The sequence below is a fragment of the Lactuca saligna genome, chromosome 8, assembly GCF_052625555.1.
Source record: "Lactuca saligna cultivar CGN05327 chromosome 8, ASM5262555v1, whole genome shotgun sequence".
NCBI lineage: Eukaryota > Viridiplantae > Streptophyta > Magnoliopsida > Asterales > Asteraceae > Lactuca > Lactuca saligna.
This window is the reverse complement of record NC_136424.1, coordinates 90,725,480-90,797,568: the sequence shown is the minus strand read 5'-3', so window position 1 is coordinate 90,797,568 and position 72,089 is coordinate 90,725,480. Positions and strand designations below refer to the sequence as shown.

General features: G+C 39.0%; 3 protein-coding genes, 1 non-coding gene and 1 pseudogene across 10 annotated transcripts in view; 2 read left to right on the top strand and 3 right to left on the bottom strand.

Moving 5' to 3' along the window:
- Positions 1-40,769: 40,769 nt before the first annotated feature.
- Positions 40,770-43,388, bottom strand: LOC145010901 (heat shock cognate 70 kDa protein 2-like). Its single transcript, XM_078969471.1, has 2 exons — positions 43,068-43,388; positions 40,770-42,634 (listed from the first exon to the last, which is right to left on the bottom strand). Exons 1-2 carry the CDS (start codon positions 43,279-43,281, stop codon positions 40,902-40,904), a joined length of 1,947 nt encoding a protein of 648 aa, XP_078825597.1. The 5' UTR covers positions 43,282-43,388; the 3' UTR covers positions 40,770-40,901.
- Positions 43,389-44,450: 1,062 nt separating this feature from the next.
- On the bottom strand, positions 44,451-48,835 carry LOC145011614 (small ribosomal subunit protein uS7m pseudogene; annotated as a pseudogene). Its single transcript, XR_013664183.1, has 2 exons — positions 48,762-48,835; positions 44,451-45,106 (listed from the first exon to the last, which is right to left on the bottom strand). The product of XR_013664183.1 is annotated as a small ribosomal subunit protein uS7m pseudogene (transcript).
- Positions 48,836-54,999: 6,164 nt separating this feature from the next.
- Positions 55,000-57,871, top strand: LOC145011844 (SEC14 cytosolic factor family protein / phosphoglyceride transfer family protein). Of its 5 annotated transcripts, none has more exons than XM_078970590.1 (7): positions 55,000-55,183; positions 55,336-55,422; positions 55,805-56,204; positions 56,282-56,535; positions 56,613-56,866; positions 56,954-57,171; positions 57,322-57,871. In XM_078970590.1, exons 3-7 carry the CDS (start codon positions 55,869-55,871, stop codon positions 57,673-57,675), a joined length of 1,416 nt encoding a protein of 471 aa, XP_078826716.1. In that variant the 5' UTR covers positions 55,000-55,183; positions 55,336-55,422; positions 55,805-55,868; the 3' UTR covers positions 57,676-57,871. The 5 variants fall into 5 exon arrangements, with proteins under 5 accessions (XP_078826716.1, XP_078826715.1, XP_078826714.1 ...); XM_078970589.1 differs by having other exon boundaries at positions 55,802-56,204; XM_078970588.1 differs by having other exon boundaries at positions 55,324-55,422.
- Positions 57,872-58,378: 507 nt separating this feature from the next.
- On the bottom strand, positions 58,379-58,450 carry TRNAH-GUG (transfer RNA histidin (anticodon GUG)). Its single transcript has one exon. It is a non-coding gene; the product is annotated as a tRNA-His (tRNA).
- A 12,877-nt stretch (positions 58,451-71,327) lies between these two features.
- LOC145009275 (UDP-glucuronic acid decarboxylase 5) overlaps positions 71,328-72,089 on the top strand; it is a 3,204-nt gene continuing 2,442 nt past the window's right edge. The window contains exons 1-2 of one of the 2 annotated variants that reach the window (XM_078967977.1): positions 71,328-71,544; positions 71,786-71,844. The gene's annotated coding sequence lies outside the window, so the exon portion shown is untranslated. The remainder of the gene's footprint in view (positions 71,545-71,785; positions 71,845-72,089) is intronic. The other variant, XM_078967978.1, reaches the window with a different exon arrangement.

Below are 72,089 nucleotides of genomic sequence, written 5' to 3'. Positions count from 1 at the left end.
CAGGTATTCTTCTGTTGGCCTTGCATCTTGATTAAGTTAATGATTTAGGGTTTTCATGGTAGGCGAGTACGCTGGGCGTACAAGGTGTACGCTGCACGTACTCGCGCGCCTCATTTGGACGCGTTCCCCCTCAGGTACGCGAGGCGTACCCAAGGTTACGCCCGGCGTAACTCATTCAGACCCAAACCCTAATTTCCTTTGTTGAGGCTATAATAGGAATGTGTGGCTGGACTTCTCAGCCACCACCCCTCAGAGTGAAACCCTAAATAGTGTGTGCCATCGTCCTTAAGCCTTTATGTGTGCATTCTAAGCTTGGTAGTGCCATTTTAAGGTTGCAAAGGAGAAGAAGAGCTTGTTGGAGAGGCTAGAAGTGGTGCTCAAGTGTAGATCTGAGCTTTGCAAGGGTTAAAGCTTCAATTTCAGGTAAAAAGTTCGGATCTTGACACTTGGTTCTTGTTGTATGCTTTAGATGTCATTTTCTAGGGTTTAAGTCCCAAAGGTGGAGACTTTTGTGCAAATGGCCTCCATAAGCTTAGATGCTTCATGTTTCTGATCTATTGGAGTTGTCGACTAATAAAAATGGCATCTTGGACGTAGGTATTGCACCATGCATGAGATCTAGGTCCTTGAGTTTGAATAAAAGGTTGTTATGTGATGTTGGAGCCTTTACAACCATGCCAAGTGTGACAACCCCAAATCTATTCCCGTTGCAAATCCCATTTTCACTAACGGAATACGTTAACGTACGTTATTTTATGTAATATTTGGAATCGTTAATATCCGAATATCTAATTATATGCATGTCCTAATATCATTATAAGTAATATAACTCATACGTGTTAATCTAGTTTAAGCTAATAAAGTTGTATTACCGTTACAACCACTTCTCCCGGGTAAAAAGTTTTAACCCCGTTAAACTTTAGCATCGAGCAGCCGTGTATCGAGTACAATACCCGAGACATATAAAAACACTTGAACACTTCAATTGGACTCTTTTACCACTATTACACCTCTCTCTCACTACTTTCTCTCTCTAGACCCGAAATCGACTCCAAATCCGCGAATTTACGACTTCCAAACGTAAGGATTCATCCCCTAACTTAATCTAATCATACTTTACTGCTTTTAGAGTCCAAAATCATGAGAATCAAGGACCATAAAGGAGTTTACGGCCTAAGAAGCTCCTTAGGCCGCAAACCCCCAAAATCATACCAAAAGCCTTGTTTTTCCTTCTTTTAAGCTTATAGACTAGTTAAGGCATAAACCTAGGGGACTTTGGACACTAAAACACAAGGAATTAGAGCCTAAAAAGGAGTTTACGGCCCAAGCATGTGCTTAGGCCGTAAACACCTCAAACACCCCAAAAACACTTGTTTAAAGCCCCAAAAACTCATCTAGGGTGTTTGGCAATTTAGACTTGACAACAAGGAAGGCTTAAATGCATCAAACAACATCATTTGATGGCAAAAAGAGGAGTTTACGGCCAAGGCTAAGCTTGGGCCGTAAACACCCATATTTTTATGTCAAACAAGTCCCAAAACCCCTCGAATGCATGTAAGGATTTTAGCTAAGGCCTTTGGAAGTGTGTTGTACCATTAAACTTCACATTTGAGCACAAAATGAAGAGTTTACGACCAAGGATATTCTTGGGCCGTAAACTCCCCAAAAATGTATGCCAAATTGTCCCAAACTCACTATAGGACCTTCTAGGATTTATCTAAGGTGTATGAGACTTTGTTGTACCAATAAAACATACATCTTGTAAGGGTTTACAAGAGTTTACAGCCCAAGAACAAGTCTTGGCTGTAAACTCCCCAAAAATGTCACAAATTATGATGTTTAATCCCTTAAAATGGTCCAAGACACATACCACTAAATCAAGGAAGTGAAATAAGACCTTAAACATACACTTTGGAGTGCCACAAGAGTTTACGGCCAAACCTAGGGGGTTTACGGTTGTAAACTCCCAAAGGATGGCTTTTGGGCCATAAAATCCAAGGGAGTGAGCTCGTGGACCCTCCCGTAAATCATTCATGACTTTGTACCACTCCCGGGAACCCGTTCTAAGCCTTAAAACCCCGAAAACGATGCTAGAATGTCCAAATACCATAATGAAAGGCATAAGATGATTAACTTCTTGTAAAATACATATTTCATAGGACATTAGGGACCTAGGAGGTGCTCAAGAGGTTATTGGGTACCAAACACTCAATCGACACTTTTACCCGATTTACCCGATTCACCCGATTTCCGCGATTTCAGGTGAGTTCATACCCCTTAATGAACCTTTCAAATGTTTTATATGTTTAGGGGGGAGATACAAGTTGAATATACATGTTTATGAAAAGTTATACAAGACCATTTTTCAGATTTCAGAGTTAATCACATGTGATTCACAATCTGTAGTTCAAATCACATGTGATTTATCACTATGCTTTATAAATAAATCAATTGTTTTCAAAACTATCTTGGATTAACAAACAAGTTTTAAATGTTCCTTTCGTACAATACTTTTGTTAGATAAAACTCTTTATAAGAATGTAATCATACTAATATATTTATATAAGTAAGATTTGAAAGACTTAGGACCGATAGCTCGCCTTACTTCCTGTTTCTTGTTTGATTGTGGACTTAGGGTAGTAGTTATCCATCCGACTGTCATTGATTTCTTAATTATATATCTAGTATATTAGTACAGATTATGAGTACTCCTTAATTCATTAATTACCTGAATCACTACTTGACTAGAACCACATACACTAAATTAACTATAATGGGTATAGTTAAGGACTCTATCTCTAGTTTCCACTATTACTCTACACTACTATAATTCTCTATACTATGAAGCAATACACTAATAAGAGAATACAATACAAGTTATACGAAAGATTACTACACTATAATACAAGAGAATGCACTGATCATGAGATAACTCACTAATCCACTACGGGATACTCTATACGCTATTCACTATGCCCGAAGTTTTCCGTCAGGAAGACGACACTATATGTATAGATCTATATGGGGCAGACGCTATTACATCCCGACTGATAACTTCAGTCCGAGCCGCTCAGGCCCAGGGATGCTGTTACTCTACTACACTATGCATGACTGGGAAGGTCATGGGGATTCGCTATTACTCACACTATTGGGAATAGACTAAGAAAGACACTATAACCGCACTAAAATACTAAAAGAAAGATGAAATAATATCCCGAAGTAAATAAGTATCTAATACTAAAGGATGCTGCACCACTATTATATACTCTAAGAATAACTTACTATACTACATTACATAATGATGAGCCACTATTACACTTCTATAATAAATGACATTCATAGATAGAAACAACATATTTCTTAAAGATTTTCGCTTACTATACAGTTCTGGAAAATATGGGATTTTCTAGGTTTTACCACTATTTATGATTCCAAACTTCAGCTTTCATACTAATGACTCTAATACTTTTATACAAGTACTTACACTAAAAACTCTTATGAACTCACCAGCTTTATGCTGATATTCTTTTCAAAATAACTTGTATCTTCAGGTCAAAGATAGACAGGTACAGCAGCAAATTTTTGGAGAAGATGGAGGATACAAGACCCATCTCTTATTTTGTTTACTTTTGGTGTTTGTCAAACATTACAAAACACACTTGTAAATACACTTACTATATAAATTAAATGGTTGTATGTTTCTTGCTTTTACTATTATACAATTGTGATGATACTATACACTACGTCATCCACCCCGAAACGTATTCCGCCGTTATCGGTTTTGTGGTGTGACAGATTGGTATCAGAGCATTGTTTATAGTGAATCAAGTATATCAACCTATAAAAGATATACGAACTATAAACACTTCGGGACTAAAACACTCTGACCAAGAATATATACTGTTAAGTATCTAAAAGATTTAACTAAGTATATATACACACATCACTATAAAACACAGAAGTCAGTATCATCCTAGAATAAAACAAAAGTATTAAGATTGTTGGATAGCACGATTGGGTTTAGAGACATATAGTCACATTTAGGGGGATGTAGCCTGATCAACTACGTTTTCCTGGGAGTGACTAGCATGTGCCTAAGTTTGGTGGTGGTATTGCAACAAGTCTAAAACTTACCAACACTACCACAATAACGATTAACATTAGAATACTATAGGAGTATTCTGTACCTCTAAAAACATACATCTGTGAGAACTAAAAAGGGTCGTTACTGATGGAGCAATAGTCGCTAAATGGATACTTTCCGGTTACATGTGACTAGGGCGTTATAGACTTAGAATCTGTGATCTTTGCTTTACTTCCTGTTCCTTGTTTGGTTGTGGATTTAGAATTAGGGTCACTTATTCGACGGACTATCCTACCCCAATCACATGTAATTAGTATGCATTATGCAAGTATTGGTCCAACTCGTGACGACCGTCTTATAAGTAATTTAGGTTAGTACGCCTATTAACCTTCTTTTCCCCTTTTCTCGCATAGATACCATGGCTGGCTTCCACCCTCCAGGCGACCCGTACTACCCAAACCAGGGTAATGGGGGATGGCTCAGTGAAGAGTCGGACGATGATCACCCAATCCCCTTGGATGACCACCGAGCAGAAGGCTTTCCGGATAACTCCGACTCCGAGCCAGAAGTTAATAACCTACCCCCTGGAGTCCCAAACCCCAACCCCCGTCCGACATTTCAGGGCCCCACTCCTACGTGGGCCATATCCTTGCACGGAGGAGCGAAGAGCAGGGTCAGCCCACGCCATACAATGGAGACCGAAGTTTCTACAACATAAACGAAGGTGGATCAGCAGATCAGGTTCTGCCCATCATGATCCGAAGGATTTCCAGGAATGTCGAGCAAGGTCAAGCTGCAATAGGTCGAGTTGTGGAAGTGGATGCCAACTCAAATCTCAACACAGTTCGCATCCGCCAACTCGAAGAAGCCATGGACATGACAAGGAGGACTAACGAGGCTCTGCAGCACCAGCTGGCTGCATCCCGAGCTGAAGTTAGAGAACTCCGTGCACGCCAAAGGACTCATGATCGACACCTTCAAGAAGTTATGCGTCAGCTAGCAGAACTGAGGATTCACCCGACAAGTAACCGTCGCCAGTAGAAGACGTCTAGTTACCTCTATCTTTTGTTTAATGGATTAACCTATCCACTCTATGTTCCGTAGATCTATTATCTGTAAACATTCCTAACTTGAAAGTACTCTAGTCAAACCTCTCAACTGCCAAACCTTTTCTCTATGGTATGATGTAAGACCTATTGCTAGGTCAAATTTTCATGAACTTGTGTTGCATCATGGATACCAATATATTGGCAGTTGATTTCTCTATTGCTATAACTCTCATCTTGATCTTGGATTATGTCGATTTAGTCCACGAAACACTCTATTTATATTCGCAATAGGCCCTTACTATTGCTATCATTTCTATACTTCTTCCAGTAAAGGATACCTCCTCGAAAGCGTCCCGCCAGAGGAAGACCTGCAACTCAAACCCCTACTCCACCACCCCCTCCTCCACAGATCGATCCGGTGTTATTTCAAACAGCGGTAACTGCGGCCGTGACAGCAGCCATGGCCCAAATGAATTCTGGGGATGCGAGCGGTGGTAACTCCAAGTTCGGTGAAGTCCATCATCGAGTGCAGGGATGTACTTATAAGGATTTCATGAACTGTAAACCCACCTTCTTCGATGGTACTGGAGGAATTCTGACATTATCTCGATGGTTCGAAAGAACCGAAGCTGTGTTCGAGATGTGCTCTTGTCCCGAGGAGAGCAAAATCAAGTTCGCTACCGCTACCCTTACCAACAGGGCCTTGACATGGTGGAATGGCCATGTTAGTTCACTTTCCTTGGTCACAGCCAATGCTATAGGCTGGGACACTATGAAGGACCTCATGAGAGGAGAGTACTGCCCTAGGGGTGAAATTCAGAAACTTGAGGAAGAACTCTGGAACCTCAAGATGAAGGGGACCGATATAACAGCTTATACGGCCAGGTTTTGCGACTTGGTAGCTATGTGCCCCAATATGATCCCTACAGAGAACAAGAAGATTGAGCGGTACATCTGGGGTTTAGTGCCCCCGTATCAAGGAAACGTTCTAGCTTCACGCCCTACAACTTTTGATAGCGCCAAGGAATTGGCCCAGAGTCTGATCAACCACGAAATCTCCTCCACTCCGGCGACAGCAACCACAACAACCACTGCACCGCCCGCTTCATCTGACAGAAAGAGGAAGCGATGGGATAAGATGAAAGGCAAGAAAACTCAAACCTCCTCAAAGGACCAACAAATTGTGGCGGTCCATGCTGCCACCACCCCGACTACTCCAGCTGCTCCAGCCCCGCCAAAAGCTTACAGTGGAAACTTGCCCAGGTGTCCCAAGTGCCCTTTCCACCACAACGGCCCCTGCCGTGAACTGCAGTGTTCCAACTGCGGTCGAAAAGGCCATACTGTCCGATTTTGTAAGGCCCCTCCCAAACCTATCATGCAGGTTCCTGGTACGGGAGTGACCCCAACTTGTTATGGCTGTGGAGAGGCGGGTCATTTTAAGAGAAACTGTCCAAAGACCACAAATGCTGGAGGAACTGGAAGGCTACTCGCTATCGGTCACAATGAAGCGGTAGCAGATCCCACAGTAGTCACGGGTACGTTTCCTCTCAACAACTCCTATGCCTGTGTCTTATTTGATAGTGGTGCAGAAAGAAGCTTCGTAAATCATAACTTTAAACACTTACTCAAACAAACCCCTCAACCACTAAAAGAAACATTCGTCGTAGAAATGGCTAATGGGAAAACAGAAAGCTCTAGCGAAATCTACATAGGGTGCACTCTCATGTTAGACGATCACTCATTCCCAATCGATCTTATGCCAGTCTCAATCAAAAATTTCGATTTCATTGTTGGTATGGACTGGTTAAGTCTCCATTGCGCCGATATCCTATGTTCCGACAAAGCCATTCGTCTGAACCTTCCAAATCACGAAACCCTCTTGATATATGGAGATAAGCCGAGTACGAGCCTTCGTATCATCTCTAGTGTTCAGGCTCAGAAATACTTACGCAAGGAGTATCGCGCCTTTCTTGCCCATGTCGTTGACACTAACCAGAAATCGAAAGATTCAAAAGACATTCCAGTAGTATGCGATTTCCCTAATGTCTTTCCGGAGGAACTTCCCGGCCTACCTCCCAAACGTCAGATTGAGTTCAGAATCGACCTAATTCCAGGAGCTACCCCCGTAGCTAAGTCGCCCTACCGTTTAGCGCCCGCCGAAATGCAAGAACTATCCGGTCAACTCAACGAACTGCTCAGCAAGGGCTTTATAAGACCGAGTTTCTCACCTTGGGGAGCTCCGGTCTTGTTCGTGAAAAAGAAAGACGGATCGTTTCGGATGTACATCGATTATAAAGAACTCAATAAACTCACGGTTAAAAATCGATATCCCCTCCCTCGTATCGACGATCTGCTTGATCAACTACAAGGAGCAAGTTACTTCTCCAAGATTGACCTTAGATCTGGGTATCATCAGTTACGGGTACTCGAGGAAGATGTTCCGAAGACAGCTTTCCGAACCCGCTAAGGACACTTTGAGTTCGTAGTGATGCCCTTTGGACTGACCAACGCCCCCGCAGTATTCATGGACTTGATGAATAGAGTGTGTCGTCCCTACCTGGATCAGTTCGTCATCGTCTTCATTGACGATATCCTCGTTTACTCTCGGAACGAGGAAGAACACAAGGATCACCTACGACAAGTCTTGGAAACGTTGCGATCCGAAAAGTTATATGCAAAGTTCTCTAAGTGCGAATTCTGGATCCGAAGAGTCGAATTCTTAGGTCACGTGGTTAGTGAAGAAGGAATTCATGTGGATCCCTCCAAGATTAAAGCTATTGAGAACTGGTCAGCACCGAAGACGCCTACGGAAATTCGTCAATTTCTAGGCCTCGCTGGCTACTACCGTAGATTCATTCAAAACTTTTCTCGGATTGCGAAACCTCTCACTATGCTGACACAGAAAGGAGTACCGTTCGACTGGGAGGAAAGACAGGAGAAGGCATTCCAAACCCTGAAGCGAGCCCTATGCACCGCACCAGTATTATCCCTTCCCGAAGGGACAGAAGATTTTGTTGTATACTGTGATGCATCCAATCAGGGGCTCAGTTGCGTCTTGATGCAACGGGGTAAGGTTATCGCATATGCCTCGAGACAGCTAAAGACCCATGAGGCGAACTACACTACGCACGACCTCGAATTAGGAGCGGTTGTTTTTGCACTAAAAATCTGGAGACACTACTTATATGGGACGAAGAGTGTGGTATACACTGATCATAAAAACCTCCAACACATAATGAACCAAAAAGAACTCAACATGAGGCAGCGTCGATGGGTCGAACTACTTAACGATTACGACTGTGAAATTAGATATCACCCGGGAAAAGCCAATGTAGTAGCAGATGCACTGAGCAGGAAGGAGTATACTGGTCGAAAGACCAATTCGTTGACGATGACTATTCATTCGCATCTCTCCATGCAGATCAAAGAGGCTCAGCTGGAAGCCTTAAAGCCCGAGAACGTGTTGGGAGAATCTCTACGTGGAATGGATAAAAACTTGGTAGTAAAGGATGACGGAGCCTACTACTTCATGGACCGGATCTGGACTCCACGCCATGGAGGTTTTAGAGATTTGGTTATGAGGGAAGCGCATAACACTCGCTACTCCATCCACCCAGGTTCAGATAAGATGTATCTGGATCTCAAAAAGCTATACTGGTGGCCAAACATGAAAGCGGAGATCGCCACATTTGTGAGTAAGTGCCTCACTTGCGCGAAAGTCAAGGTTGAATATCAGAAGCCATCAGGACTTCTCCAACAACCTGAGATACCAGAATAGAAGTGGGAGCGGATCACAATGGACTTTATAACCAAAATTCCCAAGACAACGGGTGGATTAGATACTATTTGGGTCATTGTTGATAGGTTGACTAAGTCCGCACATTTCCTACCCATCAAGGAAACGGACAAGATGGAGAAACTCACTAGAACATACATTAAAGAAATAGTACGACTACATGGCGTCCCTATCTCTATTATCTCAGACAGAGATAGTAGATTCACCTCTAGGTTCTGGCGATCGTTGCAAGAAGCACTAGGGACGAGGCTGGACATGAGTACAGCCTACCATCAGCAGACCGACGGACAGAGTGAGAGGACAATTCAAACCTTAGAGGATATGCTGCGAGCTTGTGTAATTGACTTTGGTAAGTCATGGGACACACACTTACCCCTTGTGGAATTTTCTTATAATAATAGTTATCATACGAGCATCAAGGCAGCCCCATTCGAAGCCCTCTACGGCCGCAAGTGTAGATCCCCTCTATGCTGGGCTGAGGTGGGTGACACTCAACTAGCTAAAGGAAGAGTTCCTGATAGCTCTCTCACTGGTCCGGAGATCATTCGAGAAACGCCGAGAAGATTTTACAGATACGCGAACGACTTAAAGCCGCTAGGGATCAACAGAAAAGCTACGCCGATAAACGAAGAAAACCCTTGGAATTCCAGGTGGGAGATCGAGTCATGTTGAAGGTCTCGCCCTGGAAGGGCACAATACGCTTTGGAAAGTGTGGAAAGTTGAACCCAAGGTACATAGGGCCTTTTGAGATTCTCGCTAAAATCGGCCCCGTAGCTTATAAACTCAACCTACCTCACGAACTAAGCAACATACACCCTACCTTTCACGTCTCTAACTTGAAGAAATGCCTGTCAGACGAGACACTCGTAATTCCCCTTGACGAGATTGAGGTCAATGAGAGCCTCAACTTCGTGGAAGAACCTGTTGAGATTATGGATCGAGAAGTAAAACGAACGAAGCAAAGCCGTATCCCAATTGTGAAAGTTCGGTGGAACGCCAAGCGAGGACCGGAATTCACTTGGGAACGCGAAGACCAAATGAAACTCAAATACCCCCATCTCTTCACATAGTTGTGCTATAACTTATATGTATGAATTCTAAAATTTCGGGACGAAATTCCCCTAACAGGGGGATGATGTGACAACCCCAAATCTATTCCCGTTGCAAATCCCATTTTCACTAACGGAATACGTTAACGTACGTTATTTTATGTAATATTTGGAATCGTTAATATCCGAATATCTAATTATATGCATGTCCTAATATCATTATAAGTAATATAACTCATACGTGTTAATCTAGTTTAAGCTAATAGAGTTGTATTACCGTTACAACCACTTCACCCGGGTAAAAAGTTTTAACCCCGTTAAACTTTAGCATCGAGCAGCCGTGTATCGAGTACAATACCCGAGACATATAAAAACACTTGAACACTTCAATTGGACTCTTTTACCACTATTACACCTCTATCTCACTACTTTCTCTCTCTAGACCCGAAATCGACTCCAAATCCGCGAATTTCTGACTTCCAAACGTAAGGATTCATCCCCTAACTTAATCTAATCATACTTTACTGCTTTTAGAGTCCAAAATCATGAGAATCAAGGACCATAAAGGAGTTTACGGCCTAAGAAGCTCCTTAGGCCGCAAACCCCCAAAATCATACCAAAAGCCTTGTTTTTCCTTCTTTTAAGCTTATAGACTAGTTAAGGCATAAACCTAGGGGACTTTGGACACTAAAACACAAGGAATTAGAGCCTAAAAAGGAGTTTACGGCCCAAGCATGTGCTTAGGCCGTAAACACCTCAAACACCCCAAAAACACTTGTTTAAAGCCCCAAAAACTCATCTAGGGTGTTTGGCAATTTAGACTTGACAACAAGGAAGGCTTAAATGCATCAAACAACATCATTTGATGGCAAAAAGAGGAGTTTACGGCCAAGGCTAAGCTTGGGCCGTAAACACCCATATTTTTATGTCAAACAAGTCCCAAAACCCCTCGAATGCATGTAAGGATTTTAGCTAAGGCCTTTGGAAGTGTGTTGTACCATTAAACTTCACATTTGAGCACAAAATGAAGAGTTTACGACCAAGGATATTCTTGGGCCGTAAACTCCCCAAAAATGTATGCCAAATTGTCCCAAACTCACTATAGGACCTTCTAGGATTTATCTAAGGTGTATGAGACTTTGTTGTACCAATAAAACATACATCTTGTAAGGGTTTACAAGAGTTTACAGCCCAAGAACAAGTCTTGGCTGTAAACTCCCCAAAAATGTCACAAATTATGATGTTTAATCCCTTAAAATGGTCCAAGACACATACCACTAAATCAAGGAAGTGAAATAAGACCTTAAACATACACTTTGGAGTGCCACAAGAGTTTACGGCCAAACCTAGGGGGTTTACGGTTGTAAACTCCCAAAGGATGGCTTTTGGGCCATAAAATCCAAGGGAGTGAGCTCGTGGACCCTCCCGTAAATCATTCATGACTTTGTACCACTCCCGGGAACCCGTTCTAAGCCTTAAAACCCCGAAAACGATGCTAGAATGTCCAAATACCATAATGAAAGGCATAAGATGATTAACTTCTTGTAAAATACATATTTCATAGGACATTAGGGACCTAGGAGGTGCTCAAGAGGTTATTGGGTACCAAACACTCAATCGACACTTTTACCCGATTTACCCGATTCACCCGATTTCCGCGATTTCAGGTGAGTTCATACCCCTTAATGAACCTTTCAAATGTTTTATATGTTTAGGGGGGAGATACAAGTTGAATATACATGTTTATGAAAAGTTATACAAGACCATTTTTCAGATTTCAGAGTTAATCACATGTGATTCACAATCTGTAGTTCAAATCACATGTGATTTATCACTATGCTTTATAAATAAATCAATTGTTTTCAAAACTATCTTGGATTAACAAACAAGTTTTAAATGTTCCTTTCGTACAATACTTTTGTTAGATAAAACTCTTTATAAGAATGTAATCATACTAATATATTTATATAAGTAAGATTTGAAAGACTTAGGACCGATAGCTCGCCTTACTTCCTGTTTCTTGTTTGATTGTGGACTTAGGGTAGTAGTTATCCATCCGACTGTCATTGATTTCTTAATTATATATCTAGTATATTAGTACAGATTATGAGTACTCCTTAATTCATTAATTACCTGAATCACTACTTGACTAGAACCACATACACTAAATTAACTATAATGGGTATAGTTAAGGACTCTATCTCTAGTTTCCACTATTACTCTACACTACTATAATTCTCTATACTATGAAGCAATACACTAATAAGAGAATACAATACAAGTTATACGAAAGATTACTACACTATAATACAAGAGAATGCACTGATCATGAGATAACTCACTAATCCACTACGGGATACTCTATACGCTATTCACTATGCCCGAAGTTTTCCGTCAGGAAGACGACACTATATGTATAGATCTATATGGGGCAGACGCTATTACATCCCGACTGATAACTTCAGTCCGAGCCGCTCAGGCCCAGGGATGCTGTTACTCTACTACACTATGCATGACTGGGAAGGTCATGGGGATTCGCTATTACTCACACTATTGGGAATAGACTAAGAAAGACACTATAACCGCACTAAAATACTAAAAGAAAGATGAAATAATATCCCGAAGTAAATAAGTATCTAATACTAAAGGATGTTTCACCACTATTATATACTCTAAGAATAACTTACTATACTACATTACATAATGATGAGCCACTATTACACTTCTATAATAAATGACATTCATAGATAGAAACAACATATTTCTTAAAGATTTTCGCTTACTATACAGTTCTGGAAAATATGGGATTTTCTAGGTTTTACCACTATTTATGATTCCAAACTTCAGCTTTCATACTAATGACTCTAATACTTTTATACAAGTACTCACACTAAAAACTCTTATGAACTCACCAGCTTTATGCTGATATTCTTTTCAAAATAACTTGTATCTTCAGGTCAAAGATAGACAGGTACAGCAACAAATTTTGGAGAAGATGGAGGATACAAGACCCATCTCTTATTTTGTTTACTTTTGGTGTTTGTCAAACATTACAAAACACACTTGTAAATACACTTACTATATAAATGAAATGGTTGTATGTTTCTTGCTTTTACTATTATACAATTGTGATGATACTGTACACTACGTCATCCACCCCGAAACGTATTCCGCCGTTATCGGTTTTGGGGTGTGACACCAAGGCTTAAAGGTCTCGAATTTATGGTTTTAGACACACTAAAGGAGTCGGATCTAGAAGTTGGAATAATGACTTAACCGATTAAGACCAGAAATGGAGGGTGGCTGATTCTGGTGGTTACGTAGGGCGTAACTTCCAGTACGCGCCGCGTATTGGGTGGAGACCCCGATCCAGGGGGAGTTGGCGATGTATGCCCCGCGTACATCTAGCAGTACGCCCCGCGTACTCTCATGCTTAACTTTTGTTGACTTTTAGGGTTTTGTCAACATGAGGACTTTAGGTCAAGGAAGGGTAAAATGATCTTTTACCCTTTTAGGAAGGATGATAAGGGGTAAAGTTTTAGTAGTGGAAGTCTTTGTGTATTAAATGATATTTTTATGCTTAGGCGAGGTTGAGCCGTCGTTGGATTCAGTGATAGCGAGGACACGAGATCTTAGACTTTCCACGAGGTGAGTCTTCTCACTATATTGTACCCGGAAGGGTTTGACTGTGTGACCGCAAGGTCGAATATTATATGAGATATATGCATTATGTGTGATAAGTTAATCGTTATATGTGCCATGTATGATATGCTTGATATGGGCCGGAAGGCGTTGTAATATGGACCGTAAGGTTGACGTGGGTAGGACCGGAAGGTTTACCCAGTCGGGACAGAAGTCCCCTGAGACACATGGACAGGAAGGTCAGGGCCTGGAAAGGCATATGTGCGTAGGTTGTATTTTGGGGAACTCACTAAGAAATTATGCTTACAGTTGTTGTGTTATGTGTTTCAGGTACTAGCGAGGACTGTGGGAAGGCGCCGGCGTGATCGTACACATTATCGGGGAAAACTATTTTTATGATCTTTGTGATGTATTCGGTTGTGACAATATTGTTTACGTTTGAATTTGAAATATTAATCAATGTTTTTATGTTTGCAAAAATGAAAATTTGGTTTTAAAATTTACGTCGTTACAAGTTGGTATCAGAGCCTTGGTTTGAGGGATTCGGGTACACCTTCGGGCGTAACTGAACTCAAACCGGGGATTTGAGAAAATTTTAATTAATAAATCAATAAAATTTGATAAGTGATTTTTGAAACAACCAAAGAAGAAGAAGTGTGTACGGTCAGCCAGCGCCCGAACGGTAAAATCCCCAAAATACTCTTACAATATGAGTTATGAGATATGATATGATATGATACGCATGCTAGTAGACTAGGTATTCATATTAGGACTAGAGTGGCCTGATTTGTGATGCCTTAGTCTAGGGAAACCTGCTTCTATGAGGTGATTTGAGAGCGAGTGGGTAGCCAATGCATGGCAAGAATAAAGTACTCAGGATCCAGAGTTTGGGGAGGACGACTTGGGGTGAATGCCGATGCGGTGTAGTTGGTAGTATTGGGCCCGTGCTACTGAAGACACCGGGTCAGTGGGCAACCCAAGTAAGAATCCCTGGGTATCGGAGACTGAGTAGGGCTGCGTTATTAAGTGCGATTATGCTCGATAGAGTCTGATATTTTTATGTTGTATTTCAAAGACATCATGGTTGGACCACGCCACAGACCTGGTACGAGTAGTGTGACTGACGAGGAGCTTCGTCAGATGATTCATGAAAAGGTGGCTGCAACGATCCGGGCTGAGATTCCGGAGATGTTTGGGTCTATTAAGACCACACTGATGGAGACATTTGATGAGCGGTACGCCGCGTTGACTGAGGCCGCAGCCGCTGCAGCTACCGTAGCTGTGGCCGCTGCCAGACCACAGGGAGGTGACTCGTTGCTGTTCCAGGAGTTCAGCAACACGAAGCCACCTGAGTTTGACGGGACGTAGGATCCGATCGTTGCGATGAGATGGATTGCTGATATCGAGGGATGCTTCTACACTTGTTCATATCCGGAGCATCTGAGGGTACGGTTCGCCTTGAACCAGCTCCGCCTGGGAGCAAAGGATTGGTGGAAGTTCGTGACGGAGAACTTCACTCTAGCAGAGGTTTCAGTTGTGACTTGGAAGAGGTTTACTACTATGTTCAGAGACGAGTACGTTCCCCCGGTGGAGAGGGAACGGTTGGTTCAGGAGTTCTTAACCCTCAAGCAGGGTAATGATTCTGTCACGGTGATCACGCGGAAGTTTCATGAGAGGGCAATGTTCTGCCCCGAGCAGGTGTCCACGGAGCAGGCTCGGATGAGTCGGTATTTGGGTGTGCTGAGGAGGGATATCTGGGAGTTCGTATCGCACTCATCATATCAGACTTTTGCTGAGCTTCAGGTGAATGCCAGGAAGCGTGAGATCGAGTTGGTGTCACACCCCAAAACCAAGAACGACGGAAACGTTCTGGGGCGGAGGACGTCGTGTAAAGTATCATAACACAGTAAATGTAAATAAGAAAACAACATCATCCATTGCATTAAATGTATAATTTTAATACAAGCGTGTTCTGTACAGTGTAGACACCAAAAATAATGTATATCGAAATAATAAGATGAGTCTTGAATGCGCTCCATCTTCTCAAAAGCTTGCATCCGTACCTGTCTACTGATGACCTGAGAATACAAGTTATTTTGAAAGAGTTTATCAGCATTAAGCTGGTGAGTTCATAAGTATTTTAGTGTCGGTATTTGTCATCCAAAAGTGTTTGAACATGTAACAAGTATAAGTTTGTAAAATGTATGTAAAAGTTTGTAATTGTTTGCAAAAGTTTGAATCTCTCAGAAAAACCTATATTTTCTATTAAAGTAACCTTCTACCAAGGCTTAACTGTTTTATATGCTCGTTTGATGTAAAAGTGTGTAATTTCCCAAGTGTAACTATCATTTAACAAAATATAGTTTGTACATTAACGTTTAAGTGAGGTTATCACTAAAATATGTACTGGGTAAATCATTGTAGTACTGTAGTTTTGTATTATAAGAACTACTGCTGTACTAACTACCTTAAACCGGATTTATATTAAGGCATTATGTGATAAATTGCACCATACTATAGACTAGTAACAACGACAACGTATAGTCGAAAATAAGGTATGACGTTTGGCACCCGTAGACCTGTCGGTCTCGCTGTAGCTAGCAGCGAGGTGTAGGATAGTCAATCCAGTATAGATCTATACGCAAACTCACGCTCTCCCTTCAAGAGACTCTGGCTACAACCTGGGGTCATGACAATTAAGGCGTGCTCCCATACAGTGGATCACAATGTTTAACGTATCCGTGTATATGTAATATAATGTTACTTGTTCTAGTATCGTTGTATATGTTCTCTTAGTAATAAGTATTGACTCATGAATGAACTGACTCGTTGATCTAGAAATTGTAGTACTATGATCCTGTGTTACCCCGATGGTAACTTACTAATGATGTGCTGATAAGTATGAATATGGAAGTACTTTTATGTCTATATATGTATAGTTGATATATAATTAATATTGAAACGACCTTCGGATGGTTACCCGAAATCCCACCAGACCACATCTCAATGCGCGAAAAGGAAATAGGGTGGATAGCCTTCCTAAGCCCTTTAAACATTTCTTATATATTTATACATATATGGGCATACAATTTATAAGAAGTAAAACTAAGTTTAATAAAAGCATTTGATAAGTAGAAGAGTTTGTAAAACATTTTGAAGTGAAACAGTTTGATAAACAGTTTGAACAGTGATAAAATCATTGGTTTTCTAGTTATTAATCACATGTGATTAAATCAATCACAAGTGATTGATGTAATAACTGTAAGTGTTTAACTTGTATCCCCCCCTATAAAGTATTTAAAACATTTAAAAGCATTTCAAAGGTTGATTAAAGGGGTATGAACTCACATGTGGTGAGTAGATTGGATTGATGTATCGGGTACTATGCTAGGTGGCAAACGGAGACTTGTTCACAAGTATGAGCCTAGTTATCATATAATGAGCATATATATAACTAATTAGCCAAATAATAACTTAACAAAATAAGTTGAGACACTTAGGAACATGTAAACACTTTATATAAGTGTTATAGGTCCTAATGGTTGTATCTAAGTTGATACGGGACAAGGCAAAAGGGGTTTAATGCACCAATGACCTTGTATATGAGTTCACCACCCAAAAAACCCCAACCTTTGGAGTTTACGGCCATGAACCCATGAGTTTACGGCCGTGAACTCCACACTTGGTGGTTTTGGGTGTTTTGAAGTGCTATATTGATCCTAGAATAAGCATAGCCTTGTTGGAATAATCCTTGAAGTAGTTTAAGGCCTTGGAATGCTCCTTTGGGGAGTTTAGGGCCAAAGGACCATATCCCCTAGAGTTTATGGCCGTAAACTCCTATGGGGTGTTGGTTTTAATTCTTTTAAGTCACTTGCACATGTAGGATAGCTTCTATGTTTTTGTCTAAGGCTAAAGGGGGCATTAGGCACACATTTGTGCCTTTACTTGGAGTTTACGGCCCAAGAGATGTTCCTTGGCCGTAAACTCCCTTTAAGGAGTGATTTTGATGTAGTTTACTCCCCATTCAAGTCCTAAGTATTAAAGGGTAATGTCTTAAAGCTTTAAGGGTGTTTAGGGCACTTTTAACCCTTGAAAAAGGGGTTTACGGCCCAAGATCTTTCCTTGGCCGTAAACTCCTAAAACCATATGATTTTGAAGTGTTTTGGTGTCCAAATTAATTACAAGCATTAGAGGGTAAAGGTCCTTAAGCTTTAGGGGTGATTTAGGGCACTTATAGCCCTTAAAAAGGGGTTTACGGCCCAAGATATATCCTTGGCCGTAAAGTCCTATAACTAGGGTTTCTTGATTGATTTCTAGCCTCAAATGTTTATACATTAAGTCCTTAACTAGTTGTCTAACAAGGAATCGGGACTAGGAAGCCTTTAGGCTTCGTTTTGGAGTTTACACCCCAAGAACGTTCTTGGGTTGTAAGCTCCCGGATCTTGTATTTTAGACATGTAAACAATGTTATAAAGCATATAACAAGTATTAAAACACATTTAGGAAAGTTGACTCACAATCCGGGATGAAAACCCGAAGATCCGTCAGAGAGAAATGGCTTTTCTCTAGTTGGAATTGTGAATAATGAATTAATTAAATTCATAAATCTATTTATAGTCCTGAAATATTTTGACAGAAAATATTTTTATTCCGGAAGTTGGACTATAACATTATGAAACTTGGAATGTTCAAGTTTCACAAATACAGGAGCATCCACTCTCCTGATATATCCAGAAACGTAAACCCTAATGTACACAAACTTGTTCGGATAAGTCTGAGAATCACTGAAACTGGACTGGCTTCTATTGAATAGATATTGTTCGTACAAATGGAAATTTCGGGTTGTCACATCATCCCCCCGTTAGAAGGAATTTCGTCCCGAAATTAGAATTGAAGCAATTAAGAAGTTACAAATAACTAAGCGAAAAGATGAGGGTATTTCAGTTTCATCTGATCCTCGCGTTCCCAAGTGAATTCCGGTCCTCACTTGGCATTCCAGCGAACCTTCACGATAGGGATACGACTTTGTTTCATCTGCTTGACCTCACGGTCCATGATCTCTACAGGTTCTTCCACGAAGTTGAGGCTCTCGTTGATCTCGATCTCGTCGAGTGGGATTACGAGAGTCTCGTCGGACAGACACTTTTTCAAGTTAGATACGTGGAATGTAGAATGTACGTTACGTAGTGTGTCGGGTAGATCGAGTTTGTAAGCTACAGGGCCGACTCTTGCGAGAATCTCGAAAGGCCCTATGTACCTAGGATTAAGCTTCCCACGCTTACCGAAGCGTATCAAGCCCTTCCAGGGTGAGACTTTGAGAAGGACTCGGTCTCCCACCTGAAATTCCAACGGTTTTCTTCGTTTATCAGCGTAGCTCTTCTGTCGGTCTCTAGAGGCTTTCAATCGTTCACGGATCTGAACGATCTTCTCTGTCGTTTCCCGAATGATTTTCGGACCGGTGAGAGTACTGTCAGAAGCTTTCCCCCTGGCTAATTGGGTATCACCCACCTCAACCCAACACAGAGGGGATCTGCACTTTCGGCCGTAGAGAGCTTCAAATGGTGTTGCCTTTATGCTCGTGTGATAACTGTTGTTGTAGGAAAATTCGACGAGGGGTAAATGAGTATCCCATGCTTTTCCAAAGTCAATCACACAAGCACGCAACATATCTTCTAAAGTCTGGATTGTCCTCTCACTCTGTCCGTCAGTCTATGGATGGTAGGCTGTGCTCATGTCTAGTCTTGTTCCTAGGGAATGTTGCAGTGATTGCCAGAATCTTGAGGTGAACCTACTATCTCTATCGGAGATAATGGATATAGGCACACCATGTAGTCGTACGATTTCCCTAATGTATGTTCTCGTAAGTTTCTACATCTTGTCGGTTTCTTTGATAGGCAGGAAGTGTGCAGACTTGGTCAATCTATCGACGATGACCCATATGGTATCAAGTCCACCCGTTGTCTTGGGCAACTTGGTTATGAAATCCATAGTGATCCGCTCCCACTTCCATTCTGGAATCTCTGGTACTCGACCTTAACCTTTGCGCAAGTAAGGCATTTACTTACGAAGGTAGCAATCTCTGCTTTCATATTAGGCCACCAGTATAGCTTTTTAAGATCCAGATACATCTTATCTAAACCTGGGTGGACGGAATACCGAGTGTTGTGCTCCTCGGTCATGACCAAGTCTTGGAAACCACCGTGTTTCGGTGTCCAGATCCGGTCCATGAAGTATAAGGTTCTGTCACCCTTGGCTTCTAAATTCTTGTCCATTCCTCTGAGGGATTCACTCGTCACATTTTCAGGCTTCATGGCTTCAAGTTGGGCTGCCTGAATTTGGTTAGACAAGTGTGAATGGATGGTTATTGACAGTGACTTGACTTTGTGACCAGAATATTCCTTCCGACTTAGGGCGTCTGCTACTACGTTGGCTTTACCCGGATGATAACGAATGTCGCATTCGTAATCACTGAGTAGCTCGACCCACCGTCGTTGTCTCATGTTGAGCTCCTTCTGATCGAATATGTGTTGTAAACTCTTATGGTCGGTAAAGATAGTGCTCTTCGTTCCATACAAGAAATGTCTCCAGATCTTCAGAGCAAACACCACTGCTCCCAGTTCAAGATCGTGGGTCATGTAGTTAACTTCGTGTGTCTTCAACTGTCTGGAGGCGTAGGCGATGACCTTACCTCGCTGCATCAGAACACACCCGATCCCTTGGTTCGATGCATCGCAATAGACTACGAAGTCTTCTATCCCTTCAGGGAGAGATAGTATTGGCGTGGTGTACAAGGCTCGCTTGAGCGTTTGGAACGCTCTCTCTTGTTTCTCTTCCCAGTCAAAGGCCACGCCTTTCTGGGTCAGGGTTGTAAGAGGTTTCGCTATTCGGGAGAAGTTCTGAATGAATCTGCGGTAGTAGCCAGCAAGACCTAGAAATTGACGAATTTCTGTCGGCGTCTTGGGTGCTGACCAGTTCTCAATGGCTTTAATTTTGGATGGGTCCACGTGGATTCCCTCTTCGCTTACCACGTGTCGTAAGAATTCGACTCTTCGGATCCAAAATTCACATTTCGAGAACTTCACATAAAGTTTCTCCTTTCGTAGAGTTTCTAGAACTTATCGTAGGTGATCGCCATGCTCTTCCTTACTTCGGGAGTAGATCAGGATGTTTTCAATGAAAACGATGACGAACTGATCCAAGTAAGGTCGGCATACTCTGTTCATCAGGTCCATGAAAACCACGGGCGCATTGGTCAATCCGAATGGCATCACCACAAACTCGTAGTGTCCGTAACGAGTTCGGAAGGCTGTCTTTGGAACATCCTCCTCTAGCACCCGTAACTGGTGATATCCGAATCTCAGATCAATTTTGGAAAAATAGTTCGCCCCTTGCAGTTGGTCAAATAGATCGTCTATGCGAGGCAGAGGGTAATGATTCTTGACCGTCAATTTGTTGAGTTCTCTGTAGTCGATACACATACGGAATGATCCGTCTTTCTTCTTAACGAACAAGACCGGTGCTCCCCAAGGTGAGAAGCTTGGTCTTATGAAGCCCTTGTTGAGCAGTTCGTTAAGTTGACCAGATAATTCCAGCATCTCTGCTGGTGCTAAGCGGTAGGGCGACTTGGCAACTGGGGTAGCTCCTGGGACTAAGTCGATTCTGAACTCGACCTGTCGTTGCGGAGGTAATCCAGGTAGTTCTTCTGGGAAAATGTCGGGGAAGTCGCTCACTACTGGAATGTTCTTTAGTTCTTTCGTTTCGAGGTTCGTGTCGACGACGTGAGCAAGGAATGCATGGTATTCTTTGCGCAGATATTTCTGTGCTTGAATACTTGATATAATGCGAAGACTTGCACCAGGTTTGTTGCCATAGACTATGAGAGTTTCGTTAGACGGAAGGTTTAGTCGGACTGCTTTCTCGAAGCACATGATGTCGGCGCGATGAAGACTCAACCAATCCATGCCGATGATAACGTCGAAGCTTTTTATTGAGACCGGCATGAGGTCGATTGGGAATGAATGGTTATCTAGGGTTAGGATACATCCTAAGTATATGCTACTGGTGTTTTATGTTTTTCCATTAGCCATTTCTACTGTGAATTGTTCTTTAAGTGCGTGTGGTTGTTGTTTAAGCATGCGAGCAAACTTATGGTTCACGAAGCTCCGCTCTGCTCCACTATCGAACAGAATGCATGCATAGGAGTTATCGAGAAGGAACGTACCAGTCACCATTGTCGGGTCATCAACTGCTTCCCCGTGCCCTATAGCTAGTACCCTCCCTGCTCCTCCAGCATTCTTCGCCTTGGGGCAGTCCCTCTTATAGTGGCCTGCTTCGCCACATCCATAGCAGGTCTGGCTCGCGCCAGAGCGGGGGACTTGGGTGATCGGTCTCGCCGGAGATTTACAGAAACGGACTGTGTGTCCTCTCCTGTGGTAGTTAGAGCACTGCATTTCATGGCAGGGGCCATTGTGGTGGTAGTTGCATTTGTTACACTTGGGTAAACTTCCAGCATACTGTCCTATCGGAGCAGTAGTAGCAGCAGCAACAAGGGTTATTGCAGCATGCACCGCCACAATTTGCTGCTTTTTGGAAGCTCGTTTCGTCTTCTTCCTTTCCTCTCAGAGTTTCCGCTTTGTGTCAGCGGTTTTGGAGGGTTCCGAGATGGCTAGCGTTGTTGTTGTTGTAGGGGTTTTGACCCCATGGTCAATGAGTCGTTGTGCCAGTCGTTTGGCACAGTCGAAGGTAGCGGGGTTTGATGATAGGACGTTCCCCTGATACGGAGGCACTAGCCCCCATATGTACCTTTCGATCTTTTTCCCTTCAGTGGGAACCATATTAGGGCAGAGGGCCACCAGTTCGCTGAATCTGGCGGTATAAGCAACAATATTGGTGCCCTTCATGGTCAGGCTTCAAAGCTCCTGCTCTAGTTTCTGGATCTCGCCCCTCGGGCAGTATTCCTCAATCATGAGGTCTTTCATCATTTCCTAGCCTATGTCATTGGCTACGACGAGAGTTAGAGATTTAACGTGGCCGTTCCACCACGTTAGGGCCTTTCCTTCAAAGGTGCATGCGGCATATTTCACTTTGCTCGCAGCAGGGGTTTACGGCCCAAGATCTTTCCTTGGCCGTAAACTCCTAAAACCCTATGATTTTGAAGTGTTTTGGTGTCCAAATTAATTACAAGCATTAGAGGGTAAAGGTCCTTAAGCTTTAGGGGTGATTTAGGGCACTTATAGCCCTTAAAAAGGGGTTTACGGCCCAAGAGATATCATTGGCCGTAAAGTCCTATAACTAGGGTTTCTTGATTGATTTCTAGCCTCAAATGTTTATACATTAAGTCCTTAACTAGTTGTCTAACAAGGAATCGGGACTAGGAAGCCTTTAGGCTTCGTTTTGGAGTTTACACCCCAAAAACGTTCTTGGGCCGTAAGCTCCCGGATCTTGTATTTTAGACATGTAAACAATGTTATAAAGCATATAACAAGTATTAAAACACATTTAGGAAAGTGGACTCACAATCCGGGATGAAAACCCGAAGATCCGTCAGAGAGAAATGGCTTTTCTCTAGTTGGAATTGTGAATAATGAATTAATTAAATTCATAAATCTATTTATAGTCCTGAAATATTTTGACAGAAAATATTTTTATTCCGGAAGTTGGACTATAACATTATGAAACTTGGAATGTTCAAGTTTCACAAATACAGGAGCATCCACTCTCCTGATATATCCAGAAATGTAAACCCTAATGTACACAAACTTGTTCGGACAAGTCTGAGAATCACTGAAACTGGACTGGCTTCTATTGAATAGATATTGTTCGTACAAATGGAAATTTCGGGTTGTCACAGTTGGAGACCCAGGCCAGGGAGGAGGCCGAGTCTCAACGGGTGGATCGACGGCCAGCCCAGTCTCAGCCAGCAGCCAAGCGGACCAAGTCCGCTGATTCGAGATCGGGAGGTCAGAAGGGCCGCACTTGCGGAAAGTGCAGCAAGGGTCACAAGGGGGCATGTCGATCGGGTGCTTGCTACAAGTGTGGCAAGGAGGGGCACATTGCTAGGGATTTCCCTAAGGGATTCATGGTTTGCTTTCATTGCAACCAGACCAGCCATCGGAAGGCCGAGTGCCCCCAACTTCGCCAGGGATCTACGCCTGCTGCCACGGTTACCGAGGCTCGGCCAGTGAAGGCTGAGGCTCCGAAGGCTTGTGGAAGAGCTTTCCAGTTGACTGCGGAGGAGGTCCGCGTGGCGCCTGATGTCGTAGCCGGTATGTATTATTTCATGTATTTACTTTTATGCTAAGATATTATGCTTATATTATGATATGCGTAGGTACTTTTCTTGTGAATTCTGTACCTGCTTTGGTATTATTTGACTCGGGTGCGAGTCGGTCTTTTGTATCGTTGGCTTTTAGCCAGCACATCGGTATTGATCGGGAGGTGATGAGTCGACCCCTGCGAGTTTCTATAGTAGATGAGAAAGCGGTATACGCCACTGATGTGATTCGAGGATGTGTGCTTGAGATTTTTAGGGTCGAGTTCCCTATAGACTTGGTTCCTATAGCTATGGGGGATGTCTGTGTCATCGTGGGCATGGACTGGTTGAGTAAGTTTGGCGCAGTCATTGACTACGAGAGACAGCTGGTGACGATTCGAGACGCTAGTAGGGGAGTGCTTACGGTTTATGGCGAGGGGACCCAGTGTGGGTCGGCATTTTGTTCGGCTGCCAGGGCAAGGCAGAGTTTGCAGCAGGGCTGCAATGGATTCATAGCCTACGTGATGGATACTCGAGTGGCCGCGGGGAGGCCCAATTCGGTTGATGACGTTCCTGTTGTATGCGATTTTCGGATGTGTTTCCCGAAGAGTTACCAGGTGTGCCTCCGAAAAGGCAAGTGGAGTTCCGTATCGATTTGGTTCCGGGAGCGGCGCCCATCGCCAAGGCGCCTTATCGTCTCGCTCCACCGGAAATGCAGGAGTTATCCTTGCAGCTTCAGGAGCTGTTGGGAAAGGGGTTTATTCGACCGAGTAGCTCACCTTGGGGAGCGCCGATTTTGTTCGTCAAGAAAAAGGATGGTTCGCACCGGATGTGTATCGATTACCGGGAGTTGAACAAGTTGACGGTTAAGAACCGGTATCCGTGTAGGATCAACGATCTATTCGATCAGTTGCAGGGGGCATCTTGGTTCTCCAAGATAGACTTGAGGTCGGGTTATCATCAGATGAGGGTTCGGGATGAAGATATCCAGAAGACTGCTTTCAGAACTCGTTATGGATATTATGAGTTTGTCGTGATGCCTTTTGGGCTCACCAATGCCCCGGCTGCGTTCATGGATCTTATGAACCGGGTGTGCCGGCCGATGCTGGATCGGTCGGTGATCGTATTCATTGATGATATTTTGGTGTATTTGAGGTCTAGGGAGCAGCATGAGGAACATTTGAGGGAAATTCTTGGGGTATTGAGATCGGAGAGGCTATATGCCAAATTCTCCAAGTGTGATTTCTGGTTACGAGAGGTCCAGTTCCTCGGGCATCTTGTTAACCAGAAAGGGATATTGGTCGACCTGGCCAAGATTGAGGCGGTGTTGAGGTGGGAGGTGCCAAGATCGCCCACTGAGATCAGGAGTTTTCTGGGTTTGGCTGGATATTATCGAAGGTTTATCAAGGATTTCTCCAAGATTGTCGTGCCACTTACTAAGATGACCCGGAAGGGTGCTGCGTTTTCATGGGGACCGGAGAAGCAGTCATCATTCGAGACGCTTCGTCAGAAATTGTGCGAGGCTCCGGTGCTTGCACTCCCGGAAGGGATGGAGGATTTTGTGGTGTACTGTGATGCATCTATATCGGGTTTGGGGGCGGTGCTTATGCAGAGGGGACATGTGATAGCGTATGCTTTGAGGCAGTTAAAGCCTCATGAGTCGAGATATCCCACCCACGACCTGGAATTGGGGGCTGTGGTGTTTGCCCTCAAGATCTGGCGGCATTATCTTTATGGGGTTCGGTGTACCATCTACACGGACCACAAGAGCCTGAAGTACTTGATGGATCAACCAAATCTGAAATATGCGACAGAGGAGATGGTTGGATGTGGTGAAGGATTACGATTGTGAGATCCTGTACCACCTGGGGAAGGCCAATGTGGTGGCTGATGCGTTGAGCCGTAGGGCGGAAAGCGCCCCAATCCAAGATATTTGTATGAGGTTGACGGTGATGACCCCGATTTTGGATACTATTCGAGGAGCTCAGGCTGAGACTGCGAAACCAGAAAACCAGAAGAAGGAGCGGGTTGTAGGTCAGGTATCAGGATTCGTCACGGATGGTCGAGGGCTTATGACTTTTCAGGGTCGGATTTGGGTACCGTTTGTGGGCGGTGCGCGTGCTATTTTGATGGAGGAAGCGCATCGATCGAAATGCTCGATTCATCCCGGGGCTACGAAAATGTATTTGGATCTAAGGAAGGAGTATTGGTGGCCCTGTATGAAAAGGGATGTTGCATGGTTTGTTGAGAGATGCTTGACTTGTCGGTAGGTTAAGGCCGAGCACCAGCGACCGCACGGTAAATTGCAGCCGCTAGATATTCCCGAATGGAAGTGGGAACAGATTACCATGGCTTTTATCACCAAATTGTCGCGGACTGCGAGGGGAGTCGATGCGATTTGGGTGATCGTGGATAGATTGACGAAGAGCGCTCATTTTCTAGCCATCAGCGAGAGCTCTTCTGCGGAGAAGTTGGCGGAATTATACGTGAGGGAGGTGGTATCGCGGCATGGGGTTCCGATGTCGATTGTTTCAGACCGCGATGTGCATTTTACTTCCAGGTTTTGAAAGAAGTTTCATGAGGAGTTGGGTACGAGACTGCATTTCAGTACCGCATACCACCCGCAGACGGACGGACAAAGCGAGCGAACGATTCAGACGTTTGAGGATATGCTCCGAGCATGTGTTTTGGATTTCGGAGGGAGCTGGGACACCTATCTACCTTTAGCAGAGTTTTCGTATAACAACAGCCATCATTCGAGCATTGGTATGCCACCCTTTGAGCTGTTGTATGAGCGGAGGTGCCGCACCCCCATCTGCTGGGGAAAGGTAGGGCAGCGGGTGATGGGTAGCATGGAGATCGTACTCCAGACGGTCGAGCAGATTCAGCAGGTCAGGCAGAGGTTGTTGACCGCGCAGAGTCGCCAGAAGAGTTATGCGGACAGGCGGCGGTCCGAGCTCGAGTTTCAAGTTGGTGACCTTGTGCTCCTAAAGGTCTCTCCTTGGAAGGGAGTGATACGGTTCAGGAAGAGGGGCAAGTTGGGGCCCCGGTATATTGGACCCTTCAGGGTAATTGCTAGGGTAAGCCGGGTAGCCTACCGGTTGGATCTACCTACTGAGTTGGGGCAGATCCATGATACCTTTCATGTCTCGCAGTTGAGAAAATGTATTGCCGACGAGTCGGCAGTGGTGCCATTGGATGATATTCAGGTGGATGCAGGCCTGAACTATGTGGAGAGACCGGTAGCGATCAGGGATCGGAAAGTTAAGGTTCGGAGGAACAAGGAAGTACCCCTGGTACAAGTGCAGTGGCAACATCGGAAGGGGCCGAGCTGACATGGGAATCCGAGTCTGAGATGCGGGATCAGTATCCGGACTTGTTTTCAGTATGAGACTTCGGGGGCGAAGTCTGATTCTAGTGGGGGAGAATTGTAACAGCCCGAAATCCAGGTATTCTTCTGTTGGCCTTGCATCTTGATTAAGTTAATGATTTAGGGTTTTCATGGTAGGCGAGTACGCTGGGCGTACAAGGTGTACGCTGCGCGTACTCGCGCGCCTCATTTGGACGCGTTCCCCCTCAGGTACGCGAGGCGTACCCAAGGTTACGCCCGGCGTAACTCATTCAGACCCAAACCCTAATTTCCTTCGTTGAGGCTATAAAAGGAATATGTGGCTGGACTTCTCAGCCACCACCCCTCCGAGTGAAACCCTAAATAGTGTGTGCCATCGTCCTTAAGCCTTTGTGTGTGCATTCTAAGCTTGGTAGTGCCATTTTAAGGTTGCAAAGGAGAAGAAGAGCTTGTTGGAGAGGCTAGAAGTGGTGCTCAAGTGTAGATCTGAGCTTTGCAAGGGTTAAAGCTTCAATTCAGGTAAAAAGTTCGGATCTTGACACTTGGTTCTTGTTGTATGCTTTAGATGTCATTTTCTAGGGTTTAAGTCTTAAAGGTGGAGACTTTTGTGCAAATGGCCTCCATAAGCTTAGATGCTTCATGTTTCTGATCTATTGGAGTTGTCGACTCATAAAAATGGTATCTTGGACGTGGGTATTGCACCATGCATGAGATCTAGGTCCTTGAGTTTGAATAAAAGGTTGTTATGTGATGTTGGAGCCTTTACAGCCATGCCAAGGCTTAAAGGTCTCGACTTTATGGGTTTAGACACACTAAAGGAGTCGGATCTGGAAGTTGGAATAATGACTTAACCGATTAAGACCAGAAATGGAGGGTGGCTGATTCTGGTGGTTACGTATGGCGTAACTTCCAGTACGCGTTGCGTACTGGGTGGAGACCCCGATCCAGGGGGGTTGGCGATGTACGCCCCGCGTACATCTAGCAGTACGCCCCGCGTACTCTCATGGTTAACTTTTGTTGACTTTTAGGGTTTTGGTCAACATGAGGACTTTAGGTCAAGGAAGGGTAAAATGATCTTTTACCCTTTCAGGAAGGATGATAAGGGGTAAAGTTTTAGTAGTGGAAGTCTTTGTGTATTAAATGATATTTTTATGCTTAGGCGAGGCTGAGCCATCGTTGGATTCGGTGATAGCGAGGACACGAGATCTTAGACTTTCCACGAGGTGAGTCTTCTCACTATACTGTACCCGGAAGGGTTTGACTGTGTGACCGGAAGGTCGAATATGATATGAGATATATGCATTATGTGTGATAAGTTAATCGTTATATGTGCCATGTATGATATGCTTAATATGGGCCGGAAGGCATTATGTTATGGGCCGAAAGGCGAATATGTTATGGGCTAGAAGGCGTTGTAATATGGACCGTAAGGTTGACGTGGGTAGGACCGGAAGTTTTACCCAGTCGGGACGGAAGTCCCCTGAGACACATTGTAACGCCCGTAGATCCGGGCTAGTCAATTTATAGATAATAGGGGTCGAATATGACTTTTCGACAAAATATTATTTAGAATAAATAATTTGAACCAAGTTGTAGTATATGTCACAAGGTGTCCGTACATATAAAGAACGCCGAAATCCGAGTTATAACGAAGAAGTTATGACTCGTCGAAGTTTCGCGACGGAACCGACACGACACTAGGAAGCGTAAAAAGAGAATTTACGATAGAGCGAGATTTAGCCTTAGTGATCTAAACGAAAGTCGTAGAATATGTTAAACCGAGAAAATCCATAAAAAGAACGCCCAAATCTGACTTCGTATGAAGAAGTTATGATTTTTCTAAGATTTGGCTTAGCAGTGTACAGCCCGAAACTCGAATTTTAGTTCGAGCGGTCTTTGGCTTATGCGACCTAAATGAGAGTTGAAGATCTCATTAATAGGAACTCAACAGTAAAAATACAAACGAAAACGGAGTCCGTATGAAGGAGTTACGGATTCTTCGCGGTCATTTAACAATCTAAACGCCTCGTACTGTTAAATTTAAGATCGGTCGAGAATTAGCCGACGGAGTCAAAATGAAAGTTGTAGATATTATTTTTACCTACGCGTGGATATAAAGAACGTCAAAACCGGAGGTCGTATGTGAAAGTTACGGATTTTAGAAGTGGGAAGTGTGTTGTGCGAAAATGGGTGATGTGGCACAATCTTGGCCATTGCTTTCTCCCCAAGTCTTGCTACTAGATGGTGACATGTGGCACCAAGTTCAGCCATTTTCATCCTATAAATACCACCTCTCCCACCCTCATTTTCTTCACACCTTTTCCATTCTTTCTTCTCTTTACTCTCTCTCTAGAACCTCGCTCTAGCCCCGAAATCCCCCGAAAAGCCTAGGGAACCTCCCTAGCACGAGGCGGAAGCCCCGGAGTGCTCGACGGCTCCGAAAAGAAGAGCTTTTCGGCTCGGAAACGCTGCTCCAAGCAAATCTTGGTTTTCTATAAAACCCGCTGTAAGTGAGCTACGCCTACGCTATTTTTAATATAGTTTTTATTTAATTATATTAACGTTATTAAGAACATATAATAAATACTTGGGCTATTATTATGGGTTATATAAGTATTTTTTTAATGCTTATATAATAGTAATAATAGCTAGACTATTAATTAGTCTCGGCGAATAATAGACTAAAATCTATTGGTGATAATACTAGGTTTCGTCGAAGGAAATTATTTTAAAGTAAACGAAGCGTTGTCCGAGTACCGAGTCACCACCTTCTCAGGTGAGTGCATGGTCTCTTTCATCTTACACATAGATATGAAGTATTTATTATATAATTTACGTGTTGTGAGTGCATAGTCCCTTTCATCTTACACATAGATATGAAGTATTTTAATATAAATTACGTGCTATGTGTACATATTGTCTAAATATTTGCTGTCTGTGCTGAGTGAAAGATTTTTATACATGTTTTAAATGATTTAAAATGTATACGTATTTTATATCTACAAAACGTGTTGGGAAAAACATGGGTAGATGAAATAGTTGTTTTGTGATAACACGATGGGAGACATCAGTGTTGTCGGTGATACAGTCATCTAGTGGAGTATAGATGACGACTATGGAGGATACTAGACAGTCCAGTGGAACGATAGCAGTTTCGTAACATGTAAGTATTTTTGAACTAGGTGCTCATTAGGTATTTTTGAACTGAGTGTGTTCACTACGTATCTTTGAACTGAGTGTGTTCACTAGGTATTTTGAACTAAGTGTGTTCACTAGTTACTTTTGAACTAAGTGTTTACCAGATGTTTCGGACTACGTGTTCACCAGATATATTCTATAAGCCTTGGTAATGATGGACTTCGTGTCGATTCCTTAAGATGATCCTTAGGACTAAATAAACGAGGAATAGCTGATTCTTAGGGTATATCCTTAAGACTAAAGAAGATAATGGGGATGGGTAATTGGGTTGATTGTTTGATTGTTTAAACATAATAATTATATTATTGTGGGTTGAAAACCCTATGTACTCACCAGGTTTCCCAACCTGACCCACTCAGTTTATTTATATCACAGGTGTTGATACGAAGTCACTTTACACTGACAGATTTAAAGAGATGTAGATCACTAGTGTAAATAAATGTAAGTTCTATTTATGCTTATGTTCCTGTATTGACGATGACATCCCAAACGTTTTAAAATGAATAAAGTACATTTCTTTGGAAATGTTTTAATAACGTATTTATCATGTTTTTCTGGGAACAAATTCCGCAACATTTTTAATAAAAGAAGAACTCTGATTTTTATAAAGCATAAACAAAAATCGGTCTTTTCTGGCCGTGAAAATGGGGATGTCACACACATAGACCGGAAGGTCAGGGCCTGGAAAGGCGTATGTGCGTAGGTTGTATTTTGAGGAACTCACTAAGCAATTATGCTTACAGTTGTTGTGTTATGTGTTTCAGGTACTAGCGAGGACCGTAGGAAGGCGCCGACGTGATCGTACACATTATCGGGGAAAACTATTTTTATGATCTTTGTGATGTATTCGGTTGTGACAATATTGTTTACGTTTGAATTTGAAATATTAATCGATGTTTTGATGTTTGCAAAAATGAAAACTTGGTTTTAAAATTTATGTCTTTACATTTTAATTTCTTTCTAATAATAATTATAAGTTAGTTAATAACGTTAAATAACTATCAAACCTAAAGTGTAATCATATATAAACTAAATTTTCAATATTGAAAGAATATGTATTTACTTCTAATTATAAAGTTATGTTTTTTAACTTTTAACATATTATATTTAAATTATTAGTTTTAATATATTGTTGGATGTAAACCATTATCATTTTAATGATACAATTTTGGAACAATTTGTATAAAATATTTAAAATATTAATTTGAATATAACATTATAGGCTCAACTTAAATATAAATTTTAGTTTAACTTAAACAACCCAAAGCATGTTTTGTAAATAGTTAAAAGTGATTAATTGTAGTGTCTTTCTAATAATGATTATAAGTTAATTAATAAGGTTAAATAAATCTCAAACCTAAAGTGTAATCATAAATATATACTAAATTTTAACTTTAAAATAATATCTTCACTTCTACTCATAGAGTTATGTCTTTAAATTTTAACATATTATACTTAATTTATTAGATTTAATATGTTGTTGTAAGTAAACAATTATCCGTTTAAAGCTACAACTTTTGATCAGTTTTGACAAAATACTTAAATTGTTAATTTAAATATGACATTACAATGTCAACTTAAATAAAAATTTCAGTTCCACTTAAAAAAACAAAGAATATTCTGTAAATAGTTAAAAGTGATAAATGCAAAAACTAAATTGTAATCTTAATTTAACAAAAATATTTCCAAATATATTTTTATAATCGTTAAAATTTTTCAAATAAGTAGCTTAAAATAACTTACAAAAATAATAGTTAAAAGAACTCTATATAAATAATTATATTATTGTCTTTTAAATCAAAAAACAATGTTTGATGTTTTAAATAATTATAATGATATAAATTAAAACATAAATAAATTTTAAAAGATTAATTAACAATAACAACAACTATAAATAACATTAAACCATATATTATATTTAATTTTATTCATGTGTAACTTGCAGGTAGAAGTCATTCAAACGATTGAGATTATCCAGTTATAATAGATGTATATATCATATATAATTCAAAATAATCAATATATTATATATTAAATTATTATATCAAATTTAACAACAACGTTATTGATATATTAAAAAAAATAGATATTTGTAAAGATTTCAACTATATAGGTGTTTTTGCACAACGCGCGGGCATTCGCCTAGTATATATATACTAGACGAATATTCGCGCGTTGCACAGAATAAAATTATAAATTAAAAATATATGTTGTTTAAATATAAAAATGTCATAGTTAACTTTGATATAATAATTCATACTAATTTAGTATAAACTATTGATTATTTTGAATTATATGATCATATTAAATCTATTAAAACTATATATGTTTAATCGTCTCAGTAGACATCAACATGTTACTCATAAATAAAATTAAGTATAGTTTATTAGTTAATGTTATTTATAGTTGTTGTTAAGAATAATTAGTTTAAAAAAATAGATTTTAAAAACTACATTTGATTAACTTTTTAATTTTTATTACTATAGTTATTTAAAACATCAAACATTGTTTTTGTTTTTAAAGGTAGCAATATTACTTTTAACTATTATCGTTGTAAGTTATTTGTAAGATACTTATTTAGAAATTATTAATGTTTATAAAAGTAGTTTTAGGAAATATTTTAATTGATTTGTGATTACAATTTAGTTTTTACGTTTAACACTATAATTGATAACTTATAATTATATACAAAATAGTCATTGTATTTTCTTTAAGTTTAATTGAAATTTTCATTTAATTTAATACTTTAACATTATATTTAAATTAACAATTTAAGTATTTTATATAAATTATTCAAAAGTTGTGACTTTAAACTGACAATTTTAGAAAATAACATATAAAAACAAAGTAGAAGTAAAATATGTTAATTTAATGTTCAGGTTTAGTTAATTTTAAGATTACAATTAACGTGTTACACCTATTTAACATTATTAACCAATGTATAATTATTATTATAAAGAAACTGAATGAGAGTTTCAAATACATGTGGCAAAAAGAAAAATATATTTTTTAGATTTACATGGAAAATTTAAAATATTCACAAATTTTAGTTAGTTACTTTTTTTGAAGCGGTACAAAACAAACGATATTGTTTAACATATCTAATTAAATATTATCCACATCAGGGTATATAACATATGATCGATTACATCTATCTGATCTAATATATATATATATATATATATATATATATATATATATATATATATATATATTAACGATTAAAACACAACATACAACAACTGTATTAAAAGAATCCAAAACCAAGAAAAATATAAAAATAATTAGTATATAACACACTTACAAATTAAAAACTATAACATGATAATATATCTCGAAAAGTGGTCATAAGACCTCAAACCAACACAAAAACCTTTAAGCTTGTTTTCTTTATGAAGTTTGCATGTATGTCTATCCAAAAGATTGATATTTTTATAATAGACGTTTCATTAAGTGCTTATTAAACATAATATAACTTATAAAACCTTTGAGCGTTAAATCATTATTAAGAAGACTTTTAAGTTGTCTTAGTTAAAATATGAGGGTTTCAAATGAATGTGGTTTGAGCAAAAATGCTTCTATATAATTTTGGGAGTTTCAAATACATGAGGTTCAAGAAAACATGATAGCTTTATAATATATATATATATATATATATATATATATATATATATATATATATATATATATATATATATATATTAGATTATAAACTCGTATACTACACGGTTGGCAAACTAAAAAAGCATAAATAATAAAAAAAAAAAAACATTGTATATTGTTTTTTTGTTTTAAGTGAGAAAGATTAAGAAAAAGAAAAGAAATAATAAGAATGACCAAATTAAACAAAAAGTCATAATGGCCATTTTGACTAAAAATAACATGTATTTTTTATTATGTGTGTTTCAGATCAACATAAAAAACTCTTTATACTATTTTATAATATTAAACAGTAATAAAAATTGAATATAATTAACAATTATTTTAGCGCATGATTAGGAAGATTTTACCCTTAATTATACTAAAATTGATTGATTTGATCATGTTTGGATTTGTTTTAATAAGGGAAAATAACATGTGAGGTTAATTACTTTTTCGTCTTGTTTACGTTTAGGTAACTTTATTTTTTGGTACATATTTAACCATTTAACTTGTTACATATGTTCACATATTACCATCATATGAAAATGGTAATATGTGAACATATTTAACAAGTTAAATGGTCAAATATGTAAAAAAAAAAAAAAAAAAATAGTCTAAATGAGTAAATGTGAACAATTTTTTTTTATAAATTTCTTAATTTTTTTTATAATTTCTTACAACACTTTTATGATATTTTTTCACATTTTTTTACAAATTTTCAAAAAAAAAATTATAATTTCTTACAACATTTTTATGATTTTTTTATAGGTTTTTGTAATACAATGTTTTAAACTTTGCTTATAATTTCTTTTCAACTTTTTTTTATACTTTCATATAGTTTTAATACAAAAGCTTTTAAACCAAATATTTTTTAAATGTTTTAAAATTCTCTTACAAGTTTTTTACTTGTTTTTTTTTACATTTTCATACAATTTTTCTATAACCTTCACACATTTATTTCTAAACTTTCTTTACAATATTTTTAAAGTGATTCACATATTTTATATGACAATTTAATAATTATTAAAACATTTTAAAATACTTTTGTTAAACACTAGTTTAAAACGTTGTATTAAAAAAATTAAAAGTTTATAAACTTCTAAGTAAAAAAACATTAAAAAGTTGGAATAATTTAAAAACATTTACATTATATAAATTTTTTTATTTTTTTATTTGTTAAGTAATATTTTCTTTTTAACTTTTTAAAAGACCCTCTATTCTTATTGTTACATATTTAATTTATTTAATTTTATTGTTAGATGTTATTTACTTTAAAAATATTGTATAAGCTTCAAAACAAAAGAAAAATATATATATAAGAGGCTATATAAAACATTTCACAAAACAAAAACACATTTATTAATTAAAAAGTAAAGTTTAAAATTGAGAAATATTTTGATTAATATTTAGGAAATTATGGATATTTTAAAAATAAAGTTTGAAAAAAAAAATACAAACAAATATAAAAAATAAAATCGCTATTAAAAGTCGGGAAAATGACTTATCAGGGTCATTAACTTTTCATTTTGTTCACATTTAGGCAACTTTTTTTATACACGTTTAACCATTTAACTTGTTAATTTATTCATATATTATCATTTCACCTGTTACAGCCGGTGACAATGGCAATATGTGAACATATATAACAAGTTAAATGCTCAAATGTGTACATATAAAGAAATTACTTAAATGTAAACAAAGTGACAATAATGATTACCTTTATAAGTCATTTTCCCTTTTAATAATGAGCACGATGAGCTTTGTAATTTTAATTATTAGTATACACCTAATTTATCTACCCCATTTACATTTCTACCCTTTTTGAAGACATCACGCATCATGCTCAAGTGAAACAAAGTACAACGCTTGAAACATCTCAAAATACGACCTAAAAATTTTTGTTTAACAATTACTAAAACACTATGATAATATCATAAAATAAAACTCGTACGTCAATATCTCAAAACAGTAGCAAGGTGTTATGAAGAAACTGTATCAATCACATTTATGAAAAACTAAAAACATCTCCCAGGACAACTGAAGTTGTGGTGTATGCGATGCCATCAACCCGAGCTCTTCCCTTTGCTTGCGGAAGTACCTGAAACCAAAACTGAAACTGTAAGCATGAAGCTTAGTGAGCTCCCCCAAACTACCACATACCATAAAATACATATAAACACATATTGGGCCTTGCCCACTGCATCAGACCGAAGTCCGGAAACTGCATCAGACCGAAGTCCGGAACTAACCAGGGCCTTGCCCTCTGCATCGGACCGAAGTCCGGAACTAACTGCATCGGACCGAAGTCCAGAACTGACTACATCGGACAGAAGTCCGGAACTACTGAACATAGCATAGCATAAACATATCAACTAGCATGAACACATAAACTGCATACTGCATCGGGCTATAACCCGGAACACATAACACATAAATCCTGTCTGAGCCACGAAGGCATCAAACATTCTAAATCTGCATCGGACCGAAGTCCGGAAACTACTACTAGCTAAACGGGCCGGCATTGTGGCCTTAGACCCGTTCCTACTGGAAGGAAACTCACCTCGTGATCTGGCTGTTGAGTGTATGGCTCTGGAAGCTATCTGCTGTTGCTCCGGTATCTCCCCGGCTACAATTCCACAAATACACTCAATTAAATACTAATAACTGCATTGGGGTAAAATGACTATTTTACCCCTAGCTAAAGTCCACTCTCCTGGTCAAAGTCAACTCTCATGGTCAAAGTCAACTTACAGTTGACCTGACTCGCCGAGTTGGGCCGCCAACTCGCCGAGTCCATACTCTCATTTCTCAACCCTGCTCGCTGCTACTTGTCAAGTATGGCATAAACTCGACGAGTTCCCATTCGATTCTAAAACTCAGGCTATCTGCATCCGACTCGCCGAGTTGTATGAACAACTCGACGAGTTGTTCTTGAATCTAAGAAGATTGTCTTAGACTCGCCGAGTTGTATGAACAACTCGTCGAGTCCCTCCATTACTGAGTCTAACCTCCGACTCACTGAGTCCATTCTACTACTCACTGGTCCCCACTCGGAATCACTCAAAAGGGAAAGATCGGGGACTCGCGACTCGACTCGCCGAGTCCGAAGAACGACTCGCCGAGTCACATGCATGCAGTTACCAAAAACTCGATTCTGCTCAAAACCACTGCATACAATTTATAGATCTGAGTTTCTAAGGCTGGTTTACCACGTAAAGTTTCCAACTTTACGTGTACATATGCATGAAAAAGGATATAAAGGCTAAAAAGGCACTTAAAAGAGTAGATCTAGGGCTATCATGCAAAATGGCTCCAAAAAGGTGATAGATCTACGTTTTTGGAATTGAAACATGGCTAGATCCGCAGGCTAATCAATCTAATGTGATCTCTCTACTATGAACAAGCTAAGGAATGGATAAAATGGGCTAAATATGCTTATGAAGGAGAATCAATCATAGAAACATAAGGAATCCGATTATTACCTAAATAAACTCTGAAATGGGTGTAAGACCTTGGATCTTCTTCTTCTCCTTTGGATCTAGCCTCCTTCTTCTCTTCAAAACTTCAAGATTCACACAAGAAATGCTCAAATACTCAATGGAATGGTTAGGGTTTGCTAAATGATGCTCTGAGGGTGAAGGAGACGAGTTTGGGGCTCATATGATAGTTTAAATAGGGTGCAACCCGGGGATTTAGGGTTTCTACCTGGCAGGCGGACTCGTCGAGTCGCCGATCTAAACGCTGCTCAAGACCCCGTCTCTACTCGACGAGTCGGGCAATAGACTTGCCGAGCCCCTCTGCAAACTTCTAAATAAATCATATAAAAACAACATACCATAGACGGGTCGTTACAACGCTATTACGTGACATTTTTGTTTCTATGAACTTTTGGTGTATTGATCCTTGGGTATTCTTAAATTGTTTCATTCAAATGTTCCAAATTCTAAGTATGGTCTTCTTTTTGCTTATAGTTTGTGATTTTCAACAAATCAGAAAATCAACTCCTCTTTCTTATTTTTCTTTGGTGATTTGAATACATGTAATTGCCAAAGTTACTTGTAATATAATATTACATTAGAGACAACCCCTCATACTTTGACGATTCATAAAAAAATCCTCATCCGAATCAAGTCTTTAAATACAACCGGTTGACCTTTGCCACATTACATGTCAATAAAACTAACCCGTGAATTACAATTACAGTTTTGAAAGTAATGAATTAAAATATAAAAATATATCATTTTTCGTCAATGACGGTTTATTTTTTCTTTCAATTTTTAAATATTTGTTATATTGCTTGTCCAGTTTGGTCCTAGTGTGCCAAAGCAGACTAAAGTCATTAAAAATGTTCCAAATTACACGAATGAAGTTTATTAAAAATGCTCCAAATTACACGAACGAAGTTTAAATATTTTATTTATAGTTTGTGAATTTTCAATGTACGATGTTGTTTAAGGCATTATACTATAAAATTTTTACCAATTCCAAGGAAGGTACGTTGTTATTTACAATTAACCCTTGAGCTAAATGCTAGAAACAGTAATATACTTTCAATTGATTGTGTATTATTGCATATTTGGTCACAAGCTCAAACTGAGCACGCAGACACATAATTATAACATTGTACTTTCAAGTGCAATAGTTTAATATATATATATATATATATATATATATATATATATATATATATATATATATATATATATATATATATATATATATATAGTTTGTAATTTTGCATTCTAAGCAAGAAATAAAATGTCTAATTTTGGGGTTTCCATCTTCATGGGATATATAAAATTAGGCTCCTTTTGACTCTGAAAATGATTTTTTTTTTCTTGGATGGGCCAAGTAGTACTTCCTGACTACATAGTGTCATAAAGAGATGAAAGTAAATAAGACTGATTAAGTAGATATACAGAAATGGTCAAAGTATAAATGAAAGTAACATGTTATAACATAAAGTACAATGCTATATTAGACCATTTAGAAAGAAAAAAAATCTTTCTGACAAAATACAAAAGTACATTTCTATTTAGTGTATATATATATCATGTTTGATCTTCCTTTTTCTACATCTTTTACGAATTATAGGTTTGTATATGGATTAACGGAAGGAATGGAATTGTTCAATCCATATGCATGAAAAAGGTCCACTTTATCTAGCAAATGGAATGACTTGAACCAATCCTTTCCCTGCAACAGTAATATGCATGAAACAGGAATTATTTATTACTACTGAGGTATGTAAGAATGGTAGTGATTGGAGCATTGATTTAATTTTTTTTTAAAAGATTTAATTATTTATTATAGAGGGATGAAAATTGATTTATATTTGGGTGATTTATTAGAATTAATTGTAATTAAATTGTGATAGTTTCTAATATGAAGCGCTGATTTTCAGGAATAGCTATTGTCGGAGGATTTTGACGTGAATAAGAAAACACCAATCTATTTTTTCCCTACCACACACCAATCTAGTTTTGTTATTTCCTATGTTTTGGCACAAAATACTGTAATGCTCAACCATGTAAATCCATTTCTTTTCTTTTTCAATTTTCGCTGTGCTTATATACTTTTTCTGATTCTTTTCTTCACCACGGTTTGCCCCCTTATTTTTAGGCAAATATCATAAAGCACCCTCCATTTATAATAATAAATGAGGCTCTGGTTCATTTAAAATTTTACATTAAAATTAAATTTGAAATTATCTAATTTAAACCAAATAGTTGGTTTGTTCATTTTTTTGGTTTTTCCATTTTTTACAATGCAATAAGTTGACATGTATGTTATTATTATTATTAACATTTTGAATAAAAGATTTTATATGTTATATTTTTTCGTTTTCATAAAATATATTGTAGTTTTCATTTTTTTTCAAAAATCCACTAACCGTTTATTTTTTCCAAAACAATCTTAATTTTTTTTTTGAAAAAATATTTCACATTTTTTTCGAAAAATAATAATTAAAAAGGTCAAAGTATAAAAACAAGGTTTTTTTCAGGAAAAAAACATAAAATTAAGATATAATAAGAAAAAACTATTAGATTTTTATTATATAATATTTAAAATTTTAACCACTGTTACGTTTATGATAATATATACAGATCAATAAAATATATGTAATATATAGTATTAATTAATGAAATGACAAAATATACATATCAATAAAATATATGTAATATATATTATTAATTAAAAAAAATGTCACCTGCATACAATCAAATGGCACACTATTGTAATATTTATTTATTATTATTCCTTTCTTATTCTCGTTTTTACATGGAAAAAACATTTTTTTTTTCGGTTGCTACTCCAATTGAATTTAAATCCAATTTACTACTTTTTTTTTAGAGAAAAAAGATAAAAAAGAAAATTATTTTTTCGAAAAACAAGATAACCACAAGGTAACTAATAATTATAATATTACGGCAAAGTGTGCAATGATTATCCTAAAAAATAATATAGATCCTAAACCTAATAATGTATGATAATGGTAGGTTGGTGTGTCCATTACCCAAACTAATAATGTGGTAAAGAGGTTGTATAATGTGGTAAAGAGGTTGTAGGAGGATATGTGGTAATTTTAGGTTTTTGTTTATTAGAAGGAAGAGGTAGATTTGCTTTCCAATTTTAAACTTCCATAATTCCAAAAGACAGAAACCAGTTTAAATAAACGAACAATCAAACAAAGTCACAAATAGAATATTGGCGACAGATTTATCATGAAAAATTCATGATAGCATTATATTTTAAAAAGAACAAACAAGTCACTACACAAACATAAACATGACACAAACATAAACATTTTTACTCTTTCAAAAAACCCTCTCAGAAACCTTAATCTACCTCTTCGATCTTTGGTCCGGCGCCACCACTTGAAGGCCCGTTCTCGTCCATACCTCCACCCATTTCCGGCCCACCTGCGCCGCCCTGGTACATCCTAGCAATAATCGGGTTGCAAATCCCTTCCAACTCCTTCATCTTGTCCTCAAACTCTTCAACCTCCGCCAGCTGATTCCCATCCAACCACTGTATCGCCTCCTCCACCGCATCCTCCACCTTCTTCCTGTCTTCCGCCGCCAGCTTCGAGCTTATCTTCTCATCTTTAATAGTGTTCCTCATGTTATACGCATAGTTCTCCAACGCGTTCTTCGCCTCCACCTTCTTCTTATGCTCTTCATCCTCCGCCTTATATCTCTCCGCCTCCTGAACCATCTTCTCAATCTCCTCCTTCGACAGCCTCCCTTTATCATTTGTAATCGTGATCTTGTTCTTCTGCCCTGTCGTTTTATCTTCAGCCGACACATTCAAAATCCCGTTAGCATCAATGTCGAAACAGACGGTGATCTGTGGAACACCACGAGGAGCAGGAGGGATCCCAGAAAGCTCGAATTTTCCGAGCAGATTGTTGTCCTTAGTTCGTGTTCTTTCACCTTCGTAAACCTGAATCAAAACGCCTGGTTGATTATCAGAATAAGTCGAAAACACCTGTTCCTTCTTCGTCGGAATGGTGGTGTTTCGTGGTATCAACACCGTCATAACACCGCCGGCGGTTTCAAGTCCAAGAGATAGAGGCGTCACATCCAACAGAAGCAGATCCTGAACCTTCTGGTTGCCTTCACCGCTTAGAATGGCGGCCTGCACCGCCGCGCCGTACGCCACCGCTTCATCTGGGTTGATGCTTTTACAGAGCTCTTTCCCGTTGAAGAAATCCTGCAACAGTTGTTGAACTTTAGGGATCCGGGTCGACCCGCCCACGAGAACCACGTCATGAACGTTGCTTTTATCCATCTTCGCGTCTCTCAAACACTTCTCGACTGGATCCATACACTTTCTGAACAAATCCATGTTCAATTCTTCGAATCTTGCACGGGTGATTGTCGAGTAGAAATCGATTCCTTCGTATAGAGAATCAATTTCGATTGTGGTTTGAGCTGTTGATGAAAGAGTCCTCTTTGCTCTTTCACAAGCGGTTCTCAATCTCCTCAAAGCTCTTGCATTCCCGGTAATATCTTTCTTGTTCTTCCTTTTGAACTCCTGAACGAAGTGGTTCACCATCCTGTTATCGAAATCTTCCCCACCCAGATGAGTGTCTCCGGCAGTCGCCTTCACCTCGAAAATCCCCTCTTCAATGGTGAGGAGAGAAACATCAAAAGTGCCACCACCCAAGTCAAAGATCAGCACGTTCTTCTCGCCAACACTTGAAGCCTTCTTGTCAAGCCCATAAGCAATGGCGGCAGCGGTTGGCTCGTTGATGATTCTCATAACGTTAAGACCGGAGATTGCACCGGCGTCCTTGGTGGCTTGTCGCTGAGAGTCGTTGAAGTAGGCGGGGACGGTGACCACCGCGTTCTTAACGGGGACGCCTAAGTAAGCTTCCGCGATTTCCTTCATCTTGATTAAAACCATGGAAGAGATTTCTTCAGCAGAGAATTGCTTCTCTTCGCCTTTGTAGTTGACGACAATCATGGGCTTTTCGCCGGCGCCGGGGACAACTTTAAACGGCCAGTGTTTCATGTCACTCTGTACTGATGGATCAGAGATTCTCCTTCCGATTAAACGCTTAGCATCTGCAGAAATCACAATGAATTGATTTTAAGAACCACTGGAATTAAACTCAAATTCAAACCTAGAGCTTACTAAACAGAAGAATAAAAAATAAAAAAAAATAAAAAAAAAAATAAAAAAAAAAAACACTGAAATTAGAAATTTAGCACGTTTTCCTGAAAGAATTAAAGACGTCGATATGATTCTCAAATACTACGATCCAAAATATCCCTTTTCCTCATAAAACCATAAAATTTATTTAGAAACCGAATTTGTGAAACTCAAAATGCATGGACTTCTACTTCAAATACAGAGCTCTGTAACATCATATAGATCTACCAAAACACATAAATCTAACTTTCAAGCTTTGACCTAAGTCTCAAGCAAATCAGCATGAATGATAAGAGATGCGCATTCCATTATATTCAGAGAGAGAGAGAGAGAGAGAGAACATACCAAAAACTGTATTGGTTGGATTCATGGCGACCTGGTTCTTGGCAGCATCGCCAATCAATCGTTCAGTATCCGTAAAAGCAACATAAGAAGGCGTGGTCCTGTTGCCCTGATCATTGGCGATGATCTCGACACGATCATGCTGCCAAACGCCGACGCAGGAGTATGTGGTTCCGAGGTCAATACCGATGGCTGGTCCTTCACCTTTTCCCGACATTTTTCCAATCACTCAACAAAAAACAGATCAAATTGTGAAATTTAACACAGAAATTCAATTGAGAGAGCGCTTTGCTTTTTTTTTTTCTTGTTGATGGAGGACGATTGAAAGTAGGATGGTTATATAAAGGGAAAAATACTGTTCCGGAATGTACTAGATATCTCTCCTCACCTGTTTAAATTTATCATTTACTTTATTTCTTCTTCTCCGCTCCTGGTTGGTTCTAGAGGCTTCCCAGTGTTGTTTTCTGCAGTGATTTCCTTTTCTAATTTTTTTTTTTTTTTTTTTTTTTCGCTTAAGCGTTTGAAAACAATAAATTGCTACCTATTAAAAGCTTTGGTTTTATTTGAGAGTTCGGGAGTTTTTAAGTAATGTGATGTAAAAGACTTTTTTATATATAATATAGTATTTTTAAAATATGACTAGTCGTGTATGATATATTATGAAAAAATTTAGATTATTTTTATTATATATTTGGAGATTATTTCTATGTTACTATTAATAAAATAAATTTGATATAGAACTATTATAAGTACGTAAATGCGGAGTGTAGTTTACAGATTTCAATTTATTTTTAAATTACTCATAAATCAATAGACATTTGGCTTAATGGTGCAATGAAATGTTCTCCCATCAAGTCTTAATACTAGTTTTTATACCGCTTGCATTAGGAGATAAGACAACAGTTCTAAACTCTTGCTAGTGTTCTACGCAGAACAACTTGTATATCAGATCTTTGTACCCAAGTTTAATGAAAATGGTGTGTTTGGCAACATACTTCTAGAAATTTCTATTTTTTATGTGCTGTTTGGTTCGCAGAATGTTGTTGGGGGAATTGGAATTGGAATTGGAATTGGAAAAGGAATCTGTCAGAAATTTGAATCCAAATCCATGTGTTGTTTTGTTAACTAGAAATGGAATTGGAATTAATTTCAGATTCTGTTTGGTTAGTAGGAAATGGAATTGGAAATCATATTAAATAACAAAATTGCCCTTTTATCTATTATGCTTGAATTTGCTTTGTTTCTAAGTTATATGTAAATATATATTATATAAACTATTAAAATAGTAAAATAATTTCTAATTTACTATACCATTAAACTTATTTTTCATAATTCTTCAACAATTGAAAGTCAAATATAAAACGAAATCTTTAACAACTTCTATTTCATGTTCAATATTCTTCTACATGCTATTTCTTTCATCTGTTCATGTCAATAAACAAGAGCATGATTTTGTTAAAGGAGATGTAGATCTTATGTGGTACCAAATTACCACCATTTGAAACGGGCATAGCTTCAATTGGTGGAAGCAAGTCCATGAAGAACCTCTCTTTTCTTACATGCAGTTCCCCTCTTCCTGTAAGCATCCATTATCTCAGCAAACAAATATTCCTCCAATCTTGAGTTATGATTAGTACGTTGTTTTTTAGTTGCATCAAGGATCCAACGAACAGCTAGAGTTTGTTGCCTATCCCTGGCTACAACCCCAGGGACATCATAAATATTACCAGCTATTCTTACTTTTGCTACTTCACAAATGGGTTTCACATTCTCTAGGGCTTCAGATATAAGTTTGACTACATCACGATCAATACAAGCTAGCTTGTGAAGGGTTTCATGGAAGATAGCATGAACTCTTGTTGTTTGCCTTCTTTCATGCGAACATTGACCAACTTATGGATAAGTTGTTTTTCTTCACCATCCAATCCCAACCATGAAGTTCTCTTATAATACCATTCCACTGCCTCCCAGTAACAACTCGAATCATCTTTTCTAAACTACTCCGACTGTGTTACTGTACTTAATCACAAGACCTGAAAGACCTGCAATCAGTAGCAAAGCTTGAAAGTAAATTATATTGGGTTGTCATTTGAGAACGTGCTAATGTAGACAACAACAACTATTTTGTGATGACTGTCAATTTCTAGTAAAGTCAAAGTCAAATAAAGTCAACAAGTCAAACCGGTCAACTCAACTAACCCTTGTGTACTAGGGCTTATGTTAGGTAAATACTATACAACTCACTATTCTAATGAGAAAGTCATAAATTGAAAAGTACGTACATCTAGATTTCCTTAACCTAAAACTGTGGTAAGTAACGAACCAAACCGATAAAACAATGTTACATGCTCATCAGGAGTGTGTAAGAACCTTAAACATGGCTTAACGGGGTTTACGGACCTTTCGTTGCGAAGCCGAACACTCACAAATATCACACACGAAACCTCTCTCAATCGTTTTCACTGTATATCTCTCTATTTAGAATTTCTCCCAAATCTCTCTAAGTATGTGAAATATCTCCAAGAATGCAAAATCTCTCCTAAATCTCTCTTTGCATGAGAAATCTCTCCAAGCATGTGAAATCTCTCCCAAATCTCTCTAAGTATGTGAAATCTCTCCCAAATCTCTCTTTGTATGAGAAATCTCTCCAAGAATGTGAAATCTCTCCCAAATCTCTCTCAAAAGTTCCTTGAACTTTTTATAGTCTTTCGGGCCATCTCGACCCTTAACCAGGTAAAAAACGGCTTAAAACGGGGTAAAAACGAGTAAAATAGGCTTAAGGACCCGAAACCCCTCTTAAAGAGCCGAACCCTCTTAAGGAGCCGAACCCCTCTTAGGAACCGAACTTGTCAGAAGTGAAGTGTCAGAAGCGAAGGCACCATCTCGGACCGAACCCTCTTAGGAACCGAAGGTCCCTCTTGAACCGAAGCTCAGCAGACCAAACCCGAACCTTCCCTTTCGGACCGAGCCTCGCATGAAGAAACGAACCTCGCACAAGGAACCAAAACTACCTTCGGCCCATTTCGCCTTCGGCCCAGCAGCAGTAGGGACCGAACCTCGGCCTTGGACCGAGAGGTCTCGTAGGAAAGCCCATTTCTTCCCGGTTTTCGATTCCGACTTCGTTTTGGCTTCGTTTTTCATCGTTTTAACGCGGGATTTTCACCCGAAACTTTCTTTTAACATTTAGGGACCCATATCTACTAATTACCCATGTTTTTTGGGGATAAAACCTTATCCATGAAGAGTCGGTGAAGTACAAAGGTTGAGTGTTGACTTTTCTTTATTCTATGACACAAGCAACCACTCCCATACCCACTCCATGTCACTATTCACCATCAGCCCATACCTAGTCATTTCATGGAAATTTTCCCACCAATTTTCAGCCACACACTTGTTCAAGGGTTAGAAAACCCTCCTTTCTCCTCACACTTCATTCATTCTCTCATTTCCACCAAAAGATCAAACACTTTTCTCTCAAACTTGTTCTCTCTATTTCGAGACTCCAAGCCTAATCATCAAGCTTTATTATACTATTGGTAAGTATAATTCATCCTCCTTGTGATTATTACACTTCATTCTACCCCAATCATCGATTGCTTACACAAACTCCATCACTTTGATGTTAGATTCTCGAAAATCTTCAAGGCATCTTCAAATGTTCTTGAGTTGAACACTTCCCTTCTCCAACATTCATCTACTAAAATCATAAAAGTTGAGTTACTACCCCTACATTTTCATGTTTTCTTAAGTTTTTAGGGGGGGGGGGGGGGGAATACAAGTTAAAACACCAAGAACATAACTAAACTTTTCTAACATGTTTCATCAGAAAAGTTGGACTCCATTAACGAACTGTTTTGGACGACTTAAACATTTTAGTTTTCAAAACTGTATTAGGTGAAAATATTTCAAGTTCTTATCTTTAAAATGACTACTTGCACATCTCCATACGATTTTTCTACAATTTATGGTGATTTTTACAAAACTGTCTATCATTTCAAGAGCAAATCCAGACCAGTCTGTGATTATGGACTTTTTCACACGAGATGGAGGTCATTAAAATTCATAATAAAAATTAGGAACAAACTAGACTCATTTCCCAAACTCTCAGAATTTACGGATTCTGATTTGGACATTTGATGATTTTTCTATAAATTTTATAAGAACAGTCAAAGAAAATGTTAACAACAGAAAAATGCTATAAATTTCATTTCACCTTGTAACATGTTGAGCAAGGTGTATATCTTTATGTGAATATATGTTTTTGCAAATTTATGTCATTTTATCTTAGAATATAGTCATACATCAAAAAACAAATGTATTTTTACCTTCAAAAGTACGGTAATTAATTAGTTGTTATATTGCATGTTGCTTCACTTTAGCAAAAATATATATACATATCGGTAAACAAGAGGGCTTTTACCTTCACAAATGCAATAGTTAACCATAATAAACAAAGTTATAACTATTACATTTAAACGTTTTGATAAACTATAATAGGTATGGTTTATGTTTCCATTAACACAACAAACACATTTCGGAAGGTTTTATTCATACAAAAATAGGTTTTACACTCACGCACACTACACGTAAACTTGTTAACTTAAATTGTGATATATTATTCTCAGTAGTCCTAGAGTATGGGTTAAAATTCTTGTTAATTATAACCAGGGTCTCTTGTAGGGAGAACGTGATAGTTGTGTATAGATCTATATTGGGTTTGACACCCCACACCTTACTGTTAGCTACAGTAGGACCTGCGGGTCTACGGGTGACAAATGTCATTTCAGTTTCGCGACGCCTGAGAAACGTCATGGCAGGTTCATTCAGTCATAGTATGGTTATAGCGGCTCACATAGGGAGTTAACAACACATAAAGTTTACGGGGATTTTCATAAATCAAAAAGGGGTTTTGTGCCGATTTAAAATCACTTTTTATATCAATAATTACAGATGTTATTGTATACTTTCAGCCCTGGTATTTAAGACTACACACCATTCATTACGGGATTTTCTCAAATCAGAAAGGGTTTTATGCCAATTTAAAACCACTTTTATATCTTTAAGTATGACAAATACTTGTTCATTTTCGGTCCCAACATTTAGGACCACATAACTTTTATAAGAAAAATATTGGATTTTTCTTGGTAACACACCACACATTACAAAGAACGGTTTCCAAACTCTTTATCGAAAGAGCTTCTGAACTCACCAACTTAATTGTTGACACTTTTTCAAAATTACTTGTATTCTCAGGAAATCAACGAAACCAAGTAACCACAAGCTTTTGAGGATGGAACACTACGACGTTGAACAACTATTTTTATATCATGTTGTGATCAATCATTGAAATATGTAATACTTGAAACCATGTAATTCTTTTCTGATTATATTTATGATTGGTTGTATTTACTTTGAGCACTACTATACTCGTTGTTGTGATACTATACATGAAGTCATCCGCCCCGGACGTTTCCGCCATACTTGGTTTGGAGGTGTGACATATTTTAACAAGATTTCACTAAAAGAAATTGACAAACAGAAAGAGTAATCGATTTTCAAGAGATGAGGTTGAGATAAACATGAAAAAAATCGATAAACAAAAAGATAAATCGATTTTAAGAAACCATCGATTTTGACAGTAAATTAAGAGCGTGAGAGATAGCGAGATTAAGATCGAGGTAATATCAATTCACTTACCTGGCGAAAGAATCGGAGAAGAGGCTGATTTTGATGAAACGAGATTTGTCGATTGATTTTGACAAACAGGTTGTATACGTGAGATAGGGTTATATGTGGGTATAATGGTATTTGTAAACTTTCCTTGATACTAAGGAATTCATTCCATTCTTGAGTTGAAGGAAAGTAATTTCCCGCCTTTGAAGGAATGTTTTCTCATTTAGGATTCCTTTTCCCTATTTAAAGTTGAACCAGACGCAGGAATTCGAGGGAATTGGAATCCTTTTCACTCGAATTTCATTCTATTCCTGCCAACCAAACATGCCCTTAGTGTTTGCAAAAAATTTGGATTAAAAGAAATGTTTGTTTGAAGTACAAACTTTTAATTTATAGCTTAAACAAAAAACTTAAAACTTAAAAGTTACTTTAAATAACATTTATGAAAATATTATTGCGTTTTCTTAATTAGTTTCAGGAATTATCTTTAAATTTTTTTACATAATCTGCATTAATAAATAAAGATTTTTTTAAAACATGTCATAATTTCCTTTATTTTGTCACATGTTAGTTATTGATTTTTTTTTTCTACATGTTATTTTATGGATTCTTTTCGTTTTATTAAATTTCACATATTATTAATGTAATAATTGCAACAAATATAATAATAAATGAATATCAATTTAATTAAAGAACTTACATTCTAATTTTAAAATTTATAAATTAAAAGCCTCATTAATTTTCTTTGTTTATTTATCTAAATTATTTGTTTAAATTTAAAAGATAATAAGGTGTTGTTTGTTTTTTTGGAAAAAAACTCTTCAGACCTCTTATTGGTGCGTGGCGCAGCACACGCGCAACACTTTTCATATCGCAGTTGTTTGTTTTTCAGAAGTCTTCAAAATAAAAAACTTTTGCGCGTGTTCTTCTTGACGCAACATTTATTTTGCCTCTTCCTACCTCTTCCAACCTCTTATTCTTTTTTTTCTTGTTAAAATATTGATTATATATTACTAAAATCTTATTTCACATTTTTTTTCGTTTTTTATTTATTCTTGTTGAATTTTTTTTTATATTGAATAATAATAATTTGTTGATGAAATATCATTATTTATGCTAAAATAGCTCTATTTTTTTGTTAAAATATCATTTTTTTTCTCAAATAACATAAAATTTTACCGAAATATCATACATTATTAAATTTTCGGTATTAAAAAACTTTTTTCAGATTACAAAATCAGTTTATTTTAATTTTTTAATATCTGTAGCAGCATACAGATGTTAAAAAAACAAACACGTTTTTTATTACAGTCTACAACCGTTAGGTCCACCTCTTCTACTACAGAGGGTTGCAGAGGTGATCCGCAAACTTTATGGATTTTTGCTTCAAAAAAACAAACAACACCTAAAACACTTTAGTTTTAGTAATTCAACATTTTTCCCATTTTTCTTATAAATTAAAAAATTTCAAATATTTAGACCTTCATATTTAACTTTTTTTAAATAAACGCATATAATAAATGAATCTCACAACTAGTATCTTTTTATTATCATTTTATATAATTTTACAAAATTCAAAAGTTTCCAACTAATTTTACCAAATACTATTTTAACAAATAAAAGTTACAGCTTCCAACTAGTGTCTATCATTAAGATTGGCATGGCACGGTTTTTTTTTATTTCTCTTGTGCGACCACCAAATATTGTTCCAATAACAATTTCAAGGTGTATGACAGTGCTGCCCCATATTCGTCATCTATACTCCGAGAAATAGAATACAAATTTGGGTAATATCTTGTGAATGAGATCTATCCTGACCTTTCTGTTTTCGTTAAAAGTTTGTCATGTCCGGATGACCCTCAGAATGCCAAATTTAAGAAAGTCTAAGAAAAAGCAAGAAAATATATTGAACGAGCGTTTGGAGCACTAAAAAAGTGTTGGCAGATAGTTGCAAAACCATCAATGTTTCGTGATATTTCTAATATGACAGAGATGATGTATACATGTATCATATTGCATAATATGATAGTAGAATATGAAGGAAACGCGATATTGTGTACGACAAGAATGAAGTCATCCTGGAGACACAACCACTAGAATATGGTGGTCGAGAATGGATGCAAAGATTGAGGATAATTTAGAGTGCATTAATCCATACTAACCTTCGCCGCCATTTCACCGATCATCTTTGGACGATGGACAATCTTGATCTAAATATGCCACTGAAAGACGAATTGGAATGCCAGTATTCGGAGGAAGACCTGTTACTTTAATGTGTTTTTTTTATGAAGTGAGTTTCCATCACCTAAAACCCAAGGAATGGGTGGGAAAGACATCCCTCACTATTTTTTTTAAATAAAATTAATTGGTTTTTATGATTTATAATTTTTAGATTAAAAATAACCAAAAAAATTAATTAAAAAGAAAATGCATTTCATTAATTAAAATAAAAATTACAATAAACCTAAAATTTAAAAAAGTAGAAAATTAAAACACACACACACACAAAGTAAAAATCAAACAAATCAACAACGACCTACAGAAAATATTTTTCAAGATTTTTTTCCCTCTTCTTCTTCACGAGCTTGAGAGCTGTTCCCGAGAGATGATCGGTGTTTTCCATCAAAAACTTCATATCCTCCATTTCTTGTCTCTCCGCCCCATCCTTTTTCCTTGCTTCTTCTTTTTATTTGTCAAAAGCCAAACGTTCGGAGAAATTAAGATTATATTGATCAAACGACGCTATTATTTTCCGCATTTCATGAACGTCCATGCTGAAATCAGATGCACCCGAAGAAGTCTCTTTTCCCTTTCTCTTCGCTTTGTCCCTACCCATTGGGCGGAAAATTTCTTCTAGCTCGAGTTCGTCATCCTGATTTAAATCTAGACCGACCCGGGCATCGGAAGAGGTTGTGTAACCACTAAAGCCCGTTTTTGTTCGCTTTGATTGTTGGACTCCAAAAATAAATTTTTGCTCGTGTTTTTTCCACCTAGGACATCAGAACAATAATTTCCAACAATCATGCCACTTGAATGGTTTTCCGACTTCCTCAAGGTAAAACTGCAAAGCTTCTTGAAGTATTTGTTCGTCGCATTAGCCGCTTTTTCGTTGGGTTTTTTGGTTGTTGTACAACCCGTTTATTTTTGAAACCCCCTTTGTTATTTCTCGAAACTTCGAATTCAGTTAATGTTTCGTATGATAGTCGTCACCTTTTCCTAACTCTTCTCTAAACCGTTCTAAATGTGAAACCAAAAATGGTCTCCCGGTTGTGCGTTTCCTTGAATCGAATATTCAGAAATGTCAGCCTAAACTTTAACCAAAACTAGCTCTTCGTGTGGAACCCATGCTGTCAGCTTTTGTCTTCCCGATTGTGCGACACCCTCGCGCGCTTGTTTTTCCCTTTACGTCTTTGTGGGGGTGGTGTTGGTTGAGTTTCGGGAACCATCTCTTATTCTTTCGAGTCATCCAACTCATCGAGAAGTTGGCGTTGTTGTTGGGTTTGGGTTTGAGTTTGAGTTTGGGTTTGGGGTTGAGGTTGATTTGGCGATTGTTGATCCAGAAACTCAACAAAGTTTGAAAAAACATTTGCGGCGAAACATTTGGAACTTAGATCGGGTAATATTGTCCAACATTTTGGTATTGAAATTGTAGTGGGGATTGAATGGGAGCATCGAGTTGGGGCGATAAACTCCTTGTGATGATGAATTGATAGCAAAAGTGTTTCGAGAATGGATGTTTAAACTCGAACCATGGTTTTTTGTCCTTCAATCGGAAGTTGGGGTTTGATTGTCGGGATTTTTTTTATAAGAAAATAGAGAGAATAGAGGGTTTGTTTGAATGTTGTTTGATGGTAAATAGTTTTGTATTTAGATGTTTAAAAGGGTAGAAAAAAATGGCGTTAAATGCATTTAGCCGTTGCTAATATATATATATATATATATATATATATATATATATATATATATATATATATATATATATATATATATATATATATATATATATTACCGTTAATCAACGACTCATTTACAAAAAAAAAAAAAAAAAAAAATGCTCCAGCCAATCACAGATGGGGATAGAACGCGGTAGAGCCTCCGCTCACCCGTTCCCGCGCCACCCTTCCCCGTGCCGACGGTGCGGTGTTTCGCCGGGCGGGAAGCTTTCCGCGGGTCTTCCTCGCAACCATTTCATTCGGCCTAAGAGTGTTACCACTCATTACCAAATGTTAAATGTGGGTGTTAAAAGGAGAAAAATGATGTGACATTTAAAATGTTTATGTGCCAAGGTCTCAATAGTGTCCCTACTCCTCTTAGGCAGTAGGGAGTGGTGCCACCAAAACCGCACTCCCTCCCCTACCACATAAGAGTCACGTCATTTTTTACCACACAGGTGTGGTTTTCTTGCCACACCAAGGGAGTGGTGCCACACTTTTATTTTCCTTTTTTTAGCTATTTTAATTAATCCTTAATTTTTAATAAAAAAAAATATATTTTTTCATTACTTGAAATTAAAAAAAAAAAAAAAAGCATTACATGAAAAATTCAAAAAACATTACATCGCATTACAAAAAACACACACACACACATGACATTAAAACAATCCTAAACGCTTAAAAAACACAAATAAAATAACTAAAGCAAACTACATAAAGTCGTTATCCGATAACTCGTCTTCGGAGTCATCCGGTGGATCCAAATTAAGGTTAATGTTTTGAACCCCGTAAATGTGTTCCACCAAGTCATTGTGAAGATTGTGAAATGTTTCAGTGCAACGTATCTCTGCTCTCCTGTTCATATACTTTTCACCACCAATTCTATTAGTTGTGTCTCTGGAATGATTCTTCATCGTCAAACGCACATATCGCTCTTTTTTTGTCTTCAATAATCATGTTATGCAATATGAGACATGTATACATGATTTCTTGAAGCTTTTCGTCGCCCAAATGAACTGCTGGTTTTTCAATATGAACCACTGTTTTTTCATAGCTCCAAAAGCACGCTCAACATCCTTCCTAGCTCTTTCTTGAGCTCTCTTTAATTTTTTTCGTCTAGAACCATGTAGACATGTAAACGATTTAACAAACACAACATATTCATGATAGATTCCATCGACCAGATAATAACCATACTTATATGACGTTCCACGCACTTCAAAAGAAGAATTTGGTGCGGATTCATCGTATATGTTATTAAATATAGGTGAACAATTAAGAACATTGATATCGTTAATCTCGTTAATCGAACCAGGAGAACCAAAAAAAACATGCCAAATCCACAGATCTTGTGATGCAAAATTTTCAAATATGACCGTTGGGTGGCCATGATCACCTCGGGTAAATTGCCCATGATATGACGTAGGGCAATTTTCCCATGCCCAATGGAGATAATTTAAGCTTTTTATCATTCCTGGAAACTCATGCACACTAGCATGATGAGTTTGCAATTGCAGAATGTCATTACGTGTAAGCTTGCGTAAATATTTCGGACCTAAAACTGAATCACAATTTGGCAGAAAAAGTGGAGACTGTCTCGTGTGATCCTAGCAGACATCCTAAAACTTTCGTCTAACGCATCAGGCGGAATGTCATATGCTAACTGACGAAGTGTGACCGTGCATTTTTGTAAGAGAGTGAAACTGAGTGTACCTCTAGCATCATAGCGTTGTTGAAAAAAACCGCACTTCGTCGTTACATCTTCAACTATACGTTCGTATAAACCTAAACATTATGAAGCGTCTATGAAAATAATACCCTTGATAAGTGACATTCTGTTAAAAATAGTCTTGCACCAAACATTGGTTGGCTTCTTCCCGATTTCTATAAATATATATATTCGTGTTCTCCGTTGAGAACTTGCAGCTGCGTTATTGCATAAAGTATAATATGTTTGTTCCGCCATTTGAGCACACGTAACAACGACATCAAAAATAGTTTGAAATTCTTCAGAAGATGATATTTTTGAAAGAGATTTGTGATTTTTTTTAAAAAGATTAAGAGAGAAGATGTTGTATTGTGGTTAAAAACAAATGGAGTGTATATGTATATATACCAAGAAAAAAAAAAACGCAAAAAGCATTTAACAGTCAAATATTAAACCAACAAATCACAAGCCACGGTTCTCTACAACCACAGCGCGGCCAAAACCGCACAAGACCGTAGTCTAAAAATGGTGTACGCGGTTCAGTTGGCACAAACCGGGTCCGAGTAGCGGCCACACCCTCGGCCCTTAGCCTAACCGAAATAAATAGAACGATGGCCACCTCCAACTTTCCAACTGACGTGGATGACTTAACAAATGGACAGCGCCGACACAAATAAACCAAATCCTAATTAATTTGAACATCAAAATCTCTTTGATCAAATAATGTGATCACGATATATGTTTCCATTTTTGCAATTGAAGATCAAGTGTTTCGATGGAGGATTCGAGTTATTCAACAGTTCCAGGTGAACTTTGTGTTTTTTCCGTTTTCGACTTCCGATATCTTTTTTCATATTGTTTGTTTAACTGAATCTTGTAATGGAAGCTCTTTTCGTAAGAATATTGCTTAGATTTACGATGTTGATACGGAATTTTATGTTTCTAGCATAATTATCAGGTGATTCGGATGGCTTTTAGCTGTATGATTTAGGGTTTTGCTGTAACTTCGCCTGTATGATTAAGATTTATGACACTCGTCAATCAGGTTTGTCGTACATAGTTGTTCTTTCTTTGTTTCTTCTTCTTGTTATTCCATAATCCAGAAAACTGCTGCGTACAATTTGGCTTTTATGATTACCCGATCTAATTTTAAAATTCACCTCCATCGAAAATTCTATTATATCACAACGTGCTTTCCGATAATTGGGAAATTTCATATTTCTCCAATGTTTGTGATCTTTTTCGTTATAATCAGATAAACAAGTACTACTGTAAAATATTTGTTTTCTGAAAACCTTGTAATCACCATTCAAAACCAGTATATGTATACAGTTATACACTACAAGTTAACTATATTAATTACCATTAAGTCTATACATACTAATAATTGCTCTTTGCATATTTTCTTTTCTTTTCCATTTCAGTAGGTTCTGCACCTCATATATTGTATAAAAAGTTCTCTAAAGATCAAGCTTGGTAGCTTAAAAAAGAATGGGAGACTCATTTCACAATCATGTTCCAAGCACAACAAGCTCTGAAACAGCAACTTCCAAATTAACTTTGGTTGCTTCTTGCTCCAAGTCTCTTTCCCACAAATCTTTAAAACAAATACCTGTTTTTAACAATGGAAAAATCAGAAAATCATCTGTGAATGACATGGCATTGTTTTTACTAAAAGTTGGTGCCTTAGAGACAATAAGGAGATTATCAAAGCACAGATGCCCTTTTGTATGGTCTAGTTTGCAAACTTTACAAGTTTTCTGCTACCCACCACTTAAATGGCTCCAAAGATGGAAACTTTTTGGGAATTTGATCAAAGGGATGCAGGTTTGTTTTTATATAACATGATCTAAGTTTTCATTTACATTTCTTGATGATGATGGATATGGTTTCCTTGGTTGTAGATGTTGTCAAGACCATTACTAGTGCTCTCTATTGCAACAACTTTCTCAAATCATTCAGAACAAAACATTCTTGATTCAGATGATATAGAAATAGAAGATTCAGATGGAAGCGATTATCATATTGTTCAAGAATCAAATCCTGAATTGCCTCCTACACAATCCACTAGGGTTGATGATGAAATCCCATCATCTACAAATTGGTTAATTGATCTTTATAAAGAGCTTGAAAACCAGGGTCTTCATTTACCTGAAAGGTATTTAACTATTCATGAATTGTGATATCAATGCATAAAAATAAAACCATTAAACACAAAAACTTATGTTTATACAGAATAAACGAGGATGAGCTTCATAGGTTCCATTATGCAGCAAATGGTGATTTTTCAAATTTGGTTACATCAGTCAAGAAGTCAATACAATGGAGAAAAACATATAAAATTCTTTCACAAGAAGAACTCGAGGCATGGGCAAATATGGTATTTTGGCATGGAACCGATGTTAAAAACCGCCCCTGTCTCATTGTTCGTCTTGTTGCTTGCATCCACTTGCCACCCAGTGAAAGACCCCGTTTCTCACAAGCAATCAGTATGTTCATTTTTCTATTACTTTTCTCAACTTTTTTATTAAAAAAAGTACTATTAATTTAACTTATTTTACCTTTTACCATGTCAGTATCTCAGGTAGAACATGGGATGCTACATCTAGTAACTGCTGAAAATCCTGAGGTAACAGTATTGGTGGATTGTGAAGGATTATCTCTAAGATTCCCAATGCAACTACTCAGATCATGTTCAATTACTCTTCAAGAAAACTACCCAAATCGTTTGGGCTGTTTGTTTATTATTCGACTTCCTCCTGTTGCTAGAGTTATTGCACAGACTTTCATCCAAGTAAGTTTTTTTTTTTTTTTTTTTTCTTTTCAAAAGTAAAATTACATTTTTGGTCCCTGAGCTTAAGCAGATAACCAGGTTACAAGTTAATCTATTATATCATATTGTAAAGATAAGATACAGTTACCGAATTATTGTTTTGTTTATTAGGTTTTGAAACCCGCAACGAGACAAAAACTTAAAATAATAGGGCGAATGTACAAAAATGCCCTTGAGGAGTACCTTCAGACGTTCCCATCGTATCTAGGTGGCGAATGTGGGTGTTGTAGATGTGTAAAGGTTGGGAACTTGCATTTGGAGATTGATGAATTTAACGAAGAAGGGTTAAATGTGGAGAGTGTGAGAAGTGAAGGGGGGTTTGAGAATTATTATTATGAGTTTGGGGATGTGAATGAAGGTTGTGAGAGGGTGTTGAGATCTGCTGTGGTTGGGATTTTGATGGTGTGGGCGTTAATTGCACTTATTGCTGGAATACTTGACCCTGAAACTCGTCCTGGTTTATAAGTTTGGGGAATTTGTATTTTTATTAGATGTGAATAAATTGTGTATATTGTGTTAACTTATAGTATGATTTATATATGTCCTTATTGTAGATTTCTGTATACCAATCGAGTGTAATTCTCAACGAATGTATCCTAACTATAGTGCTTGTTTTGTAAGTGTGTTTATTTAAAAATTTAGTATATGGTTTTATCAACAATTCATGTTAGTATTTTTGTTATTAGAGTGACTAAATTTCAAAATATTTTCATAACGTTTAAGTGTAAAGATTTATATTTGGACGCAAGTAATTTTATATGTTAATAGATATTTATGCTTGATTACAACCTTACGGGCATGTTTGACAAAAAAGAATATTGTAGTGAAAAGTGGTTAACTTTTATTTGCTGCCAAATGTTTAGTCTTTAATTGAAGTTAGAAGTTGTATACTTTTTTTTTTTTTTTTTTTAAATTCTAGCTTTTGAGAAGCTATAAAGTCCAAACTCCAAAACTCCTTAGAAAATGTAAAAGGAAAAGTAATTAATTGGGAGACAGTGAAACTACTCAATACTGAAAACTTGAAAGTGAAATTCTCTTGTGATGGGACGAAAATTGCACAACTATTACAAGAAGAGAGAGACGACTTAAAATGTGACAAACACTTTTTGTCAAGGGACCAAAATGGCACAATCGACAAAAACTAGACAGACAACTAAAAAGGGGAAAGTGTGGCTGCTGGGATTCGAGCCCAGGTCTCCACGGCCACAACGTGGAATTCTTACCACTAAACTACAGCCACTTTTGCTTTTTATTTATCAATATAAATATAAATCCACTATTTCAACAGAGTAAACATATATGTAAACGAAAGGAATAATAAATCAACATTGGCTTACAAGTAAACTAGTATGAGTTACAGGATAATACAAGCACGTATTTATATATACATATTTTTTTTTATCAAAAATATGCTTTTTGATGATTGGCAAACGAAAGTGGATCATAAATACCCAAAACGATTTAGTTGGGAAAAACTTGTTTTCAGGACTACGTTTCATCATACTAGACTATTTATGCATATAGCTGCTTGAAAATTTGCATAACAATGAAAAAAATAATCATTTGGACAATCAAAGGTTTTTTTTTGGCCCTGACATGTTTAATTGTGTTTTGTACAATGCTTAAATTTTTACGCAATGTTCATTTCGTAAACCATAATGTTGGGACAATTTCATGGAAGCTCATAATATTATTGTTAGTTTTTAATGATTTATCCTTATTCAATTTTCAGCCCAAAACAAAATAGTCCAATCTGTCACGTAGTCCAGGTAGCATCGATCGATCGCAGCATAACAGATCGATCATCGATCATTCACACTTCAACGACAACATTGACTACCGAGGGTCGAGGGTTACTGTGATTATGTGAATGGTCGATTTGTGCACTCTATTCTTGTAACGACTCGTTCCCGGTATGTTAATTTATTAGTAATTGTTTTAAAGATTTGCAAGAGGGACTCGGCGAGTTCATAGCCTGACTCGTCGAGTAGGGTCGCGACTTCGAGCACGTGTTAGCTGGAGACTCGGCGAGTCAATATCCCAGACTCGGCGAGTCCATCCGTCTGGGTGAAACCCTAAATCCCCGGGTTGCCCACTATTTAAGTCACCTTATAGCCCCATTCTTGCCTCCTTCATCCTGAGAACACTGTGAGAAAAACCCTAGTTCATCCTTGAGAGTTTAAGTGATTTTGTGTGATTTGTGAAGGCTTGAAGAAGGAGAAGAAGAAAGGAGCAAGGAGAAGAAGAGTTGTGCAAGATCCAAGGGCAAATCTGAGTTATTTGGAGGTATTTTCGGATTCCCCTCTTGTTTTATGCTTTAAACCTCCATTAGAACTCTTCTAAGAACTAGTTGATGCTTGTTCCAAGCCTTGTGCTTTCATGAACGCCCTAATAAGCCGAGATAACCTTGGATCTATTCATTGAGAAGTCCCATAGTCCAGATCTATTGCCTTTATGAGGATACTTTGCATATTAACCCTAGATTTATCCCTTTTCTGCATCTTTTAGCCTTATTTTCCCTTATTCATGTGTTGTACACGTAAAGTTGGAAACTTTACGTGGTAAACCAGCTTATTGGACTCAGATCTATCATTTGTATGTGTTGGATTCAAGCAAAATCGGGTGAAAAACAGTTGCATGGCGGCAACTCGGCGAGTCGGGAAGAACGACTCGGCGAGTTGAGTCGCGAGTCCCTGATTCCTTCATTTTTAGCAGTGTTGAGTGGAACCAGTAAGTTAGAGAGTGGACTCTGCGAGTTGAAGGTAGACTCAGTAATGGAGGGACTCGGCGAGTTGTTCATACAACTCGGCGAGTCCAAGGCAATCTTCTTAAGATCAAGAACAACTCGTCGAGTATGTTCATACGGCTCGGCGAGTCGGATGAAGATGTCTGAGTTCTTGGATCAAGAGGGTACTCGTCGAGTCGATGCCATACTCGACGAGTAGCAGCGAGTAGGATTGAAAAGTGAGAGTAGGACTCGGCGAGTTGGGTGGCCCAACTCGGCGAGTCAGTCCAAGTGAGAGTAACTTTGACCAAGGGTAAAAGAGTCATTTTACCCAAGTGCAGTGTTTAGTATTTGATTGAGTGTGTTTATGGACTTGTAGCCGGGGAGATACAGGAGCAGTAGCCGTTAGCTTCCAGAGCCACACACTCAGCAACCAGTTTACAAGGTGAGTTTCCTTCCAGTAGGGACGGGTCTAAGGCCACAATGTCGGCCCGTTCAGTTAGCAGTAGTTTCCGGACTTTGGTCCGATGCAGTAGCTAGTATGTTTGATGCCTTCGTGGCTCAGACAGGATTTGTATGCTATGATTTATGTGTTAAGTGTTATGTGTTCCGGGCTACGGCCCGATGTAGTATGCAGTATATGTGTTCATGCTAGATGATGTGTTATGCTATGCCATGTTCAGTCAGTCAGTTCCGGACTTCGGTCCGATGCAGGGGACAAGGTCCCAGTCGGTTCCGGACTTCGGTCCGATGCAGATAGTTCCGGACTTCGGTCATGCAGTTAGTTCCGGACTTCGGTCCGATGCAGGGGACAAGGTCCCAGTCAGTTCCGAACTTCGGTCCGATGCAGTTTCCGGGCTTCGGCCCGATGCAGTGGGCCAGGCCCAATATGTGTTTATATGATACTGTATGGTATGTGGTAGTTTGGGGGAGCTCACTAAGCTTCGTGCTTACAGTTTCAGTTTTGCTTTCAGGTACTTCCGCAAGCAAAGGGAAGAGCTCGGGGTGATAACATCGCACACACCACAGCTTAGCTTTTATCCTGGGGATGGTTTTAGTTGTCTTGATTTGATATAGTATGATACAGTTTTTTCCGCACAGTATTTTATTATGATTTGGGATACATCGCGTATGTTTTTATGTTATGATACTCAGATTATGGTTTTGATTACATTGAAAAACAAAATTTTTGGGTCGTTTCAAGTTGGTATCAGAGCCCTGGTTTGAGGGATTCGGATACACTTCCGGGTGTATCTGAACTCAAACTAAGGGAAATAAAAGATTTTATTTAAAAATAAATAAATAAATAAATAAATAAATAAATAAATAAAAACGTTTTACAAAAAGAATTTTGAAAGCACTTAGAAGGAAAGAAATCGTTTTTTTTTAACGAGATAGAGGTGTGTGCATGCGATCAGCCGAGCTCAAGTAAGTACTCCCAAATTACCCATACAAGTTATTTGTTCAGTTTCAGTTTCAGTAGAACAGCATGCTAATATAGGACTAAGGATCTAGGAGAATGCCTTATGTGCCTGCTTTATGTATTACAGCTTTATGAGTATTGCATGCTAGAATTGAGTAGACAGCAGTAGGATAGCCTGATTAGGTTATGCCTGATAGTGGGAGCTTAGCATCCTATGCTAGTGCAGTTTCTTGTTACGAGAATAGTTTTGCTTGAATCTGTTTCCCTTGTCCGAATGTTGCTTGCTTTGTGCTTTGTGGGAATCTGAGTGATGGGAGTTAGCCATTAGGTGAATACGTCACACCACATGTGGTCAAGGTTGAATAATCCCAGAGTGCTGGAACTGTCCCTATTGCGCAGCTCTTGTTTTAGTCCAACCGTTATAGGGACGGGTCTTTTACTTGAAGGATTATCTGATCCTCATCACATGTGATGGTGTTTAGGTAGTGGCTAATTGGCATTATGAGGAGACCTTCAGCAGCTGAGGACCAGTTGTGTTAAGTCTGAGGTTTCCCTAGGGCAAGCCTAGGATGAGAGTAGCAGAGAATAGCAGTAGTAGAAGTGACTTGGTGGAGTCAAGGCAGTCCTTGAGGAAAGTACGGATAGATGTGGAAGGTAGTATGGGCCCGTACTACTGAAAGCAGAGGATCCGTACTCGAATCAAGGAAGGCCAAGACAAGACCAGGAAGCTAGTAGTAGTATCACGATCCCTTGTGATATTTCAGTGTTTTGATGTTGTTATGATATGTTTCAGAATGGTAGTTTTGCGCCCGAGACCAGCAGTCGGCAGCTCAGATGCCGGAGGGGGATCAGGATCGGGATCAGGCCCGGAGGTCGGGCAGATGGATGAGCAGACCAGAGAGTTCCTTTCTTCTGAGGTTACCCGCATCATATTGGAGCAGACTCCTGTGATCTTCGGTTCGATCAAGGAGGGTATTTTAGAGCTGATGGATGAGAGATTGGGTGGTTTTCGTGCTGAGATGGCGGCCATGATGGGGTCGCGCACACTTACGTTCAGGGAGTTCAGGGCATGCGGAGCTCCAGACTATCATGGGGCGCGGGACCCCATAGCGAGTACCAAATGGTTGGTGGATGTGGCCAACGCTTTCCGCACTAGCAGGTGTCCCGAGGGGGACAAGGTCAGATTGGCGTCCTGTCTTCTGAAGGACAGGGCACGGGATTGGTGGGAGGAGGTTGGACATGCCATCGGGGATGATGCAGCATTGGATGCCATGACCTGGACTGATTTCTCTACTAGGTTTAGGGCGGAGTTTGCACCGGTCATTGAGGTGCAGCAGCTAGCTAGGGAGTTTCAGGACCTTACCCAGACTACAGAGACGGTGGCGGAGATCACCGCCAAGTTCAGGGAGAGGGCTCTTCTTGTTCCTCAGTATGCAGCCGATGAGGAGATGAAGAAGGCTCGTTATCATGAGATGTTGCGGAGTGATATCCGCATGTTTGTGAGCCGGTCCAGTTGTAAAACGCTGGACGACATGATTGCTAGAGCTAGGGAGAGGGAGATTGATCTCGAGATGGAGAAGAAGAGGAAACCGGAGGCGGTTTCGGGTTCAGGCAGTGTGGGCAAAAAGCCCAAGGTTTCAGATCACAGGTCCAGGAGTCAGCAGAGCCACGGTCGGTGTGGCAAGTGTGGGAGATTGCACGAGGGGGCGTGCAAGGCAGGGAGTTCCGGCTGCTACAAGTGCGGTCGGATTGGGCATTTGAGCAGGGATTGTACGGCCCCTGCTACTACGGTTACAGCATCAGATCTGATTTGCTTTCAGTGCAATCAGAGGGGACATAAAAAGTCCCAGTGTCCCAGTTTAGCTGCAGCGGGGAAGGTGGTTGCACCTGCCCCTGCCACCTTGAGGATTACGGATGGCCGGCAGGGCCGATCTGATGCGCCAGTAGCGAAGAGCAGGGCGTTTCAGATGACAGCAGAGGAGGCGCGAGCGACTCCTGATGTGGTGACGGGTATGTATCTTTCCTTCACCTTTTAATTATCATTATCGTTTGAATATTACTTGATGATATGTTTTATTTAGGGTCGTTCTCGGTGAACGGCATCTCTGCTTTGGTATTGTTCGATTCGGGGGCTACCCGATCATTCGTATCGCTTGCGCTTAGCAAGAGATTTAGCAGAGCTCCAGGGGAGCTGGATTGTCCATTAGAGGTTGAGATAGCAGATGATAGGACCGTGAGGGTCGGCAGAGTACATAGAGGGTGTTCCCTTCAGATATTTGATGAGCAGTTTTCAGTGGACCTGGTTCCTATTCCCCTGCGAGGGAATAAAGTTATTGTGGGTATGGATTGGCTAAGCCCCAATGGGGCGGTGATTGATTGTGAGCTTCAGCTAGTGAGGGTTCGCACTCCCAGTGGGGGAGAGATAGTGATTCAGGGCGAGAGGCCCCAGCGAGGACCGACCTTTTGTTCCGCCGCAAGGGCGAGGTGCTATGTTCAGCAGGGTTGCGCCGGTTTTGTAGTTTACGTCTTGGATGCCCGGGAGAAGGGCAAGACGACGATTGATGATGTTCCTATTGTTCGGGACTACCCGGATGTATTTCCCGAGGATTTGCCGGGGATACCTCCTGAGAGACAGGTTGAGTTCAGGATCGACCTAATTCCTGGTGCGGCTCCGATAGCCAAAGCACCGTATCGACTAGCTCCCCCTGAGATGCAGGAGTTGTCTACACAGCTGCAAGAGCTGTTAGACAAGGATTTCATTCGGCCGAGCAGTTCGCCTTGGGGAGCCTGTTTGTGAGAAAGAAGGATGGGTCGCATCGTATGTGCATTGATTATCGGGAGTTGAACAAGGTAACGGTGAAGAACCGTTACCCACTTCCGAGGATAGATGACTTGTTTGATCAGATTCAGGGAGCGTCTTGGTTCTCTAAGATCGATCTACGCTCCGGTTATCATCAGATGAGGGTTAGAGATGAGGATGTACAGAATACTGCTTTCAGGACCCGGTATGGTCATTATGAGTTCGTGGTGATGCCATTTGGGCTCACCAATGCCCCAGCCGCGTTCATGAACCTCATGAACCGCGTGTGCAGACCGATGCTGGATCGGTCGGTGATAGTATTCATAGATGATATCTTGGTATATTCCAAGACACAGGGGCAGCACGAGAAGCACCTGCGGGAGGTGTTGGAGACCTTGAGGAGGGAGAGACTCTTCGCAAAGTTCTCCAAGTGTGAGTTCTGGTTGCGTGAGGTGCAGTTTCTGTTGGATAAGGTGTCTAAGTCCATAACTTATTTGGTATATACTTGACCCGACCGGCATGGTCCATTTGGGTTGCATCTCATCCAAACTATTATGGATAATTTTATGAGAGTTATACACATATGTTTATTAATATATTATGAGTTATAATATATTAATATGAAGTTACGTTATTTAATTAGTTTTAGTCTTAAATTAATTATGAATTAATTTAGAGATTAAAAGGAATACTAATTAAATTATGGGCTATTTGTTTTATATAGTGTGGGCTAATACTCATTTGTTAATGGGCTAGGCTTATGTGGAAGTCCATGGATGATCCATGGAGCTTTTAACCCATGGATCCTTGGAAAAGGAAGAGACATGGGTTATTAGGGTTTCACCCTAACCATGCACACTATATAAGCATGCTTATGGAGCATGAAATGGAGCCTAAGAGAAAACTAGTGAACTAGTGTGTGTGTGTGCATGTGTGTGGCCGATTTTATACAAGGTGTATACTCTCTCAAAGTTTTTCCAAGAGTTTGTGGTGTTTGTGATTCCATTTGAGGCATTCACACTATTGGTGCTTGGCCCTCAAACTCCTTAGAACCAAACTCACCAAAAGGTATGTAATCTCTTCTAACTCTTTTATGTTGAAATGTTCCCCATGCCATGTTAGATAGGTTATAAACCTTGGAAAATTATTATTTTGCATGTATTTAGACAAACATAGATCCAAGGTTTATTAGGGTTGCATGCACACTTAGGAAGTGTTAGATTGCTCAAAACCCAACAGTTTCTTGGTCATCTCGTCAACCAGAAGGGTATTTTGGTAGATCCGGCCAAGATAGAGGCCGTGATGCAGTGGGAGGTCCCGAAGTCTCCATCTGAGATTCGGAGCTTCCTAGGGTTAGCAGGGTATTATCGGAGATTTATTCAGGACTTCTCCAAGATAGCAGTGCCGCTCACCCGACTAACCAAGAAGTCGGTGGTATTTCGTTGGGGGCCTGAGCAGCAGGCGGCGTTCGAGACTCTCAGACAGAAATTGTACGAGGCTCCGATCCTTACCTTGCCAGAGGGAATAGAGGACTTCGTAGTCTATTGTGATGCTTCGATCACAGGTATGGGAGCAGTATTGATGCAGCGAGGCCATGTGGTAGCTTATGCCTCGAGACAGTTGAAGCCTCACGAGGCTAATTATCCTACCCACGATTTGGAGCTGGGGGCAGTTGTGTTTGCCCTCAAGATTTGGAGACATTACCTTTATGGGGTCCATTGTACTATATACACGGATCACAAGAGCTTGCGATATCTTATGGATCAGCCGAGTCTGAACATGAGGCAGAGGAGGTGGTTGGACGTGCTGAAGGATTATGATTGTGAGATCCTTTATCATCCAGGGAAGGCTAACGTGGTGGCCGACGCCCTAAGCCGCAAAGTGTCGGCGGCCCCTATTAGAGATCTGTGTATGAGGATGACAGTGATCACTCCGTTGTTGGAGCGGATCAAGGAGGCTCAGATGGAGGGCCTCAAGGAGGAGAGGCAGAAGTGTGAGAGGATAGTGGGCCGAGTAGCTTCGTTCGATTATGACAGTCGGGGTTTGCTGACGCTTCATGGGAGGGTATGGGTACTGTACTGGGGTGGAGTGCGGCAGATATTGATGGACGAGGCTCATAAGTCTCGGTTTTCTATCCACCCAGGGGCGACGAAAATGTATCGAGATCTTCGACCTGATTATTGGTGGCCCTGCATGAAGCGGGACGTCGCTTGGTATGTTGAGAGATGCTTGACCTGCCGGAAGGTCAAGGCGGAACACCAGAGACCTCACGGCAAGATGCAGACGTTAGACATTCCCGTGTGGAAATGGGAGGACATCACCATGGATTTTGTCACCAAGCTTCCCAGGACCGCACGCGGAGTGGATTCGATATGGGTAGTAGTGGATCGGTTGACGAAGAGTGCCCATTTTATTCCGATTCAGGAGTGTATATCGGCGGAAAAGTTAGCCGATATCTATGTGCGAGAGATTGTGGCACGTCATGGAGTGCCGGTATCAGTGGTGTCAGACCGAGATGTCCGTTTCACATCCAGATTCTGGAAGCGGTTCCACGATGAGATGGGTACTCGTCTTCATTTCAGCACCGCTTTTCACCCCCAGACTGACGGGCAGAGCGAGAGGACGATTCAGACTCTTGAGGACATGCTGAGGGCATGTGTTCTAGATTTTGGGGGCAGTTGGGATGCATATCTTCCGTTAGCGGAGTTCTCGTATAACAACAGTTATCATGCTAGTATTGATCGACCTCCTTTTGAGATGCTGTATGGGAGGAAGTGTAGGACCCCGATTTGTTGGGGCGAGGTCGGTCAGCGAGTCATTGGGAGCACAGAAGTGGTGCTCAAGACGACTGAGTTGATCCAGCAGGTCCGTAGTAGGCTGCAGACTGCGCAGAGTCGGCAGAAGAGCTACGCTGACAGGAGGCGTTCGGACTTGGAGTTTCAGGTGGGAGATATGGTCCTTCTGAATGTCTCACCTTGGAAGGGTGTCATCAGGTTCCGGAAGAGGGGCAAATTGGGCCCCAGATTTATTGGTCCTTTCAGGGTTTTAGCCCGGGTGGGTCGGGTTGCTTATCGGTTAGATCTTCCTGAGGAGCTTAGTCAGATCCACAACACCTTCCACGTGTCGCAGTTGAGGAAGTGTTTGCTGGATGAGTCAGCAGTCGTTCCCCTAGAGGATATTCAGGTTGATAGCAGCTTGAATTATATCGAGAGACCGGTCGCGATTCTGGATCGGAAGGCCAAGACTTTGAGGAACAAGGTAATTCAGCTGGTGAAGGTACAGTGGCAGCACCGGAAGGGATCTGAATGGACGTGGGAGGCTGAGGAGGAGATGAGAGCGCACTACCCGGAGATATTTGCAGATCCAGCCGTAGCAGACTTCGAGGACGAAGTCTGAGATAAGTGGGGGAGAATTGTAACGACCCGTTCCCGGTATGTTAATTTATTAGTAATTGTTTTAAAGATTTGCAAGAGGGACTCGGCGAGTTCATAGCCTGACTCGCCGAGTAGGGTTGCGACTTCGAGCACGTGTTAGCTGGAGACTCGGCGAGTCAATATCCCGGACTCGGCAAGTCCATCCGTCTGGGTGAACCCCTAAATCCCCGGGTTGCCCACTATTTAAGTCACCTTATAGCCCCATTCTTGCCTCCTTCATCCTGAGAACACTGTGAGAAAAACCCTAGTTCATCCTTGAGAGTTTAAGTGATTTTGTGTGATTTGTGAAGGCTTGAAGAAGGAAAAGAAGAAAGGAGCAAGGAGAAGAAGAGTTGTGCAAGATCCAAGGGCAAATCTGAGTTATTTGGAGGTATTTTCGAATTCCCCTCTTGTTTTATGCTTTAAACCTCCATTAGAACTCTTCTAAGAACTAGTTGATGCTTGTTCCAAGCCTTGTGCTTTCATGAACGCCTTAATAAGCCGAGATAACCTTGGATCTATTCATTGAGAAGTCCCATAGTCCAGATCTATTGCCTTTATGAGGATACTTTGCATATTAACCCTAGATCTATCCCTTTTATGCATCTTTTAGCCTTATTTTCCCTTATTCATGTGTTGTACACGTAAAGTTGGAAACTTTACGTGGTAAACCAGCTTATTGGACTCAGATCTATCATTTGTATGTGTTGGATTCAAGCAAAATCGGGTGAAAAACAGTTGCATGGCGGCAACTCGGCGAGTCGGGAAGAACGACTCGGCGAGTTGAGTCGCGAGTCCCTGATTCCTTCATTTTTAGCAGTGTTGAGTGGAACCAGTGAGTTAGAGAGTGGACTCTGCGAGTTGAAGGTAGACTCAGTAATGGAGGGACTCGGCGAGTTGTTCATACAACTCGGCGAGTCCAAGGCAATCTTCTTAAGATCAAGAACAACTCGTCGAGTATGTTCATACGGCTCGGCGAGTCGGATGAAGATTGTCTGAGTTCTTCGATCAAGAGGGTACTCGTCGAGTCAATGCCATACTCGACGAGTAGCAGCGAGTAGGATTGAAAAGTGAGAGTAGGACTCGGCTAGTTGGGTGGCCCAACTCGGCGAGTCAGTCCAAGTGAGAGTAACTTTGACCAAGGGTAAAAGAGTCATTTTACCCAAGTGCAGTGTTTAGTATTTGATTGAGTGTGTTTATGGACTTGTAGCCGGGGAGATACAGGAGCAGCAGCCGTTAGCTGCCAGAGCCACACACTCAGCAGCCAGTTTACAAGGTGAGTTTCCTTCCAGTAGGGACGGGTCTAAGGCCACAATGCCGGCCCGTTCAGTTAGCAGTAGTTTCCGGACTTTGGTCCGATGCAGTAGCTAGTATGTTTGATGCCTTCGTGGCTCAGATAGGATTTGTATGCTATGTTTTATGTGTTAAGTGTTATGTGTTCCGGGCTACGGCCCGATGTAGTATGCAGTATATGTGTTCATGCTAGATGATGTGTTATGCTATGCCATGTTCAGTCAGTTAGTTCCGGACTTCGGTCCGATGCAGGGGACAAGGTCCCAGTCGGTTCCGGACTTCGGTCCGATGCAGTTAGTTCCGGACTTCGGTCCGATGCAGGGGACAAGGTCCCAGTCAGTTCCGGACTTCGGTCCGATGCAGTTTCCGGGCTTCGGCCCGATGCAGTGGGCCAGGCCCAATATGTGTTTATATGATACTGTATGGTATGTGGTAGTTTGGGGGAGCTCACTAAGCTTCGTGCTTACAGTTTCAGTTTTGGTTTCAGGTACTTCCGCAAGCAAAGGGAAGAGCTCGGGGTGATAGCATCGCACACACCACAACTTAGCTTTTATCATGGGGATGGTTTTAGTTGTCTTGAGTTGATATAGTATGATACAGTTTTTCCGCACAGTATTTTATTATGATTTGGGATACATCGCGTATGTTTTTATGTTATGATACTCAGATTATGGTTTTGATTACATTGAAAAACAAAAATTTTGGATCGTATTTTTGGGTCGTTTCAATTTTGTTGACTGCTAATTAGGTAAGTAATCGATTAATTGATGTTATCCAAATCTTCAACTCTTTTCGTTGGATAAATTGAATGTCGAAATCAAAATGTTGATTACTAAGTTGAATTATCAGTTTGTAATTGAAATATTGAATGTTGATTATCACTTATCAGTTTGTAATTGAATGTCAATTATCATTATCAAATACAAAAATCATTCGATCAAAATGTCGATTATCAGTTTTTATTTGAATACTTGAGTTGAATTGAACACTTAATGTAATAATGTTGAATCGTTGATTATTGATTTGTTGAAATCGTCTAATCAATCATTCATGTATGATGTATTTATGTTATCATATCAGAATTTAGAAATTTCACTTATCAGATTTCTAGTTTTCTTTTTGCTCCTTCTACTGATCAAACAAGGTCACAAAAGGGTTTAAGGTTAGAAAAAAGGATTTCAATAGAATGATAATCAAGGTAGTTCACAACTTAATCAACCCAAATTTTATTCCACTTGATTGACAAAGCTTGGATGTCTTATAGCATATACATTTTCCAAAAGTCTAAGTTTCACAAAACCAATAATGGGATAATCCAAAAAGAACACTTATAGTTTAGGCACAAACCCGAGAAAAAATACATTTGATTCATCTAAACATGTTTGTTCTAGGTTCTAGGTTCCAAGAGAGACTAAAATAACTTAGTGTGCACTCAAAAACAATGAAAGATCATAAATTTTAACATCCCAAAGTTCAAAATCTCCAAATTGTTGAACATACGCAACAAAGAACACCAAGGGGCTAAAAAATGATGGATTGCATCTAGCAACCCTTTCAATCTGGTCACAAAAACTAAACATTGATCAAAATAGAAAACATTCTTGCAAACCATTTAAGGTACATATAACATACATGGGTGACTTATTATAGCCGTTTAAAAAAAAAAATCTTTAGTTTATATAATTTAATTCGTTACATGATGGTACATTATATATTTCGTAAAAATGTTAATAGCTAAAACTAATATAACTTTTATGTGTAAAGTATTATTTGGTAAATATGATTGTAAGTTTCCGAAAAAAAACTAAAAGCTATAAAATATTTGAAATAATGTATTTTTAAGTTGTTCTACATCTAAATAACGCCATGTATTTATTTTTATACTAGTTTATAACACGTGAAAATCACGATTGTAAAATTAATTAATTTTTCATGGTAAAAACTTAAAATTATTAATTAACTATTTTAAATAATTATTAATTAAGATATATTTTTTAGTTATATAAAACTACAATCATTGATTTAAATAATATATTAAATTATATCACCTTACAATATATATTAGTTTTATTTTATTTTTTTATTCTAATGTTATTAATTAAATATAATTAAAGTGTGAAAGTTTAAAATGAATAGTCAATTATTAATTAATTTAATATTTAATATAATTATAACAAAAATTTTAAAATTTAAAATTTAAAACAAAAAATTAATAGGTTCATATGTAGCATAGGTAGCATATAATATTAATAAATATTTCTAATATTATGACATCTGTTAATATCTGTTAATAAGAGAATAAATTTTTTTATTTATTAAAATTAAAATAAAGAGAATATATATTTGAAATAATATCTAAATTTAAATCTTTAATATTAAATTTTTATTGAAAACGATATCACAAGAAATAAAGAAAAAAAACAAATTTGGTCCTACCTGAAAAAGAAAAAAGGTCGACCGAGGACGAATACAGTAGTTTCCAAATTCCAGTCCATGAAACGTCTTTGAATTCGCAAGTATCGACTATCGATCGAAAAGCCCAAACAACGAAACCCCTTAAATCCTACGCAATTGCAAACTACAAATTACCCTTCCATGGCTACCAACTTCATCCAAGAATCCCTCTGGTATCGTCTTCGTTGACTTGTTATCCTAAAACCTTGAAGATTTTCAAGTTTGAGTAAGTCTTACTTCTTCACTGAATAATAAATTGTTAATTTAATAATTTATTTTATGTTGTTTTGTTATTGAGGACCCATCATTAGGTTCCTCTGCGTTACCTTGGTTTTGAAGCATTTGATTAGGTGGTATTCCATTTTTTTAATATTAATTTTAATTCGAGTTGGCATCGTTTGGTGAGATTTTGAATTTTTCTCCTTCTTTATATGATTCTTTGTTCGCGTCTGTAAATTCGCACACAGACACAGAAGTAAAAGCTCCAACAGCGGCACGTAAACTAGGGTTTTTCTCTAAATCTCAGGTTTCCCTTTCCCCTGATCTTCTTCTGCTTCTTCTCGTCTGATCTGATTCTTCCCCGATTTTGATCTTGCGTTTGATTTGCATTGCTTTGATTCTTAGTTGTTGTTAATTTCTTATTGATGCTTGAATCTTACATTGTTAGTCTTCTCCAGAATTTCACTATTTGAGCCACAAAAGATTTCCAATTGCTTTCGAAATCTCAAACTAATAGCATTTAAAATCATAAATCAAAAATCAAAACCTACA

Bases quoted from the DNA above. Each gene is read 5' to 3' on its own strand.
- LOC145010901 (XM_078969471.1), bottom strand. From the start codon at position 43,281: ATGTCGGGAAAAGGTGAAGGACCAGCCATCGGTATTGACCTCGGAACC. The intron at 42,635-43,067 runs GTATGTTCTCTC...TGATTTCTGCAG, and splicing joins TCCAACCAATACAGTTTTTG to ATGCTAAGCGTTTAATCGGA.
- LOC145011844 (XM_078970591.1), top strand. From the start codon at position 55,869: ATGGGAGACTCATTTCACAATCATGTTCCAAGCACAACAAGCTCTGAA. The intron at 56,536-56,612 runs GTATTTAACTAT...ATGTTTATACAG, and splicing joins GGTCTTCATTTACCTGAAAG to AATAAACGAGGATGAGCTTC. The intron at 56,867-56,953 runs GTATGTTCATTT...TTACCATGTCAG, and splicing joins CCGTTTCTCACAAGCAATCA to TATCTCAGGTAGAACATGGG.